Here is a 72,089-nt window from a genome sequence, read left to right on the forward strand (position 1 = left end):
CACCACCTCTACCTCAGTCAGAGAACCAAGACACAGCAGGGGTGTGCTGGGGAGCGTCCCAGTCCTCATGCACCACCTCTACCTCAGTCAGAGAACCAAGACACAGCAGGGTGTGCTGGGGAGCGTCCCAGTCCTCATGACACGTGTATATCAGTGATATTGCCTTCAGACAGATATATTGCACATCCACCAAATCAGGACCAGCAGGTCGTCTCCTCACCTCAACACCGAGAGACCAACGTTATGATGTCTAAACATGGTGACACCAATGTGCACCTCCACAATGTTGCTACTGTAACGTCCTGACCAGAGTTATTATGTGTTTTGCTTGTTTAGTGTTGGTCAGGACGTGAGCTGGGTGGGAATTCTATGTTGTGTGTCTAGTTTGTCTGTTTCTATGTCCAGCCTAATATGGTTCTCAATCAGAGGCAGATGGTAATCGTTGTCCCTGATTGAGAATCATATATAGGAGGCTTGTTTTGTGTTGGGATTTTGTGGGTGTTTGTTTCCTGTGTCAGTGTTTGTTGCACCATACGGGACTGTATCGTGAGTTCGTTTTGTTTGTAGTCAGTACTTGTTCGTTCGTTCTTTGTTATGTGTAAGTTCGTAGTCCAGGTCTGTCTACTTCGTTTGTTGTTTTGGTATTTGTTCAAGAGTTTTCCGTCTTCGTCTGGTTCCTTGTAATAAATAATATGTATAACTCCAACGCTGCATTTTGGTCTAATCCTTGCTACTCCTCTTCGGATGAAGAGAAAGAGGAAGCCCGTTACAGCTACTGCCTTATACACTACATTAGCACCTAAGTCAAGTCCTAAAATAGAATAGTATAGACTAGTCTAGAATAGAGTAGTATAGAATAGAATGGTATAGAATACAATAGTATATAATAGAATGGTATAGTATAGAATAGAATAGTATTGAATATAATAGTATAGAATAGAATAGAATAGTATAGAATAGAATAGTATAGAATAGAAAAAAATAGAATAGAATGAATAGAACATAATATAATGGTATAGAATAATATAGAATAGTCTAGAGTGGAATACAATAGAATAGTATATAATAGTCTAGAATCGAATGGTATACAATAGAATAGTATATAATACAATGGTATAGAATAGAATAGTATTGAATATAATAGTACAGAATAGTCTAGAATAGACTAGTATTGAATATAATAGTATAGAATAGTCTAGAATAGAATAGCATAGAATAGAACAGGATAGAATATAATAGAACGGTATAGAATAGAATAATATAGAATAGTCTAGAATAGAACAGAATAGTATATAATAGAATGGTATAGAATAGAATAGAATAATATAGAATAATATAGAATGGAATGGTATAGAAAATAATAATATAGAATATTCTAGAATAGAATGGTATAGAATAGAATAGTATATAATAGAATGGTATAGAATAGTATAGAATAGACTAGTATTGAATATAATAGTATAGAATAGTCTAGAATAGAATAGCATAGAATAGAAAAGGATAGAATATAATAGAACGGTATAGAATAGAATAATATAGAATAGTCTAGAATGGAATGGTATATAATAAATTAGAATGGTATAGAATAGTACAGAATAGAATAGTCTAGAATATAATAGTATATAATAGAATGTTATAGAATAGAATAGTAAATAATAGTATAGAATAGAATGGTATAAAATAGAACAGAATAGTATAGAATATAGAATAAAATAGTATAGAATATAATAGTATAAAATAGAATAAAATCAAATAGTGTAAAATAGAATAGTATAGAATAGAATGGTATAGAATAGTTTAAAATAGAATAGTATAGAATAGTATAAAATAGAATAGTATAAAATAGAATTGTATAGAATAGAATAGTATAGAATATTATAGAATAGAATGGTTTAGAATAGAATGTCATAAAATAGTGTCGAATAGCATAGTGTAGAATAGTATAGAACAGAATAGAATAGTATAAAATAGAATATTATAGAATAGTATAGAATATAATATTATAGAATAGAATAATATAGTATCGAATAGTATAGTATAGAACAGAATAGAATAGAATAAAAAAGAATAGTATATAATAGAATATAATTGAATAGACTAGAGTAGTACAGAATAGAATGGCATAGAATAGAATAGAACAGAATAGAATTGTATAGAATAGTATAGAATAGTACAGAATATAATAGAATAGTATAGACTAGAGTAGTATAGAATAGAATAGAACAGAATAGAATAGTATAGAATAGTACAGAATAGAATAGAATAGTATAGACTAGACTAGAGTAATATAGAATAGAACAGAATAGAATTGTATAGAATAGAATAATGTTGATTTCCCAGGGTGATCTTCAGTTGTGGCAAATCTGCTAAGATATGTAACAGCAGCATTCAGACAAGCCAGATAGGATCCTACAAATGGATCTGAGATAAACGCAGGATATTGTGTTTGAATACAACACTGATGTACTGTTCTATAAGGGAATGAAACGTCTGAATTTTCTTCAGTCCGCTATTAAAGGACTAGTAAAGGCCCAGTGAACTACTTTTGTGAAAAATAATATTTAAAAAAAGAAAAATGTTATTTTTGTTATTATTGTCATTTTTCAAGGGGTGCTGCAGCACCTGACTTCCCACGGCTGTGCTGATGGTTCAGGTCCTCATATTTTGCACTGCTAAAATGAACTTATAAAAGCCCATAAAAAGGAGAGGAGGGGCTGAGGTGAGACGCAGGAGTTCAATTAATCAACATAAAAAGTAGAAGGTACAGTAGAAAAGTTCAAAAGCCACCATCATTTGGTCATTAAAATGCCCCCCTCTTTATCAACGGTTGAATGGATATGACAATGAAAATGGACGGTAGCCAGCTAAGTCACATTCTCTGAAAACAATGATTTTAGCCATGGATTTGACATTCATTTGGATCGCTGACACAGCCAACCCCCACACATAAATGAGACGACAACAAACACGATTCATAAACGGGCTCCATTTCAGTAGCAGGCCAAAAGGCATAATGTACAAACAGGCTCGTAGGTTACGGTATGAGAACACCGAGGGAAGAGCGTGGGACCCGCTCTGGACGGCCCGCTGGGAGGGAGGGAGAGGGAGCGTGAGCTATTTGCTTGCCTCAGCGAGTGCCTGCCGATGTGAATGTCTCTCTACCATGCGCATTTGACCAAACAAGTGGCGGCTGCGGGACTGTTTCACCTGTCGCTTAAATTATTTTCAGCTGGCAGGGAAACCACAGGGGGGAGGTGAAAATCAAGGGGGAATTATTCGATTTGCTACATATGTTTAATAGTGTAACATTATAAAATGTATTTTGCTGATAATATAGAGGAAAGGAACCCCTCAACGATATTCAGCCGAAAGCATAAGACCAAAATGTACTATTCATGTAGGTGATTTGCTGAAATAAATAGCCTCGGGTACATTATGATCTGATGAGACAATAGTCTGCAGGACACTTAAACGACAACTGTTGACGCAGTCAAGTTTGTTTGCAAACCAACTGTATAGGCTAAAGCACAGCTAAATAATCAATATAGACTACACAATATTAATAATTACAAGTAGCCTGTGTAACCACTGTGTAACGACATAATAATGGCAATAACAACCAGCAAACGAATAATTGCCTCTAACACTTCAGGCTATATAATTAAAATGACTAGCCCAACTGTCTCAAATAAGGGGAAACGTCGTTTCATCCGGATACGACGCACCTGATAAGCGATAAATAATCAATGCCTGGAGCTTATCGTTAGAAACTACGAATTTTTTATCAAATCCATGACTCTCTGTGTGTGGGGCAGCCTATTCGAGTTGAATGACAATATTAATTCAAGACTATTCCCCAAGGGAAAGGATGCCATCGGATAGGATTCATTAATAGTGACAATCTTGAGTGAGTGGGCTTTATTGACATCCGGTGATGCACTTTGCGGAATGACATGCGTGTTTGTGAACTTCAGATTTGTTTACGAAGACGACTGCAGTAATGTCATGGACTATTACAACATGCCAGCTTGAAGTGTGTCAATTTACACACTGTTCTACTTCACAACAACCTTTCATATCAGCAGCAGCGTGATCAGTTATTTATATTTTAGATCAATTATTACGGGCAATTTACAACGGCAAATACCATAGCAGAAGACCTTGCGCATGAGCGCGCTGTCTGTTGCTCTCACTCACCTGACTGTGCTGTGCTCGGCCTGAACACCACGAAGGAGATGAGGAGACATCGAAGACACAGGGGAAACTTCATTTTGCTCGGTTGCTGACCGTAACTCCGGTAACTCACATGTCCAATAAGGTATCCGGTTATTTAAAAGGAAATATCGGCTCTTGACAGTTTCAGAAACGGGGTCCCCACGCGCGCGTCATGGCGTCCTCCGTTTGCCCAAATAGTTCAATGCACAAGTTAAACGCGACGAAAACAGGAGGTTCGTTTATAGTTCTTATAGTGACCAATGTTTTGACCACTGTTACTCCATGCCATTACTCCTCACACTACGATCCAGCAGACGGCTGGGGGGGTTTGACACACCCCTTCAGTGCGGCTAACACCTCCTACAGTCCACTGATTGGTCGAGGGAAAGGCTCTGAGCTTAATAAACACGCCCATATCACTTATCGCCTTCTCTCATTGGCTCATTAGGATTGATATACAGTTGCTCTCTTGATGCACAGTGTACACCTGTCTCAGACCCTGGCCTATACACTTCCCTAAGTGTGCGTAAAATGCGCATAGCCAACAATTGCATCGGAATAACTGCTTGTATGCGAAAAGTATTGTGCGTTTCTATTTTACTTTCTCTTCAGAAATGGTATTTGTTGACAGAATAGGTGTTGACATTGACTAGACGTATTTGAATAGGCCTTTAGCCTACAGTACACGTAACCTTACATAGAGGATAAGAGTTGTGCCTACTGCATCCATTGAGAGCATGACGTGCCCAAACCAAAGTAGGTTAACCACAGAACCCAGATAGGCCGTCTAGAGCGAAACGATTCATATCATTTTGTGAAAACAATTAGGCCTCGTTATTTTTTTATATCGATGTCAATCAGAATACAATCTTTTCTCAAAGTCAACACATTGCTGTGAGAGAAATGGCCAAAACACTCTAATGAATTAATGATGTATATGCCTCTGGGTCTCTCTCTGTCTGTCAAAGGGCTATGTGGCATATATATATTATATGGACTATGATACTTTTACAGTTACAGTCTCTGTGGGATTCTAACAACATATTGCCAATAACCACAAGAGGGCCAAACTATATAGGCTTCCTATGCATTTCAACATGGGTTCAACTGTAATACAGTAGCATCCCCTGTAGTCCACACAGTGAACTGAATAAGGGGTTATGCGTCTAACCAGTAAGATGTAGGTCTACTCCTGTGTCTTACAGGGGAAAGCATGTAGGTCAACATCTTATTAAAGGTAGGTCTGTGGTTATATAAGATGTAGGTCTACTCCTGTGTCTTACAGGGGAAAGCATGTAGGTCAACATCTTATTAAAGGTAGGTCTGTGGTTATATAAGATGTAGGTCCACTCCTGTGTCTTACAGGGGAAAGCATGTAGGTCAACATCTTATTAAAGGTAGGTCTGTGGTTATATAAGATGTAGGTCCACTCCTGTGTCTTACAGGGGAAAGCATGTAGGTTAACATCTTATTAAAGGTAGGTCTGTGGTTATATAAGATGTAGGTCCACTCCTGTGTCTTACAGGGGAAAGCCTGTGGGTCAACATCTTATTAAAGGTAGGTCTGTGGTTATATAAGATGTAGGTCTACTCCTGTGTCTTACAGGGGAAAGCATGTAGGTTAACATCTTATTAAACATAGGTCTGTGGTTATAAAACAAAAAGATATATAATTATGATACAAATTAGGCTAATCTGCTAAAGTAGATAATGTGCCTCTATATATGTATGGTAGTTGATGCCTTAGTGATGGTAAATATGTATGTTTTCTAACCCACTACACTCTTAGAACAAAATGATCCAAAAGGGTTATTTAGCGGTCCCCATAGGAGAACCCTTTTTGGTTCCAGGTACAACCTTTTTTGGTTTCAGTTAGAACCCTTTTAGGTTCAATTTAGAGCCCTTTGTGGAATGTGTTCTACATGGAACCCAAAAGGGTTATTTAAAGGGTTCCCCTAGGGGACAGCCAAATAACCCTTTTAGGTTCTAGATAGCACTTGTTTTCCTAAGAGGGACCCACTATACACCAGCAGGTCTAACTTATATGACAGGAGCCCCTCATACAGGTCATTGGCTATTATCTGCTGCCATCTAGGGGATCTAAATAAGATACCTCTACTTTTATTGGAGATATTCTGGATTCTGGGGTGGTGTGAGAAACACACGATCCATTCACTTATCAAATCAAATGTAATGTATTTATAACACCCTTTACATCAGCAGATGTCACCAAGTGCTTATACAGAATCCCAGCCTAAAACCCCAAACAGCAAGCAATGCAGATGTAGAAGCACTGTGGCTAGGAAAAACTCCCTAGAAAAGCCAGGAACCTAGGAAGAAACCTAGAGAGGAACCAGGCCCCGAGGGTTGGCCAGTCCTCCATCACAAACCCTCAATCATATTGATCTCCAGCAGGATTTATAATAAACAGGAGTTTCTCAAGGCCAATATCAGAGCTGCAGCAGACACTGTATACTATAAACAAAGCCAGACTCTAATGCATTACCTGAGAGTGATTGATAGTGTGCCCACTGCCCACTTTATGAAAAGAACAATGGAATAAAGCTTTAATACGCACAATGGAATAAACCAACCGATGGATAAATTAGGGAGGTTGCACCACCTGTGGGAGAAAGCACAGGACATTGTATACAAGGCAATTACATGTCAAATATGGTAAAATATATATATATAATTGTAAATCTCAGAACTTGACACTAGGACAATACAAAATCGAAATCATACAGCCAAACCTGGCTGTGGTAGCCTACGATGTCCGTTGTGCTACCTCAACAGCCCTGCGCGGTGTCTGTGATATTTTGGACACTATAGGCTACTTACAGTACAGTGGTAGACTGTCCACCTCAACAGCAACAGAATAACTTTAACCAGACATTTCTTGTTTAAAAACTATGAACAAATTAAATGTATTATATACAGAAGCATAGCCGCAGGAAGTAGTTTTTTTTGGGGGGGGGGGGGGTGTTCGCTGGTGTTGTGCAATTTTTTTATGAATAGATTTTGATCAAAATGATCAGATTTTTCAGGGGGTGCTGCAGCACCCTCAACACCCCTACTTTCCGCGGCTATGTATGGAAGTTAACCAACGATTTACCGCTGATTTATGGATGGCTCCACGACTTGGGTGTCGCTCCTGTCCCCAGTTAAAATAGACAACTGGCGTAAACAATGGCTTCAGTTGGAGCATGCATATTCATTTGATGAATCAGTTATTGCAAAGGACAAGGAGTCGTAAGAATTAGCGCATCAATACACTGAAGAAGAGAACACGAGTGAGAAGTTAGGTTACTGCCGCGTCTCTTCGGTGCAATCCATAACAAGAAGCTATGGCACTAGACTGTACATCGCTGACAAAACTAACCCTTGTTTTATGTGTGGCAGGTACGTGTGATTTGATCAATTATATCTAATAGCTAATGCCATTTGTTGTTTTGCTTTTGTTTGCTGGTTGTTTTTTATTTTTTTTATTTTATGCAATATGCCTCCCTTGCGCACGTTCTATTCTTACCAGATAGCCGAACCGTACCAAGGCGTCTACAAATGACTTACATTGACCTTTTTCGTTTGATGTAGCCTATAAAGCTTATTGCGTAATCCAACCGTTTGACCATTACGCGAAACATAAATAACATTTTAAATGTGTGCTGTAGAATGAAGCTAAGAATGAAAATGTCATATTTTGACATTAAACAATTTTCAACTTCATCGATTATTGACGTTATAAAAGTGAAGTGTCCAGTATTATGATGTTGTACAGTATTCACATAGAGTATCTGGTCTCTAAGCTTTGGTCATCAGCTTTCTTCTTTCGAATTATTTTCTCATTGGGAGTCTACACGTGATCATGATGAATATGAAAACATGTTCGCACAATACTGGACAAAACAGCTGACCAAGGTGAAGGATATCTGGGCCAACCTGAATGAATCAGCAGCATCAAATGAATGACGATGCTGTCAAAGGCAATGCAAAGCTTTCTATGAACTGGTCTCTCTATACATTTAACACAAAGCTTATTTATTCCGCTTCCCACTGGGCACACACTGGTTGAATCAACGTCATTTCAATTCATTTCAATGAAATTACGTTGAACCAAGGTGGAATAGACGTTTAATTGCACCCTAGATTGTTCTCTCTGAACGGCAAGCGGTACCTGAGCGCCAAGTCTAGGTCAAAAAGGCTTCTTAACAGCTTCTGCCGGATAAGACTCCTGAACAGCCAATCAAATGGCTACCCGGACTATTTGCATTGACCCCCATTTTCTACCTACATGTACATATGACCTCAATTATCTCGACTAACCGGTGCCCCGCACATTGACTCTGTACTGGTACCCAAATATATAGCCTCAATACTGTTATTTTACTGCTCTTTAATTATTTATTATTTTTCTATTTTCTTCTCTTTTTTTCTTTCTTTCTTTTTTCTTTTCTTTTTTAACTTCAGTTTATTTTAGTAAATACTTTCTTTACACTTATTTTTCTTAAAACTGCGTTGTTGGTTAAGGGCTTTTCACTGTAAGGTCTACTACACCTGTTGTTTTCAACAGTTCACTGTAAGGTCTACTACACCTGTTGTATTCAGCGCATGTGACATATAAAATGTGATTTGATAATTGACATCTGTGCCCAGTGGGTTGTCCCCAATTCACCCACAGGAGGATATCATTACTAATAGTAGCCTAATTATAGATGGCTCTCGAATTACATTAGTCGGAGTACTCAAATCAAAGGTTATTGCTAGGTGAACCGGGGGATTTTAAAGGCACAGTCGGTTTTTTGCTACTGTTCAATGGTCATTTAACTGCCTTTGGGCACTTTGCTGTTCCACTGTTCAGTCCCCTGGCCATCTTGCCGTGTGTGGGAGCTGCCTTTGGGCACCTTGCTGTTCCACTGTTCTATCCCCTGGCCATCTTGCCGTGTGTGGGAGCTGCCTTTGGGCACTTTGCTGTTCCACTGTTCTGTCCCCTGGACATCTTGCCGTGTGTGGGAGCTGGTCTCATTCTCAGTGTCAAAAGAAGTGTGAACTATTAGCTAGAGGAGGTCAGGAGAACCCGTACAATAGCCTGAGCGTCAGTCTGGTTGTGCTATCATGCCAACTTGGTGCTCATTGCCATGCCGAACATGTTTGACTTGACAAGGACAGCAATGGAGAAGGAAAGAGCAAGAACAGATCTGGGACACTGAGTTTCCCATAAAGTGCTTTGTGCTGTCTGTACAAAAACATCTAACTGGAATCATTAAACTCTCAGACATCAACCATTCTAACCCTCTCCGTGGCTCTGGTACTTAAGAGACAACATTTGGGACTTCTTACAGCTGAGGTAGGCTACCAAGTACTGACCCCCGACCTTAGCCTGACCTTTTCCTCCAGGCAGAGGGCACTTCACACCACTGTGTTAGGGACCAGGTTGTCAGGGTACCCAATCACAGGCCATAGCTGGTAAGGGTTACAGACCCCCCACCCCTATCTGAACCGTTTGGTGTATTCCAGAGTTCCGGTTGAGAACACCTCTGTAGACCCCTGGGGCTCCACACCAACTCACCAGCTGGACATGTATCCACCTTGGACTGCCTAACCTTGTGTTAGTGCGTAGATGACCTTGTAAGTGGACATTGAGTGGCTTAGCGCTCATTTACAGACAGCGACGAGACCTTCTACAGGGTGGAGGTTGGAGTCCTGGCAGAGTGGAACGTTTGACCCTCTCCACTGCAGCCCCATCAATGTCAATAGGTGGTGAACTGTAGTCGATGAACAGCATTCTCACACACGTCCAAGTGGGATAGGGGCGTGTTCAGAACACTGGCGATTGCATCATCCGTGGATCTGTTAGGTCGGTATGCACATCCTAATGGGTCCAGGGTTTCAGGTAAGGTGGAGCTGATGTGGTCCTTGACCAGCCTCTCCAAACACTTCATGATGAGAGAACTGAGTGCTATAGGCAGAGCGATAGTCATTTAGGCAGGTTACCTTTGTTTGCTTGAGTACAGGGACAATGGTGGACATCTGGAAGTATGTGTTGATGACAGACTGGGACAGTCTATTCTGCTGGTCCGTACTGGTCACGTTAGGATGTTTCATTCGAGACATGGGTTCAAATAGTACTTGTTGTCTTTGAAATACTTTAAACTGCATTAGATTGAGCTTGCCTAGTGCAACGGAATGGTCCCAAAAGTGTAAACCTGGCCTATCCGGTACTCCAGGCAGGCTCAATCAAACGCTTATTAACAAAGGGTATTTGAATCAAGATCTTCGGCTGTATGCATCACGCGTCTCAGAGTGAGACTGCTGATCTAGGATCTGGTGCCCCCTGTCCATATAATCTTATTGTTTATGATCTTAAAGGCAGAACTGATCCTAAATCATCACTCTTGCTTTTAGACGCGTGATACATTTAGCCCGTGTTTCATAAACTTGCTGCCTCCCTGATCGCTTCCAACAACTACACTACAATCTGATGACATGTTCCTTCCCTCTGAAGCAGCCCGTGGCTTTCCCCCAGTGAGCGGCTCCAGCGGTGCCTACGGGAGGGCCATTCCACCACTTAGCAGCTGCAGCGGTGCCTACGGGAGGGCCATCTCTGACTTCTGTGTGACCAAGTTCACTCAGGACATGGAGGCCCTGGACCAGAGCCTGTGGTGCAGCTGGTCTGACACTTTTCAGTCAGTATAATCTATATTATTCACCTAAATCCATCCTACATTTTATTCATCCTAAATAAAAAATAGAGTTGAGTTCAATTACATTTACTTGAATTATGTCACTGTATTATTTGTCAGTATTACTTGCAAATGACGCTCTATCAGTTTAGCAGAGGTCCTTGTCTTTACAAGACCGTTCCATCTGGAGAGCCAAGTTTACATGTCTATCACCATAACAGACACACACACAGAAGGATTCCTCATAGGAATGTTCCTGTGATGTGCAAGGAATGTCTCCAAGAGACCTTTCCCTTAATGTCAAATCCAATTAACCCAGAAAGTGGTTACTATGTTCTCAGAACTTAAGATGTGAATGTTTTAGACATGTTTCATGGAAACATGGCAAAAACATTCATGCGTCCAGGTTTCTGTGGTTTAGGAGAATATTCCATCAACGTTCCATGTTTCCATGTTCTCAGAACTTAAGATGCGAATGTTTTAGACATGTTTCATGTTGCCATGTTCTCAGAACTTAAGATGTGAATGTTTTAGACATGTTTCATGTTGCCATGTTCTCAGAACTTAAGACGTGAATGTTCTATACATGTTTCATGTTGCCATGTTCTCAGAACTTAAGACGTGAATGTTCTATACATGTTTCATGTTTCCATGTTCTCAGAACTTAAGATGTGAATGTTTTAGACATGTTTCATGTTGCCATGTTCTCAGAACTTAAGATGTGAATATTCTATACATGTTTCATGGGAGAGTTGGAAGAACATGCGTCCCCCAAAACATGTATTACTATTGCAGAGCCAATCAAGGCCCTGATTGGTGAACCACTGATCCGTTCATAGTTCTTTGTCTGTTGGCAAAGTTAAGGATTGTAACGATCGTCTTCGCGAGAAAGAGAGGAGGACCAAAGCGCAGCGTGGTAAGTGTTCATGATGATGTTTTTAATTAAACTCAGAACACTAAACAAAACAATAAACGATGTGAACAAACGAAACAGTACCGTGTGGCGACAAACACTGACACGGAAGACAAAACCCCCACAAACCAAAAGTGAAACCCAGGCTACCTAAGTATGATTCTCAATCAGGGACAACGATTGACAGCTGCCTCTGATTGAGATCCATACCAAGCCGAACTCAAAACCCCAACATAGAAAAACACACATAGACTTCCCAGCCCAACTCACGCCCTGACCAACTAAATAAAGACAAAACAAAGGAAATAAAGGTCAGAACGTGACAAGGATGCATAGAATGTTTTCAACTTACATATCTGACACACTTTGACATACGTGATTAAATTATGCCTGTTGATTTATAGAGTAGTTATTATTCAACATGTCCTCAACTGGGATTTGAACTCACAACCTTTAGGTTGTCAGTACTCAGATCTTCCTGCTACACCCCCATCTTTCAGGAAACCTGACTGTTCTGTAATCAGGGATTTGATTGACTTATTTCAGCTATTGAAGGACTTTCAGTATAGTTGTGTAATGTTGGTGGGGCGTATCAACCTGGTTTAATGATCCTCCTGAATCACTAGGATCAATAGTAGTTTGTCTTGAGTCTACTTTTAACAAAGCTGAGATTTACTTCAAAGTGCATTCACCCAATTGCTTACACCTATCAAGTTGTCTCAGATCTAAACAAGTGCCTAGGAAGAAGGGTTTAGTGTTTCTTCTGGACAGGGCCTAACTATACTGGCTCAATAAGCACATGCAGGAACAGTCCTGTGTCCAGTTTTCATTCAAACATTTTAATATGTTCCACCATCATTAGACAACTATCAAATCACTGATGAGAGAATAGTCAAATGAACTGATAACTATCAAATCACTGATGAGAGAATAGTCAAATGAACTGACAACTATCAAATCACTGATGAGAGAATAGTCAAATGACCTGATAACTATCAAATCACTGATGAGAGAATAGTCAAATGAACTGATAACTATCAAATCACTGATGAGAGAATAGTCAAATGAACTGATAACTATCAAATCACTGATGAGAGAATAGTCAAATGAACTGATAACTATCAAATCACTGATGAGAGAATAGTCAAATGAACTGATAACTATCAAATCACTGATGAGAGAATAGTCAAATGAACTGATAACTATCAAATCACTGATGAGAGAATAGTCAAATGAACTGACAACTATCAAATCACTGATGAGAGAATAGTCAAATGACCTGATAACTATCAAATCACTGATGAGAGAATAGTCAAATGAACTGATAACTATCAAATCACTGATGAGAGAATAGTCAAATGAACTGATAACTATCAAATCACTGATGAGAGAATAGTCAAATGAACTGATAACTATCAAATCACTGATGAGAGAATAGTCAAATGAACTGATAACTATCAAATCACTGATGAGAGAATAGTCAAATGAACTGACAACTATCAAATCACTGATGAGAGAATAGTCAAATGACCTGATAACTATCAAATCACTGATGAGAGAATAGTCAAATGAACTGATAACTATCAAATCACTGATGAGAGAATAGTCCAAGTAACTGACAACTGACACAGAGGTGGTTTAGCAGCACAATCTAAATGTCGTGAACCATGAGGTCGTGAGTTCAAATCAAAGGTGTGAACATATTGAATAATAATTGCTGTATAAATGAACATGCACAATGTAATCATGTGTGTCAAATATGTAAGTTGAGAACACTATGTTAAAAGCACTGTCTGTGTGTAACCTTGCCAACAGACAGAACGAGCTGTGAATGGATCTGTGGTTCACCAATCAGGGCCTTGATGGGCTTGGCAAAAGTAACAAGGTGTGATGTGTAATAAAAAAATATATATTTTGGTAAAACGTTTCTTTGGGACCATCAGGCAACGTCTTGACAACTGATACACAGAAATGTTCTTGCAGCGTTCCCATGAAACGTGTCTAGAACATTAATATCTTACATTCTGAGAACATGGCGACCATATTCTGTGAACGTCTGGTGGGACGTTGAAGGAATATTCTCCTAACCCTCAGAAAACTGGACACATGAATTTGTTCTTGCAGCGTTCCCCTGAAACATGTCTAGAACATTAATGTTGTGTGTTCTAAAAACAGTGTAACCATGTTCTAGATATTTCTGCCTGATTCTAAGGGAATGCTCCCCTAACGTTATCACCAATACATGCTGAAAAGGTTCTCAGAAGGTTTTTTGTTAGCATAGATAGAATGTTCCCCTGACTAACAGAAAACTGGACACTCAAACATTAGGAGAATATTACGGGTAACATTACAAAAATGTTCTCTTTCTCTCTCCCTAGAATTGTTAGCTGGGTAGGGAGGGAAGAATAGAGAGTGAAGGAGGGAGAGAGAGGTGGGAGACGGAGAGATAGATAGAGCGATTTAGTGAGCAGGTCAACTCTGTTTTGCGTGTGGAAAGAAAAAGCGAAGAGGAAGAGAGGGATTGAGAAAGAGACAGAACTTTGAATAAACAAATATTTGCCCAACCAGCCCCTCTGGTCTTGGTCCCGGGTTTAGGGCACACTGATGTTGTGTAAGGTGACACCTGTACACAGGTTCTGGGTGGCTGCCTGCCATGGGGACACAGGGTACTAAGTGTGTGTGTGTGCGTGCGTGCGTGCGTGTGTGCGTTCATGGCCAGGTCAGAACCACATGCCCTATTATAAGTTGAACAGTAGTCACCTTTGGGGTTTCCAGTGTCAAAGAGAGTCTGAAATTACGCTGAATTCATGTATGCTCTTTTAGAACAAAGTTTCCAATGAATAATTCATTTAATCACCTTTATTCAGTCCAAACACCTCTGATATTATCAGGAGACCAAAGGCAGGTCAGTGTGTCTTGGCTCTAATTATATTCACTCAGTCAAGCTGGTCTGTAGCTCCCCTGGTATGATATTGGGAGTTCCACTGCTGGTATGTCTCCTCTCTAACCACCTACCACCTAGCTATGGTAGTTATATTTAGCTGTATGGTATGTCCCCTCTATAACCACCTATCACCTAGCTATGGTAGTTATATTTAGCTGTATGGTATGACTCCTCTCTAACCACCTAGCTATGGTAGTTATATTTAGCTGTATGGTATGTCTCCTCTCTAACCACCTAGCTATGGTAGTTATATTTAGCTGTATGGTATGACTCCTCTCTAACCACCTAGCTATGGTAGTTATATTTAGTTGTATGGTATGTCTCCTCTCTAACCACCTAGCTATGGTAGTTATATTTAGCTGTATGGTATGTCCCCTCTATAACCACCTAGCTATGGTAGTTATATTTAGCTGTATGGTATGACTCCTCTCTAACCACCTAGCTATGGTAGTTATATTTAGCTGTATGGTATGTCCCCTCTATAACCACCTAGCTATGGTAGTTATATTTAGCTGTATGGTATGTCTCCTCTCTAACCACCTAGCTATGGTAGTTATATTTAGCTGTATGGTATGACTCCTCTCTAACCACCTACCACCTAGCTATGGTAGTTATATTTAGCTGTATGGTATGTCTCCTCTCTAACCCCCTAGCTATGGTAGTTATATTTAGCTGTATGGTATGTCTCCTCTCTAACCACCTAGCTATGGTAGTTATATTTAGCTGTATGGTATGTCTCCTCTCTAACCACCTAGCTATGGTAGTTATATTTAGCTGTAGGGTATGACTCCTCTCTAACCACCTAGCTATGGTAGTTATATTTAGCTGTATGGTATGTCTCCTCTCTAACCACCTCGCTATGGTTGTTATATTTAGCTGTATGGTATGTCTCCTCTCTAATCACCTACCACCTAGCTATGGTAGTTATATTTAGCTGTATGGTATGTCTCCTCTCTAACCACCTACCACCTAGCGATGGTAGTTATATTTAGCTGTATGGTATGTCTCCTCTCTAACTACCTAGCTATGGTAGTTATATTTAGCTGTATGGTATGTCTCCTCTCTAATCACCTACCACCTAGCTATGGTAGTTATATTTAGCTGTATGGTATGTCTCCTCTCTAAACACCTAGCTATGGTAGTTATATTTAGCTGTATGGTATGTCTCCTCTCTAAACACCTACCACCTAGCTATGGTAGTTATATTTAGCTGTATGGTATGTCTCCTCTCTAACCACCTACCACCTAGCTATGGTAGTTATATTTAGCTGTATGGTATGACTCCTCTCTAACCACCTAGCTATGGTAGTTATATTTAGCTGTATGGTATGACTCCTCTCTAACCACCTAGCTATGGTAGTTATATTTAGCTGTATGGTATGTCTCCTCTCTAACCACCTACCACCTAGCTATGGTAGTTATATTTAGCTGTATGGTATGACTCCTCTCTAACCACCTACCACCTAGCTATGGTAGTTATATTTAGCTGTATGGTATGTCTCCTCTCTAAACACCTAACTATGGTAGTTATATTTAGCTGTATGGTATGACTCCTCTCTAACCACCTAGCTATGGTAGTTATATTTAGCTGTATGGTATGACTCCTCTCTAACCACCTAGCTATGGTAGTTATATTTAGCTGTATGGTATGACTCCTCTCTAACCACCTAGCTATGGTAGTTATATTTAGCTGTATGGTATGACTCCTCTCTAACCACCTAGCTATGGTAGTTATATTTAGCTGTATGGTATGTCTCCTCTCTAACCACCTACCACCTAGCTATGGTAGTTATATTTAGCTGTATGGTATGACTCCTCTCTAACCACCTACCACCTAGCTATGGTAGTTGTATTTAGCTGTATGGTATGTCTCCTCTCTAACCACCTACCACCTAGCTATGGTAGTTATATTTAGCTGTATGGTATGACTCATCTCTAACCACCTAGCTATGGTAGTTATATTTAGCTGTATGGTATGACTCCTCTCTAACCACCTAGCTATGGTAGTTATATTTAGCTGTATGGTATGACTCCTCTCTAACCACCTAGCTATGGTAGTTATATTTAGCTGTATGGTATGTCTCCTCTCTAACCACCTAGCTATGGTAGTTATATTTAGCTGTATGGTATGTCTCCTCTCTAACCACCTACCACCTAGCTATGGTAGTTATATTTAGCTGTATGGTATGACTCCTCTCTAACCACCTCGCTATGGTAGTTATATTTAGCTGTATGTTATGACTCATCTCTAACCACCTACCACCTAGCTATGGTAGTTATATTTAGCTGTATGGTATGTCTCCTCTGTAACCACCTAGCTATGGTAGTTATATTTAGCTGTATGGTATGACTCCTCTCTAACCACCTACCACCTAGCTATGGTAGTTATATTTAGCTGTATGGTATGACTCCTCTCTAACCACCTAGCTATGGTAGTTATATTTAGCTGTATGGTATGTCTCCTCTCTAACCACCTAGCTATGGTAGTTATATTTAGCTGTATGGTATGTCTCCTCTCTAACAACCTAGCTATGGTAGTTATATTTAGCTGTATGGTATGACTCCTCTCTAACCACCTAGCTATGGTAGTTATATTTAGCTGTATGGTATGTCTCCTCTTTGACTACCTACCGCCTAGCTATGGTAGTTATATTTAGCTGTATGGTATGACTCCTCTCTAAACACCTACCACCTAGCTATGGTAGTTATATTTAGCTGTATGGTATGACTCCTCTCTAACCACCTACCACCAGGCTATGGTAGTTATATTTAGCTGTATGGTATGTCTCCTCTCTAACCACCTAGCTATGGTAGTTATATTTAGCTGTATGGTATGACTCCTCTCTAACCACCTACCACCTAGCTATGGTAGTTATATTTAGCTGTATTGTATGACTCCTCTCTAACCACCTACCACCTAGCTATGGTAGTTATATTTAGCTGTATGGTATGTCTCCTCTCTAACCACCTAGCTATGGTAGTTATATTTAGCTGTATGGTATGACTCCTCTCTAACCACCTAGCTATGGTAGTTATATTTAGCTGTATGGTATGTCTCCTCTTTGACTACCTACCACCTAGCTATGGTAGTTATATTTAGCTGTATTGTATGACTCCTCTCTAACCACCTACCACCTAGCTATGGTAGTTATATTTAGCTGTATGGTATGACTCCTCTCTAACCACCTACCACCTAGCTATGGTAGTTATATTTAGCTGTATGGTATGACTCCTCTCTAACCACCTACCACCTAGCTATGGTAGTTATATTTAGCTGTATGGTATGACTCCTCTCTAACCACCTACCACCTAGCTATGGTAGTTATATTTAGCTGTATGGTATGTCTTCTCTCTAACTACCTAGCTATGGTAGTTATATTTAGCTGTATGGTATGACTCCTCTCTAACCACCTAGCTATGGTAGTTATATTTAGCTGTATGGTATGACTCCTCTCTAACCACCTAGCTATGGTAGTTATATTTAGCTGTATGGTATATCTCCTCTCTAACCACCTAGCTATGGTAGTTATATTTAGCTGTATGGTATGACTCCTCTCTAACCACCTAGCTATGGTAGTTATATTTAGCTGTATGGTATGTCTCCTCTCTAAACACCTACCACCTAGCTATGGTAGTTATATTTAGCTGTATGGTATGTCTCCTCTCTAACCACCTACCACCTAGCTATGGTAGTTGTATTTAGCTGTATGGTATGACTCCTCTCTAACCACCTAGCTATGGTAGTTATATTTAGCTGTATGGTATGTCTCCTCTCTAACCACCTATCACCTAGCTATGGTAGTTATATTTAGCTGTATGGTATGACTCCTCTCTAACTACCTACCACCTAGCTATGGTAGTTATATTTAGCTGTATGGTATATCTCCTCTCTAACCACCTAGCTATGGTAGTTATATTTAGCTGTATGGTATGTCTCCTCTGTAACCACCTAGCTATGGTAGTTATATTTAGCTGTATGGTATGACTCCTCTCTAACCACCTACCACCTAGCTATGGTAGTTATATTTAGCTGTATGGTATGACTCCTCTCTAACCACCTAGCTATGGTAGTTATATTTAGCTGTATGGTATGTCTCCTCTCTAACCACCTAGCTATGGTAGTTATATTTAGCTGTATGGTATGTCTCCTCTCTAACCACCTAGCTATGGTAGTTATATTTAGCTGTATGGTATGACTCCTCTCTAACCACCTAGCTATGGTAGTTATATTTAGCTGTATGGTATGTCTCCTCTTTGACTACCTACCACCTAGCTATGGTAGTTATATTTAGCTGTATGGTATGACTCCTCTCTAACCACCTACCACCTAGCTATGGTAGTTATATTTAGCTGTATGGTATGACTCCTCTCTAACCACATACCACCAGGCTATGGTAGTTATATTTAGCTGTATGGTATGTCTCCTCTCTAACCACCTAGCTATGGTAGTTATATTTAGCTGTATGGTATGACTCCTCTCTAACCACCTACCACCTAGCTATGGTAGTTATATTTAGCTGTATTGTATGACTCCTCTCTAACCACCTACCACCTAGCTATGGTAGTTATATTTAGCTGTATGGTATGACTCCTCTCTAACCACCTACCACCTAGCTATGGTAGTTATATTTAGCTGTATGGTATGACTCCTCTCTAACCACCTACCACCTAGCTATGGTAGTTATATTTAGCTGTATGGTATGACTCCTCTCTAACCACCTACCACCTAGCTATGGTAGTTATATTTAGCTGTATGGTATGTCTTCTCTCTAACTACCTAGCTATGGTAGTTATATTTAGCTGTATGGTATGACTCCTCTCTAACCACCTAGCTATGGTAGTTATATTTAGCTGTATGGTATGACTCCTCTCTAACCACCTAGCTATGGTAGTTATATTTAGCTGTATGGTATATCTCCTCTCTAACCACCTAGCTATGGTAGTTATATTTAGCTGTATGGTATGACTCCTCTCTAACCACCTAGCTATGGTAGTTATATTTAGCTGTATGGTATGTCTCCTCTCTAAACACCTACCACCTAGCTATGGTAGTTATATTTAGCTGTATGGTATGTCTCCTCTCTAACCACCTACCGCCTAGCTATGGTAGTTGTATTTAGCTGTATGGTATGACTCCTCTCTAACCACCTAGCTATGGTAGTTATATTTAGCTTTATGGTATGTCTCCTCTCTAACCACCTATCACCTAGCTATGGTAGTTATATTTAGCTGTATGGTATGACTCCTCTCTAACTACCTACCACCTAGCTATGGTAGTTATATTTAGCTGTATGGTATATCTCCTCTCTAACCACCTAGCTATGGTAGTTATATTTAGCTGTATGGTATGTCTCCTCTCTAACCACCTAGCCATGGTAGTTATATTTAGCTGTATGGTATGTCTCCTCTCTAACCACCTAGCTATGGTAGTTATATTTAGCTGTATGGTATGTCTCCTCTCTAACCACCTAGCTATGGTAGTTATATTTAGCTGTATGGTATGTCTCCTCTCTAACCCCCTAGCTATGGTAGTTATATTTAGCTGTATGGTATGACTCCTCTCTAACCACCTAGCTATGGTAGTTATATTTAGCTGTATGGTATGACTCCTCTCTAACTACCTACCTACCACCTAGCTATGGTAGTTATATTTAGCTGTATGGTATATCTCCTCTCTAACCACCTAGCTATGGTAGTTATATTTAGCTGTATGGTATGTCTCCTCTGTAACCACCTAGCTATGGTAGTTATATTTAGCTGTATGGTATGACTCCTCTCTAACCACCTACCACCTAGCTATGGTAGTTATATTTAGCTGTATGGTATGACTCCTCTCTAACCACCTAGCTATGGTAGTTATATTTAGCTGTATGGTATGTCTCCTCTCTAACCACCTAGCTATGGTAGTTATATTTAGCTGTATGGTATGTCTCCTCTCTAACCACCTAGCTATGGTAGTTATATTTAGCTGTATGGTATGACTCCTCTCTAACCACCTAGCTATGGTAGTTATATTTAGCTGTATGGTATGTCTCCTCTTTGACTACCTACCACCTAGCTATGGTAGTTATATTTAGCTGTATGGTATGACTCCTCTCTAACCACCTACCACCTAGCTATGGTAGTTATATTTAGCTGTATGGTATGACTCCTCTCTAACCACATACCACCAGGCTATGGTAGTTATATTTAGCTGTATGGTATGTCTCCTCTCTAACCACCTAGCTATGGTAGTTATATTTAGCTGTATGGTATGACTCCTCTCTAACCACCTACCACCTAGCTATGGTAGTTATATTTAGCTGTATTGTATGACTCCTCTCTAACCACCTACCACCTAGCTATGGTAGTTATATTTAGCTGTATGGTATGACTCCTCTCTAACCACCTACCACCTAGCTATGGTAGTTATATTTAGCTGTATGGTATGACTCCTCTCTAACCACCTACCACCTAGCTATGGTAGTTATATTTAGCTGTATGGTATGACTCCTCTCTAACCACCTACCACCTAGCTATGGTAGTTATATTTAGCTGTATGGTATGTCTTCTCTCTAACTACCTAGCTATGGTAGTTATATTTAGCTGTATGGTATGACTCCTCTCTAACCACCTAGCTATGGTAGTTATATTTAGCTGTATGGTATGACTCCTCTCTAACCACCTAGCTATGGTAGTTATATTTAGCTGTATGGTAAATCTCCTCTCTAACCACCTAGCTATGGTAGTTATATTTAGCTGTATGGTATGACTCCTCTCTAACCACCTAGCTATGGTAGTTATATTTAGCTGTATGGTATGTCTCCTCTCTAAACACCTACCACCTAGCTATGGTAGTTATATTTAGCTGTATGGTATGTCTCCTCTCTAACCACCTACCGCCTAGCTATGGTAGTTGTATTTAGCTGTATGGTATGACTCCTCTCTAACCACCTAGCTATGGTAGTTATATTTAGCTTTATGGTATGTCTCCTCTCTAACCACCTATCACCTAGCTATGGTAGTTATATTTAGCTGTATGGTATGACTCCTCTCTAACTACCTACCACCTAGCTATGGTAGTTATATTTAGCTGTATGGTATATCTCCTCTCTAACCACCTAGCTATGGTAGTTATATTTAGCTGTATGGTATGTCTCCTCTCTAACCACCTAGCCATGGTAGTTATATTTAGCTGTATGGTATGTCTCCTCTCTAACCACCTAGCTATGGTAGTTATATTTAGCTGTATGGTATGTCTCCTCTCTAACCACCTAGCTATGGTAGTTATATTTAGCTGTATGGTATGTCTCCTCTCTAACCCCCTAGCTATGGTAGTTATATTTAGCTGTATGGTATGACTCCTCTCTAACCACCTAGCTATGGTAGTTATATTTAGCTGTATGGTATGTCTCCTCTCTAACCACCTAGCTATGGTAGTTATATTTAGCTGTATGGTATGTCTCCTCTCTAACCACCTAGCTATGGTAGTTATATTTAGCTGTATGGTATGACTCCTCTCTAACCACCTAGCTATGGTAGTTATATTTAGCTGTATGGTATGTCTCCTCTCTAACCACCTAGCTATAGTAGTTATATTTAGCTCTATGGTATGACTCCTCTCTAACCACCTACCACCTAGCTATGGTAGTTATATTTAGCTGTATGGTATGTCTCCTCTCTAACCACCTAGCTATGGTAGTTATATTTAGCTGTATGGTATGACTCCTCTCTAACCACCTAGCTATGGTAGTTATATTTAGCTGTATGGTATGTCTCCTCTCTAACCACCTAGCTATGGTAGTTATATTTAGCTGTATGGTATGACTCCTCTCTAACCACCTAGCTATGGTAGTTATATTTAGCTGTATGGTATGACTCCTCTCTAACCACCTAGCTATGGTAGTTATATTTAGCTGTATGGTATGTCTCCTCTCTAACCACCTAGCTATGGTAGTTATATTTAGCTGTATGGTATGTCTCCTCTCTAACCACCTATCACCTAGCTATGGTAGTTATATTTAGCTGTATGGTATGTCTCCTCTCTAACCACCTACCACCTAGCTATGGTAGTTGTATTTAGCTGTATGGTATGTCTCCTCTCTAACCACCTATCACCTAGGTATGGTAGTTATATTTAGCTGTATGGTATGTCTCCTCTCTAACCACCTATCACCTAGCTATTGTAGTTATATTTAGCTGTATGGTATGCCCCCTCTCTAACCACCTAGCTATGGTAGTTATATTTAGTTGTATGGTATGACTCCTCTCTAACCACCTAGCTATGGTAGTTATATTTAGCTGTATGGTATGACTCCTCTCTAACCACCTAGCTATGGTAGTACTAATTAGCTGTGTTGTATGACTCCTCTCTAACCACCTAGCTGGTTTGTAGAAATTTTTGCTAATTTATAAAAAAATAATAATGGAAATATCACATTTATGTAAGTATTCATACCCTTTACTCAACACTTTTTTGAAGCATCTTTGGCTGAAATTAAAGCATTGCGTCTTCCTCGGTATCACGTTACAAGCTGTATTTGGGGATTTTCTACCATTCTTCTCTGCAGAGCCTCTCAAGCTCTGTCAGGTTGGATGGGGAGCGTTACTGCACAGCTATTTGCAGGTCTCTCCAGAGATGTTCAACTGGGTTCAAGTCCGGGCTCTGGCTGGGAGGACATTCAGAGACTTGTCCTGAAGCCACTCCTGCGTTGTCTTGGCTGTGTGCTTTGGGTCATTGTCTAGTCTGAGGTCCTGAGAGCTCTGGAGCAGGTTTTCATCAAGGATCTCTCTGTACTGTGCTCCGTTCATCTTTGCCTCGATCCTGACTAGTCTCCCAGTCCCTGCCGCTGAAAAACATCCCCACAGCATGATGCTGCCACCACTATGCTTCACCGTAGGGATGGTGCCAGGTTTCCTCCAGACGTAACGTTTGGCATTCAGGCCAAAGAGTTCAATCTTGGTTTCATCAGACCAGACAATCTTGTTTCTAATGGTCTGAGAGTCTTTAGGTGCCTTTTGGCAAACACCAAGTGGGCTGTCATGTGCCTTTTACTGACGAGTAGCTTCCGTCTTGCCACTCTACCATAAAGGCCTGATTGCTGGAGTGCTGCAGAGATGGCTGTCCTTCTGGAAAGTTCTCCCATCTCCACAGAGGAACTCTGGAGCTCTGTCAGAGTGATCATCGGGTTCTTGGTCACCTCCCTGACCAAGCCCCTTCTCCCCTGATTGCTCAGTTTGGCCGTGCGGCTGGCTCTAGGAAGAGTCTTGGTGGTTGCAAACTTCTTCCATTTAAGAATGATGGAGGCCACTGTGTTCTTGAGGACCTTCAATGCTTCAGAAAGGTTTTGGTTCCCTTCCCCAGATCTGTGCCTCGACACAATCCTGTCTCGGAGCTCTACGGCAATTCCTTCACCCTCATGGCTTGTTTTTTGCACTTACATGCACTATCAACTGTGGAACCTTATATAGACAGGTGTGTGCCTTTCCAAATATTTTCCAATCAATTGAATTTACCACAGGGGGACTCCAATCAAGTTGTAGAAACATCTCAAAGATGATCAAAAGAAACAGGATGCACCTGAGCTCAATTTCGAGTCTCATAGCAAAGGGTCTGAATACTTATGTAAATAAGGTATTTCTCTCTTCTTTTCTTTTTTTTTACATTTTTCTCTTTGTCATTATGGGGTGTTGTGTGTAGATTGATGCTGATTATTATTATTTTAATCCATTTTAGAATAAGACTGAAATGTAACAACATTTTGGAAAAATCAAGCGGTCTGAATACATTCCGAATGCTCTGTATTTAAAAGTTAGAGTTAGTTTTCTCATGCTGTCCCTTAGTTTCAATGTTTTATCCCCCCCTGCAGGCCTTACGAGGAACTGACCAACTGTACCTTTTTCGTGGCACTCAAGATGCACTGCTTCTGGCCCAACCGGCTGATGGACGAACTCTTCATACGCCTCCACCGGGAGTACTTTCACGACTGCGCTCTGACCGGCAGGCTGCTGCAGGACCCTCCTATACGTATCTTGGGGCCTTTCATTGGAGTGCCTGTGCTGGTCACTCTGCTCATGACTGCCCTAGTGGTGTGGAGTGGTAAATGCTGCCAGGGAATCGTGTAACTGTCTCATCCTGTGTGAAGGTGCCCCTGGGTACAGAATACAGATCTAGGATCAGTTTGCCCTGCCAAAATTCTAACTGAATCATTAGCGGAGGAAACGCAAAACTGACCCGAGGCCAGCTTCTAGGGATCAACTTGACCTCTTGGAGAACGAACTTCAGCTTATCTGATAGGGGAGACATGATGGAGGGGACACTGAACTGGGACAACGACAAGCAGAGATACCCAACAGCATACTAAGACTGTCATCGTTCTGTGATGTTTGTTGTACTGTGGCTCATCAATAACCCTAGAAATTCCAATTGAAAATATGCATTGTATTGTTGTAAACCACAAAGTGGCAACCAAGAGAGGGCTAATGTGGTGTAGGGCATGGAGGACAGATAATAAATACATTGAATGTCAACATCAATGCAACAACATCTGTAATGTAGCTTTGGGCACTAGCCAAGTCTTTACATGGACTGAATAGATGTATATAAAGGGCTTCATAGAAAAGTCTGTATTTGATCTAGACAGCCATGCCCAGTAGCTACACCTTTTAATCCAACAAAACAGGAATATACATCATCAGAATATGTTGTCTTATATTCTACCGTTTCACAATGGATTACAGAGCCATTACCACTGTCCCTATAGATACATGTGTCTGATTATGTATTAATTATTATCTATTAATGTGCATTTTAAACAGAGAAATAAAGAACAACAAATACTAATATGATAAAAGTGAAATAAGAAATTGTTTTTGGTATCCATTTATTTTGATATCAATATGATATTTGTTTGATATCCAAACATGAATGAGAACAGAATTGAAGTCCCACCTGAAGAGTGTAGAGACGCCCCTTCAGCCCACAGCCAGGTCCAATACATCTCTGCCCAGCACTGTGTCATACTACCATCCACCTACTACCATATCTATCAGATTCAGGAGTCAGAGTACTCCAACATCCCAGTACACACACCTGTGTGGAGAAGTATCAAAAATACATTACATATGAACCATTCAATAACAACCAGCTATTCTCATACTGTGGTGGGCAGAAGAAGAAGGCACACACACATACGCACGACACACACAACACACACATACGCACGACACACACAACACGCATGACACACACAACACGCACGACACACACACACACACACACACACACTTGTCTTGTTTTATGAAAAGGCAGTCAGCACGCCACACAATGAGTCAGCACACCAGAGGGCCCTGGGTCTCCCTGGAAGAAATTAAAAGATTAAAAGCCGCTTTGATTGACAGCTCGCCTTAACACAAGTGGCAGAATATAGTCCCAAAGCCAGCTCGCCATAGCAACGGGGTTATTAATCTCAATGTGACTGCAGTAAAAAGGCCTCAGTCCCACCTATCTGAGAGATCTACTGCAGCCCTCATCCTCCACATACAACACCCGTTCTGCCAGTCACATTCTGTTAAAGGTCCCCAAAGCACACACATCCCTGGGTCACTCGTCTTTTCAGTTCGCTGCAGCTAGCGACTGGAACGAGCTGCAATAAACACTCAAACTGGACAGTTTCATCTCCATCTCTTCATTCAAAGACTCAATCATGGACACTCTTACTGACAGTTGTGGCTGCTTTGAGTGATGTATTGTTGTCTCTACCTTCTTGCCCTTTGTGCTGTTGTCTGTGCCCAATAATGTTTGTACCATGTTTTGTGTTGCTACCATGTTGTTGTCATGTGGTGTTACTACCATGTTGTTGTCATGTGGTGTTACTACCATGTTGTTGTCATGTGGTGTTGCTACCATGTTGTTGTCATGTGGTGTTACTACCATGTTGTTGTCATGTGGTGTTACTACCATGTTGTTGTCATGTGGTGTTACTACCATGTTGTTGTCATGTGGTGTTGCTACCATGTTGTTGTCATGTTGCTACCATGCTGTGTTGTCATGTGTTGCTGCCTTGCTATGTTGTTGTCTTAGGTCTCTCTTCATGTAGTGTTGTGTTGTCTCTCTTGTCGTGATGCGTGTTTTGTCCTATATTTATTTATGTATATTTTTTTTAATCCCAGCCCTTGTCCCCACAGGAGGCTTTTTGCCTTTTGGTAGGCCATCATTGTAAATAAGAATGTGTTCTTAACTGACTTGTCTAGTTAAATAACAGGCCAGATGGGCTTGATAAGTGAAACCTCACAGTAACATCTCACCTACAGTGATATAATCTAAAGGAATATACAGAGATGAAGCCTAAAGGAATGTACAGAGATGAAGCCTAGAGGAATGTACAGCCTAAAATAGCCTTATAACACCTTACAAACACTGTCACCTATTGAGCCAAATCTAATAGAGCGGTAAGTGATTGTAATGAGTTACAGGATTGCAATCAGAAAACATTAGCCAGTGAGTTCGCACTGTTTGATTGAATCATTAGGAATGTAATGGATGTGTGATGACCACCTGTGGAGTGCACATGCATTGGTCCTTATCAGTATCGTCATGGTGACTGACCGACCTTGTTGTTAAGCATCTGGGGATCAGCGTTCTATGTATTAGCTGTCATTAGTAAGATAATGACTTTGAGATTGGTATGGAAAGCAGACCATGGTGACTTAGGGAGAGAGGAAGAAAGTGAATACAATGTAAAGTGATAGTGAAAACATCCCGAGACCTGACGCCAATGAATCAGGAGAACCACTCGCACGTAGCGTATTCATAGCTATTTATAAGTCCTCTCATCTTCCACACTAAGCCACCCACCGTCTCAAACCCACACCATCACCCAGAAAGCCCTCTGGCTCCCTATTACCCCTGTCTCAGCTGGCCTGCTGTCAGCTTGGCTATATGATCATTAAGGTGGTCCCAGACACTAGTCCCAGACATGGGGCTCCAACCTCAGCCACAGGCAGAGACTAATAGCCCGGTAACACTAAGTTAATTCAACTCTAGTCCTTAGAGAGGAGAGGAAGATGGTACGGTAGGCATCTGACATTACATCTGAAGAGGAGAAACACAACTGATATAAAGGACCTGGGGTGTATTCAATAGGAATGCGCAAACAGGCCCAAACGGGAGGGAAAAACCTGAACTAATGGTTTTTCTACGGTGTGCACTAATGAATACACCCCTGTAGTCTCAGGGAAGCTACTTCAGAGAAGGCTTGTTGAACGCTTCCATGTTGAGGCCTGGAGTCAGAGTTTAGTGGATCAGGTATACCCAGGGGGCTATGAGTTGTGGCTATGAGTTGTGGCTATAAGTTGGGCCTATAAAGTGTGGCTATAAGGTGGGGCTATGTTGTGGCTATGAGTTAGGGCTATGGGTTGGGCCTATAAAGTGTGGCTATAAGGTGGGGCTATGTTGTGGCTATGAGGTGGGTCTATGTTGTGGCTATGAGTTGTGGCTATGAGTTGGGGCTATTGAGTGGCTATGAGTTGGGGCTATGAGATGGGGCTATGAGTTGTGGCTATGAGTTGGGTCTATGAGTTGGGGCTATGAGTTGGGGCTATGAGTTGGGGCTATCAGTTGGGGCTAAGAGTTGGGGCTAAGAGTTGGGTCTATGTTGTGGCTATGAGTTGGGGCTATGAGTTGGGTCTATGTTGTGGCTATGAGTTGGGGCTATGTTGTGGCTATGAGTTAGGGCTATGAGTTGGGCCTATAAAGTGTGGCTATGAGGTGGGGCTATGTTGTGGCTATGAGGTGGGTCTATGTTGTGGCTATGAGTTGGGGCTATGTTGTGGCTATGAGGTGGGTCTATGTTGTGGCTATGAGTTGGGCCTATAAAGTGGGGCTATGAGTTGGGCCTATAAAGTGTGGCTTTGAGTTGGAGCTATGAGTTGGGGCTATGAGTTGGGACTATGAGGTGTGGCTATAAGGTGGGACTATAAAGTGTTGCTATGAGGTGGGGCTATGAGGTGTGGCTATGAGGTGGGGCTATAAAGTGTTGCTATGAGGTGGGGCTATGAGGTGGGGCTATGAGGTGTGGCTATGAGTTGGGCCTATAAAGTGGGGCTATGAGTTGGGCCTATAAAGTGTGGCTTTGAGTTGGAGCTATGAGTTGGGGCTATGAGGTGGGGCTATAAAGTGTTGCTATGAGGTGGGGCTATGAGGTGGGGCTATGAGTTGGGACTATGAGGTTGGACTATGAGGTGGGACTATGAGGTGTGGCTATGAGGTGGGACTATGAGGTGGGGCTGTAAAGTGTTGCTATGAGGTGGGGCTATAAGGTGGGACTATGAGGTGGGACTATAAGGTGGGACTATGAAGTGTGGCTATGAGGTGGGACTATGAGGTGGGGCTATGAGGTGGGGCTATAAGGTGGGACTATGAGGTGGGGCTATAAGGTGGGACTATGAGGTGGGGCTATGAGGTGGGACTATGAGGTGGGACTATAAGGCGGGACTATGAGGTGGGACTATAAGGTGGGGCTATAAAGTGTGGCTATGAGGTGGGACTATGAGGTGGGGCTATGAGGTGGGACTGTGAGGTGGGGCTATAAAGTGTTGCTATGAGGTGGGGCTATAAAGTGTGGCTATGAGGTGTGGCTATGAGTTGAGGCTATGAGGTGGGACTATGAGGTGTGGCTATGACTTGGGGCCATAAGGTGGGGCTATGAGTTGGGGTTATGAGTTGAGTCTATGAGGTGGGACTATGAGGTGTGGCTATGAGTTGGGGCCATAAGGTGGGGCTATGAGTTGGGGCTATGAGTTGGGGTTATGAGTTGGGGCTATGAGGTGGGGCTATAAAGTGTGGCTATGAGGTGAGGTAGGGAAAGTATTACTTTATTCTACCACTAGGGGCACCATTTGCCATCTTTATGTAATACATGTACCACTAGCCACTTTAAACTATGCCACTTTATGTTTGCATACCCTACAGTACTCATCTCATATGTATATACCGTACTCTATACCATCTACTGCATCTTGCCTATGCCGTTCTGTACCACCACTCATTCATATATCTTTATGTACATATTCTTTATCCCTTTACACTTGTGTGTGTATAAGGTAGTAGTTGTGGAATTGTTAGGTTAGATTACTTGTTGGTTATTACTGCATTGTCGGAACTAGAAGCACAAGCATTTCGCTACACTCGCATTAACATCTGCTAACCATGTGTATGTGACTAATAAAATTTGATTTGATTTGATATGGCATTTCAGATGGTGAGACCTCACTACTGTCAGAGACCGACTCCTGCCAGGCAGGATCTCAGTCCTACTCCTCTGAAAACACATGCACACACACCTCAACACTAAGAGGGACACAGAGGGAGCATTGTATTTTAACAAGCTTTCTTTATAAAACAAGAAATGGTTGAACTCTTCGGGTATCCAGACTATTCTGAAACATCGTAAACATCTTCTTTAGGTGGTATTGGAGTTCATGTCGGTTCACTTCTCATTTTGACTTTGATGGACTAATGATTTAAGTTGCATGTAACATGTGGTCTTATTTGTTGGAATGTGTAAGCCCTCTTTTAGTTATTTCATCTTGCCATTAAATGCAACAGAAAACATTAAGGGAAGATGAGGGTCTGTAGGGTTTGCTGCTTCTTTGCCCCAGATCAGGCTGCAGCAGGTTTGCAGGCCAGCCAGTAGAAATACTTGACCACCACTGTGATCTCTGTGTCTGGATTCGACTCCCCCATCACAGACAGCAACCTAGGCCAGAAGAGGAGGAGTGGAACAGAGTGAGTGACAGTCAAAGAAGATGGTCATCAGCTCACTCAGATTTTCTTAGAGATGAGAAATCAACAAATTTCTAACCAACCTGCACTGCAGTATTTATGGAGTTGTGTTCAAATGTTTATATATATAAACCTATAAGCAGATGAGAGTCTCCCCTCATAGATAGCTGCCTCCAGCGTTCATAATTGTAATAGAAGTGTGCAGACAGTAGTTTGTAAAAATAAACATGGCGTAAACATTGCTAAAGGCACATTCAATTTAATTCCAGCCTGCAAATGATTTTGAGCACCTGTATGCTGAAGCTCACCTGTTCCTGAAGGCCTGGGAGAACTTGTGGGCTTCCACTGGATCCTGCTTCAGCAACGCCTGATAGCTAGAGAAGGTCTCCACCATACCGATGTAGCCACTCAGAGGCATCGGGCTCCTCATCCGCAGACACTCATGCCTGGAAAGAGCAACACAAAAACACTGAACAAAATAAGAATACTATTTTATGCTAAGCTTGGCCAGGCCAGGCTATTCTATGCTAGGCTAAGCTATGCTATTCTATGATACTCTAGACCAGGCTATGCTATGCTATGCTATGCTAGGCTATGATATGCTAGTATACTGATATTCATGGCAATCGTAAAGTATTCCGAGCCCTTAACCCCTCCACATTTTATTAAGTTACAACATTATTATTTTTAAAGTATTCAGACCCTTTAGTCAGGACTTTGTTGAAGCACCTTAGGAAGCGATTGAGTCTTCTTGGGTATGATGCTATAAGCTTGGCACACCTGTATTTGGGGAGTTTCTCCCATTCTTCTCTACATATCCTCTCATGCTCTGTCAGGTTGGATGGTGAGCGTTGCTGCACAGCTATTTTCAGGTCTCTCCAAAAGTGTATGATCGGGTTCAGGTCCGGGCCACTCAAGGATATTCAGAGACTTGTCCTGAAGCCACTCCAGCGTTCTCTTGGCTGTTTGCTTAGGGTCTTTGTCCTGTTGGAAGGTGAACCTTCGCCCAAGTCTGAGGTCCGGAGGAGCAGGTTTTCATCAAGGATCTGTTCATCTTTCCCTCGATCCTGACTAGTCTCCTAGTCCCTGCCACTGAAAAACATCCAAACAGCATGATACTGCCACCACCATGCTTCACAGTAGGGATGGTGCCAGGTTTCCTCCAGACGTGACACTTGGCATTCAGGCCAAAGAGTTCAATCTTGGTTTCATCAGACCAGAGAATCTTGTTTCTCATGGTTTGAGAGTCTTTAGGTGCCTTTTGGCAAATGCCAAGTGGGCTGTCATATATATATATTTTTTTATTTAACCTTTATTTAACTAGGCAAGTCAGTTAAGAACAAATTCTTATTTACAATGACAGCCTACAGCAGCCAAACCTGCACCGCCCTATGGGACTCCCAATCACAGCCAGATGTGATACAGCCTGGATTCGAACCAGGGACTGTAGTGACACCTCTTGCACTGAGATGCAGTGCCTTAGACCGCTGCGCCACTCGGGAGCCCCATGTGCCTTTTAATGAGGAGTGGCTTCCATCTGGCCACTCTACCATAAAGGCCTGATTAGTGGAGTTCTGCAGAGATGGTTGCCCTTCTGGAAGGTTCTCCCATCTCCACAGAGGAACTCTAGAGCTCTGTCAGTGACCATTGGGTTCTTGGTCATCTCCCTGACCAAGACCCTTCTCCCCCGATTGCTCAGTTTGGCCGGGCGGCAGACATTTTTTGGTACCCTTCCCCAGATCTGTGCCTTGACACAGTCCTGTCTCGGAACTCTACGGACAATTCCTTCACCCTCATAGCTTGGTTTTTGCTCTGAAATGCACTGTCAACTATGGGACCTTATATAGACAGGTGTGTGCCTTTCCAAATCATGTCAAAATCCCCCAAAATTACCACAGGTGGATTCCAGTCAAGTTGTAGAAACATCTCATGGATGATCAATTATACAGGATGCACCTCAGCTCAATATCATAGCAAATGGTGTGAATACTTACGTAAAGATTTGCAAAAATGTCTAAAAACATGTTTTTGCTTCATCATTGTGGGGTATTGTGCATAGATTGCTGAAGAATTTTTATTTATTTAATCCATTTTAGAATAAGGCTGTAACGTAACAAAATGTGGAAAACGTCAAGGGGTCTGAATACTTTCTGAAGGCACTGTGTACACAGTAGACACAAAGCCAGCAAGATATAATGTAGTAGTCTTTGGATACCTTGGCTTTTCAGCAGCACTCACCACTCTTTGTCTGGGTACGGGCATGAGTCATACATCTGTTTGTAGAGAGGGACAGTGGTAGTACCTAGGTGGCCACTGCGAAATGGCAGCAGGTTCTTGTAGAACTGGAGGGGGACATGAATAAGGTAGTATTATTTTTCTGTTGTTTTCGTACTCTGAATTACTTTCCCATTGTTTCCTTACTCTGAAGTCACAAAGTTTGCACACTTCATAGAAGGCCAGATCTCAGTGTACATTGAACTCAGAGAGTGTTACGTTTAACCCTTTCACAGAGTACATATGAGTCCCAATTATCCAGCGTTAAAAGGGTTAATTTAACACTGAGATAGTGGGACATCTGTACATAGTCAGTTGGTCAGTTGATTGTATGTGATGTTGTCTCCATCTGGAGCAGCCTACTATTTTTAATTATCTTATAAACTAAATCAATTAATTCCTCAGTGGTTTGATATCTGACCTGATGACAGATGTCAGTAAGAGTGTGTGAGTGTTGTCCGTACTCCAGGTCCATGTCCAGGGTGTAACTGATCAGGGCCAGACACCCTCTGGGCTTCAGCAGCCTGTCTGCCTCCTGGAGGAACCGTGGACGGTCGAACCAGTGGGCCGCGGTCATGGACGTCACCAAGTCTGCCCCGCCGTCAGCAAACGGTAACTCCTCTGCAGGACACTGCCTGTGGGGTTATGGGAGATGTGAGACACTGTCTGCACGCTGGTTAAAGGGTTACACATTTTGGATGTTTAACTGGTGACGTTTGGACCTCAAAGTGTCTGAGTTAATTATGTTACTAGTTAAAACTACAGGGATGTTTCAATGGGGTCGGGTATCAAAAACATGATAATTACATCTAAATATGAAGAAGGAATGAATTAATACTTCATTGTCCAATAGGCACTGTTGTCTGCCAACAGTACCAACATTCCTGACAGACATATAACACATCACAATACATACTACACTTCACTTATAAAAGTATGACCTTGGATTGACCTTGATCCTTGATAGGACAACAAAGCAATTCCCGCCCACTATCCTGCGTGCCCCTCCCCCTTCTCACCTGTAGAAGATATTTGGGGCGCTGCTATTGGCCAGAGCCACCTCCAGCTGGGCGGGGCTGATGTCTGTCCCGATCACCTGGGTAAAGTGAGGTGCCAGTAGAAGTGTCCCCTGTCCCGAGCCACAGCCTACGTCCACGGCAAGGTCAAACGGCCTTCCTTTCTGAAGTGACAATAACATCGGAAGTCAGCGTTACATCAGCGTTACATCAGCGTTATATCAGCGTTATATCAGCGTTATACAGTTTGTGAAAAAACAAATGACGCTATTAAATCCAGATAGGCACAATTATAGCAGCCAAATACATACGATGAGATCGGTTTGGGCTTACACAATCGTGAACAATTTTTGTTCACAAAAATCATTCGAACAGGGCAAAGGTCTAGGGGCAAACTACATTCCCTGCACACGCTCGTACGCACACACACATACACACACACAACACACACACACACACACACACACACCCCTACCATATTCTCCAGAAATCCCAGTATCTCTGTGATCAGTTCCTGTGGGGGGGACACCCTGTACCTCTGGTAGGAAGCTGCGTGTTCTTTGCCCTCAAAGCGGCGGTGAGCCATGTTACCGTGCTGTTGCCGTGCTGAGTCAGAATGAGAGAGAGAGTTCTGAGGACACTGACTACCTCTGGGACACTACGATCAGACACAGAGGTTGTTTATTAACCACCAGGGCTTCGTCTCAAATTATCTCTCCTTCCTCCCAAAGTGTGCACTTGTTCACTTCCCTTTGATAATTTCAAAGGAAATATAACTGGTATAAGAAATACGGTGGAAAACCCCTCAAGCCCATGTTTCCACCAATACAATGCGTTTAGATCTGTGGTAGTGAACGAGTGCAGGGAACGAGTGTACACTTCAGGAGAAAGGAGATATTATTGGGATGCACTCCCCAATTCAATCCAATGCAGATAAAGGAAAGCACACTATTTTGCTACACTTCCTTCAGAGGACAGAAGAGGTCAGTATTAGACAGAGTATGCCCCGTAGGAGCTGGAGCTGGGCCTGTGGCTGGGGCTGGGGCTGGGCCTGTGGCTGGGGCTGGGGCTGGGCCTGTGGCTGGGGCTGGGGCTGGGCCTGTGGCTGGGGCTTGGGCTGGGCCTGTGGCTGGGGCTGGGGCTGGGCCTGTGGCTGGGGCTGGGTCTGGGCCTGTGGCTGGGGCTGGGGCTGGGCCTGTGGCTGGGGCTGGGGCTGGGATTGGGGACAGAGACAGAGAGAGACAGAGACAGAGAGCAGGGATAGAGACAGAGACAGAGAGCAGGGATAGAGACAGAGAGCAGGGACAGGGACAGAGAGCAGAGACAGGGACAGGGACAGAGACAGAGAGCAAGGACAGGGACAGAGACAGAGAGAGAGAGCAGGGACAAAGACAAAGACAGAGAGCAGGGACAGAGACAGAGAGCAGGGACAGGGACAGAGAGCAGAGACAGGGACAGGGACAGAGACAGAGAGCAAGGACAGGGACAGAGACAGAGAGCAGGGACAGGGACAGGAACAGAGAGCAGAGACAGAGACATATGGGTACATATGAGATCAACAGCCTTCACAGATTGAATCCAGTCATATACTGTTCCAAATACTATAAATCCAATTGTATTGGTCACATACACAAGTTTAGCAGATGTTAATGCGAGTGTAGCAAAATGCTTGTGCTTCTAGTTCCGACACTGCAGCAATATCTAACATGTAATCTAACAATGCCACAACAACTACCTAATACACACAAATCTAAGTAAAGGAATGAAATAAGAATATATGCAGTACATATAAATATATGGATGAGCAATGACAGAGCGGCATAGGCAAGATGCAATAGATGGTATAAAATACAGTATATACATATGAGATGAGTAATGCAGGACATGTAAACATTAAAGTGGCATTATTAAAGTGACTAGTGATACATTTATTAAAGTGGCCAATGATTTCAAGTCTGTATGTAGGCAGCAGCCTCTCTGTGTTAGTGATGGCTGTTTAACATTCTGATGGCCTTGAGATAGAATCTGTTTTTCAGTCTCTCGGTCCCGGCTTTGATGCACCTGTACTGACCTCGCCTTCTAGATGATGGCGAGGGGAACAGGCAGTGGCTCGGGTGGTTGTTGTACTTGATGGTCTTTTTGGTCTTCCTGTGACATCGGGTGCTGTAGGTGTCCTGGAGGGCAGGTAGTTTGCTCCCGGTGATGCGTTGTGCAGACCGCACCACCCTCTGGAGAGCCTTGCGGTTGTGGGCGGAGCAGTTGCCGTACCAGGCGGTGATACAACCCGACAGGATGCTCTCAATTGTGCATTTGTAAAAGTTTGTGAGGGTTTTAGGTGACAAGCAACATTTCTTCTGTCTCCTGGGGTTGAAGAGGCGCTGTTGCGCCTCCTTCACCCCACTGTCTGTGAGGGTGAACCATTTCAGTTTGTCCTTGATGTGTACGCCAAGGAACTTAAAACTTTCCACCTTCTCCACTGCTGTCTTTTTGATGTGGATAGGGAGTTGCTCCTTCTGCTGTTTCCTGAAGTCCACGATCATCTCCTTTGTTTTGTTAATGTTGAGTGAGAGATTGTTTTCCTGACACCACACTCCGAGTGCCCTCACCTCCTCCCTGTAGGCTGTCTCGTCGTTGTTGATAATCAAATCTACCACTGTTGATGATTGAGTTGGAGGTGTGCATGGCCACGCAGTCATGGGTGAACAGGGAGTACAGGAGGGGGCTGAGCATGCACCCTGGTGGGGCCCCAGTGTTAAGGATGAGCGAATTGTAGATGTTGTTTCCTACTTTAACCACCTGGGGGTGGCCCGTCAGGAAGTCCAGGACCCAATTGCACAGGGCGGGGTTGAGACCCAGTGCCTCAAGCTTAATGATGAGCTTGGAGGGTACTATGGTGTTGAATGCTGAGCTGTAGTCAATGAACAGTATTCTTACATAGGTATTCCTCTTGTTCAGATGGGATAGGGCAGTGTGCACTGTGATGGTGATTGCATCATCTGTGGACCTATTGGGGCGGTAAGAAAATGGTCTGTCCTGTCTGGCTTGGTGTTCACAGTGTATGCTGAGGGAGGTAGAAATGTTCAATTTCTGAATGAGTCTTCCCATTGAGAATGATGATCCAGTGAAATACACAACAGATACTATTCCTCATTCTGACATGGAGAAGAAGGAAGAGGGTATTTTTATTAATTTATTGCAACATCTGATTACCTGACAGATGTCTCCTTTTAGATTTGTTGAGGCCTGTGGTGGTTGGGAGTGGAGAGAGTGTTGGTCAGGGGGTGGTGGTGGTGGTTGGGGGTGGAGAGAGAGTTGGTCAGGGTGGTGGTGGTGGTGGTGGTTGGGGGTGGAGAGAGAGTTGGTCAGGGTGGTGGTGGTGGGGAGTGGAGAGAGAGTTGGTCAGGGTGGTGGTGGTTGGTGGTGGAGAGAGAGTTGGTCAGGGTGGTGGTGGTTGGGGGTGGAGAGAGAGTTGGTCAGGGTGGTGGTGGTGAATGGAAGTGGAGAGAGAGTTGGTCAGAGTGGTGGTGGATGGGAGTGGAGAGAGAGTTGGTCAGGGTGGTTGGTGGATGGAAGTGGAGAGAGAGTTGGTCAGGGTGGTTGGTGGATGGAAGTGGAGAGAGAGTTGGTCAGGGTGGTGGTGGTGGATGGAAGTGGAGAGAGAGTTGGTCAGGGTGGTTGGTGGATGGAAGTGGAGAGAGAGTTGGTCAGGTTGGGGGTGGAGAGAGAGTTGGTCAGAGTGGTGGTGGTTGGGGGTGGAGAGAGAGAGAGTTGGTCAGGGTGGTGGTGGTGGGGAGTGGAGAGAGAGTTGGTCAGGGTGGTGGTGGATGGAAGTGGAGAGAGAGTTGGTCAGGGTGGTTGGTGTTGGGGGTGGAGAGAGAGTTGGTCAGGTTGGTGGTGGTGGGGAGTGGAGAGAGAGTTGGTCAGAGTGGTGGTGGTGGGGAGTGGAGAGAGAGTTGGTCAGGGTGGTGGTGGTTGGGGGTGGAGAGAGAGTTGGTCAGGGTGGTGGTGGTTGGGGGTGGAGAGAGAGTTGGTCAGAGTGGTGGTGGTTGGGGGTGGAGAGAGAGAGAGTTGGTCAGGGTGGTGGTGGATGGAAGTGGAGAGAGAGTTGGTCAGGGTGGTGGTGGTGGATGGAAGTGGAGAGAGAGTTGGTCAGGGTGGTGGTGGTGGGGAGTGGAGAGAGAGTTGGTCAGGGTGGTGGTGGTTGGGGGTGGAGAGAGAGTTGGTCAGGGTGGTGGTGGTTGGGGGTGGAGAGAGAGTTGGTCAGAGTGGTGGTGGATGGGGGTGGAGAGAGAGTTGGTCAGGGTGGTGGTGGTTGGGGGTGGAGAGAGAGTTGGTCAGAGTGGTGGTGGATGGGGGTGGAGAGAGAGTTGGTCAGGGTGGTGGTGGTGGTGGTTGGGGGTGGAGAGAGAGTTGGTCAGGGTGGTGGTGGTGGGGAGTGGAGAGAGAGTTGGTCAGGGTGGTAGTGGTTGGGGGTGGAGAGAGAGTTGGTCAGAGTGGTGGTGGATGGGGGTGGAGAGAGAGTTGGTCAGGGTGGTGGTGGTGAATGGAAGTGGAGAGAGAGTTGGTCAGAGTGGTGGTGGATGGGGGTGGAGAGAGAGTTGGTCAGGGTGGTGGTGGTGGTGGTTGGGGGTGGAGAGAGAGTTGGTCAGGGTGGTGGTGGTGGGGAGTGGAGAGAGAGTTGGTCAGGGTGGTAGTGGTTGGGGGTGGAGAGAGAGTTGGTCAGGGTGGTGGTGGTGGGGAGTGGAGAGAGAGTTGGTCAGGGTGGTGGTGGTTGGGGGTGGAGAGAGAGTTGGTCAGGGTGGTGGTGGTGGTGGTTGGGGGTGGAGAGAGAGTTGGTCAGGGTGGTGGTGGTGGGGAGTGGAGAGAGAGTTGGTCAGGGTGGTGGTGGTTGGGGGTGGAGAGAGAGTTGGTCAGGGTGGTGGTGGTTGGTGGTGGAGAGAGAGTTGGTCAGGGTGGTGGTGGTTGGGGGTGGAGAGAGAGTTGGTCAGGGTGGTGGTGGTGAATGGAAGTGGAGAGAGAGTTGGTCAGAGTGGTGGTGGATGGAAGTGGAGAGAGAGTTGGTCAGAGTGGTGGTGGATGGGAGTGGAGAGAGAGTTGGTCAGGGTGGTGGTGGTTGGGGGTGGAGAGAGAGTTGGTCAGAGTGATGGTAGTTGGTGGTGGAGAGAGAGTTGGTCAGGGTGGTGGTGGTTGGGGGTGGAGAGAGAGTTGGTCAGAGTGGTTGTGGTTGGGAGTGGAGAGAGAGTTGGTCAGGGTGGTAGGGGTGGGGAGTGGAGAGAGAGTTGGTCAGGGTGGTGGTGGTGGTTGGGGATGGAGAGAGAGTTGGTCAGGGTGGTGGTGGATGGGAGTGGAGAGAGAGTTGGTCAGAGTGGTGGTGGATGGGAGTGGAGAGAGAGTTGGTCAGAGTGGTGGTGGATGGGAGTGGAGAGAGAGTTGGTCAGAGTGGTGGTGGATGGGAGTGGAGAGAGAGTTGGTCAGAGTGGTGGTGGATGGGAGTGGAGAGAGAGTTGGTCAGGGTGGTGGTGGATGGGAGTGGAGAGAGAGTTGGTCAGAGTGGTGGTGAATGGAAGTGGAGAGAGAGTTGGTCAGGGTGGTAGGGGTGGGGGTGGAGAGAGAGTTGGTCAGGGTGGTAGGGGTGGGGGTGGAGAGAGAGTTGGTCAGGGTGGTAGTGGTTGGGAGTGGAGAGAGAGTTGGTCAGGGTGGTAGTGGTTGGGGGTGGAGAGAGAGTTGGTCAGGGTGGTAGTGGTTGGGGGTGGAGAGAGAGTTGGTCAGGGTGGTAGGGGTGGAGAGAGAGTTGGTCAGGGTGGTAGGGGTGGGGGTGGTCGGAGGTTCTGCGGTTCACCACAACATAAACTTGCAGGCTAATCTTGAACTTCTAAGTATTTTTCTATAGTGAAGTGCCATGAGAAACAGGAGAACCTCCTGCATGTGTGCATGTTGGTGTTTGTGTGTCTGGTTGTGCGTTTGTGTGTGTGTGTGTGTGTGTGTGTGTGTGTGTGTGTGCGTGCGTGCGTGCGTGCGTGCGTGCGTGCGCGCATGTGTGTGTGTGTTGTTGATGCTGTGACCTTTCCCTCTGACCTGGCAAGTGACCTTGTTATCCTCCCAGGTTTAATTACCAGTCACAGCGGTGGAATGGGAATCAGAGAGGAATTAGAGTCTGTGGTGGGGTGGGGTGGGGGGGATCAATGACCTTTAGGGGGGGGGTGGTCCAGTGGGAGTCAAATGGGACCTGGACAAACATACACACACTTGCATGCTCACATGCAAACACACACACACTCAAGAACTAGCACACACAATACTCATGCGTGTTCCATTTTCGTTTTTAAATTCCCTTTCAGCCTTGTTCTGATAGTTCAGAATCAGATCTAGATGAAGGTGTTTTTGGACCGACACAAATCTACAGAACTGTAACCAGAACCTCAGAACAGATATTCTAATGGGAGAGGCTCATTTTCACAGGAGTTCCTCTTTAACACGCCACATACTGCTTGGAATTAGGTAAGGAACTGATTAGTTATTGATTTTTCCTAATTCCAATCTATTTATTCAAGAGGGGGGGATAAGGAACTCCTACCCACCCTCAAGCCAAGGTTGGAGCAACTCCAACTCCTACCCCCCCTCAGGCCAAGGTTGGAGCCACTCCTACCCACCCTCAGGCCAAGGTTGGAGCCACTCCTACCCACCCTCAGGCCAAGATTGGAACAACTCCTACCCACCCTCAGGCCAAGGTTGGAGCAACTCCTACCCACCCTCAGGCCAAGGTTGGAGCAACTCCTACCCACCCTCAGGCCAAGGTTGGAGCAACTCCTACCCACCCTCAGGCCAAGGTTGGAGCAACTCCTACCCACCCTCAGGCCAAGGTTGGAGCCACTCCTACCCACCCTCAGGCCAAGGTTGGAGCAACTCCTACCCACCCTCAGGCCAAGGTTGGAGCCACTCCTACCCACCCTCAGGCCAAGGTTGGAACAACTCCTACCCACCCTCAGGCCAAGGTTGGAGCAACTCCTACCCACCCTCAGGCCAAGGTTGGAGCAACTCCTACCCACCCTCAGGCCAAGGTTGGAGCAACTCCTACCCGCCCTCAGGCCAAGGTTGGAGCAATGGGTTACTCTCAAACCATATGCAATTAATAGGTATTATGTAGGCCTAGACAGAAATATGTTTTCCAAAAGCATTGAGCTGTCCATTCTCCTGTAGGTCATGTTGAAATGTTCATGTCCATACAATACAACGCTTAGTTTTTCCAACATCTGGAATGTCCCTGTTTAAATCCATTCTGTTTCATTGTTTGCTATACATCTTGAGGAGAGGCCTACAAAACAGAGAGCCACATTCCCACATATCCTCGCTCATACACTCTGAAAGGGACAGGGACCTCCATCAAACCAGCTAGTTTGGTAATAGGTATTCAACAAAAAATAATAGACTGTAGTCTATACCATTCATTTGGCATTAAAAAGCCACTAAATACCACTAAATACCACTAAATACCCCTAAATACCATTAACTATCCCTAAATACCATTAAGTATCCCTAAATACCATTAAGTACCAATAAATACCATTAAATACCACTAAATACCATTAAGTACCACTAAATACCATTAAATACCACTAAATACCATTAAATACCACTAAATACCATTAAGTACCACTAAATATCACTAAATAGAGTTTATCTTTTCACCCGGTGCTTTTAGACATTCCTCTCCCTCCTCGCTCATCCACCGCAGGTTGCCATGACGATTGCCGGTAGTCACAGCAACGGTGAGGGCAAACTGTTCTGTGTAGCGAGATGGAGAGAGCTTCTCTGAGAGCTCCTGGTACAGGTAGTCTACCCCTCAACAGGCTTCACAGGGAGACAGGGAGACAACCAACACAGACCCTGGGTAGACAGCCAACACAGACCCTGGGTGGACAGCCAACACAGACCCTGGGTAGACAGCCAACACAGACTCTGGGTAGACAGCCAACACAGACCCTGGGTGGACAGCCAACACAGACCCTGGGTGGACAGCCAACACAGACCCTGGGTGGACAGCCAACACAGACCCTGGGTAGATAGCCAACACAGACCCTGGGTAGACAGCCAACACAGACCCTGGGTAGACAGCCAACACAGACCCTGGGTAGACAGCCAACACAGACCCTGGGTAGACAGCCAACACAGACCCTAGGTAGATAGCCAACACAGACCCTGGGTGGACAACCAACACAGACCCTGGGTAGACAGCCAACACAGACCCTGGGTGGACAACCAACACAGACCCTGGGTAGACAGCCAACACAGACCCTGGGTAGACAGCCAACACAGACCCTGGGTGGACAGCCAACACAGACCCTGGGTGGACAGCCAACACAGACCCTGGGTGGACAGCCAACACAGACCCTGGGTAGACAGCCAACACAGACCCTGGGTGGACAACCAACACAGACCCTGGGTAGACAGCCAACACAGACCCTGGGTAGACAGCCAACACAGACCCTGGGTAGACAGCCAACACAGACCCTGGGTAGATAGCCAACACAGACCCTGGGTAGATAGCCAACACAGACCCTGGGTAGATAGCCAACACAGACCCTGGGTAGACAGCCAACACAGACCCTGGGTAGACAGCCAACACAGACCCTGGTTAGACAGCCAACACAGACCCTGGGTGGACAGCCAACACAGGCCCTGGGTGGACAGCCAACACAGACCCTGGGTAGATAGCCAACACAGACCCTGGGTAGACAGCCAACACAGACCCTGGGTAGACAGCCAACACAGACCCTGGGTAGACAGCCAACACAGACCCTAGGTAGATAGCCAAAACAGACCCTGGGTGGACAACCAACACAGACCCTGGGTAGACAGCCAACACAGACCCTGGGTAGACAGCCAACACAGACCCTGGGTAGACAGCCAACACAGTCCCTGGGTAGACAACCAACACAGACCCTGGGTAGACACCCAACACAGACCCTGGGTAGATAGCCAACACAGACCCTGGGTAGACACCCAACACAGACCCTGGGTAGATAGCCAACACAGACCCTGGGTAGACAGCCAACACAGACCCTGGGTAGACAGCCAACACAGACCCTGGGTAGACAGCCAACACAGACCCTGGGTAGACAGCCAACACAGACCCTGGGTAGATAGACAACACAGACCCTGGGTAGACAGCCAACACAGACCCTGGGTGGACAGCCAACACAGACCCTGGGTAGACAGCCAACACAGACCCTGGGTAGACAGCCAAAACAGACCCTGGGTAGATAGCCAACACAGACCCTGGGTAGACAGCCAACACAGACCCTGGGTAGATAGCCAACACAGACCCTGGGTAGATAGCCAACACAGACCCTGGGTAGACAGCCAACACAGACCCTGGGTAGACAGCCAACACAGACCCTGGGTAGATAACCAACACATACCCTGGGTAGATAACCAACAAAGACCCTGGGTAGACAGCCAACACAGACCCTGGGTAGACAGCCAACACAGACCCTGGGTAGACAGCCAACACAGACCCTGGGTAGACAGCCAACACAGACCCTGGGTAGACAGCCAACACATACCCTGGGTAGACAGCCAACACAGACCCTGGGTAGACAGCCAACACAGACCCTGGGTAGACAGCCAACACAGACCCTGGGTAGACAGCCAACACAGACCCTGGGTAGACAGCCAACACAGACCCTGGGTAGACAGCCAACACAGACCCTGGGTAGACAGCCAACACAGACCCTGGGTAGACAGCCAACACAGACCCTGGGTAGACAGCCAACACAGACCCTGGGTAGACAACCAACACAGACCCTGGGTAGACAGCCAACACAGACCCTGGGTAGACAACCAACACAGACCCTGGGTAGACAACCAACACAGACCCTGGGTAGACAGCCAACACAGACCCTGGGTAGATAGCCAACACAGACCCTGGGTAGACAGCCAACACAGACCCTGCGTAGACAGCCAACACAGACCCTGGGTAGACAGCCAACACAGACCCTGGGTAGACAGCCAACACAGACCCTGGGTAGACAGCCAACACAGACCCTGGGTAGACAACCAACACAGACCCTGGGTAGACACCCAACACAGACCCTGGGTAGACAGCCAAGACAGACCCTGGGTAGACAGCCAACACAGACCCTGGGTAGATAGCCAACACAGACCCTGGGTAGACAGCCAACACAGACCCTGGGTAGACAGCCAACACAGACCCTGGGTAGACAGCCAACACAGACCCTGGGTAGACAGCCAACACAGACCCTGGGTAGATAGCCAACACAGACCCTGGGTAGACAGCCAACACAGACCCTGGGTGGACAGCCAACACAGACCCTGGGTAGACAGCCAACACAGACCCTGGGTAGACAGCCAACACAGACCCTGGGTAGATAGCCAACACAGACCCTGGGTAGATAACCAACACATACCCTGGGTAGATAACCAACAAAGACCCTGGGTAGACAGCCAACACAGACCCTGGGTAGACAGCCAACACAGACCCTGGGTAGACAGCCAACACAGACCCTGGGTAGACAGCCAACACAGACCCTGGGTAGACAGCCAACACAGACCCTGGGTAGACAGCCAACACATACCCTGGGTAGACAGCCAACACAGACCCTGGGTAGACAGCCAACACAGACTCTGGGTAGACAGCCAACACAGACCCTGGGTAGACAGCCAACACAGACCCTGGGTAGACAGCCAACACAGACCCTGGGTAGACAGCCAACACAGACCCTGGGTAGACAGCCAACACAGACCCTGGGTAGACAGCCAACACAGACCCTGGGTAGACAGCCAACACAGACCCTGGGTAGACAACCAACACAGACCCTGGGTAGACAGCCAACACAGACCCTGGGTAGACAACCAACACAGACCCTGGGTAGACAACCAACACAGACCCTGGGTAGACAGCCAACACAGACCCTGGGTAGATAGCCAACACAGACCCTAGATAGACAGCCAACACAGACCCTGGGTAGACAGCCAACACAGACCCTGGGTAGACAGCCAACACAGACCCTAGGTAGACAGCCAACACAGACCCTGGGTAGACAGCCAACACAGACCCTGGGTAGACAGCCAACACAGACCCTGGGTAGACAGCCAACACAGACCCTGGGTAGATATGTAGATACACAGTATCCTCTGTTGGAGCTAGAACAAGCCTCTTCTTCAAGGCTGCTAATAGTTTTACATGGACATGAGCTGAATGCACAAGACGGGGATATAATAGCCCTAGTACACCATGAACCACACACACACACACACGCATGCACGCACACACATGTACACGCACACACACACGGACACACACACGTAGACACACGCACACACAACAGATAAGGATGCACATTCTCTCAAATCAATATTAACATATTGATTAGCTAATTGACAGAATTATGCCAATACTGCTGGCAAAGCCAATGGCATATGAGTGATGTGTGAAGTCCTCTGTTAGTCTACAGGGACTAAGCAAAATCTAAAGTAGTCAACCCCAGCTATTTGACTCCACACGCACACACACACATAAGCACACACACACACACACACACACACACACACACACACACACACACACACACACACACACACACACACACACACACACACACACACACACACACACACACACACACACACACACACACACACACACACACACACACACACACATACACACACACACACACACATACACACACACACACAAACAGCTCTGGCCCAGCTCAATAACATGGGGGATGGCATTGATACCTCTCCTGGGAAATGTAGTCTAATCATAGCTATACCTCCCCCATCTATTTGAACCACTTCCCCAACACAGTAAGATGAAGGGTTGTTTAAGACTGGGTCCTAGTAGGATAGCTGGGAGCTCAGAGGAGTCAACCTGAGGCAACTCTTCCTGGGCTTTTCTGACTGTGTTACTGTGTTGACCAGTGATGTGTATTCGTGGAGGCCAAAGGAAGCCAGACTTCCCCAAAAACATTGACCAAGAAAAACAAGAACAAAACATAAATTCATGTATCTTTCGTCTCTTTGTGTTTCATCATTTTCCTTCAATTCACAAGAGGCTGAATGTATCTGGAGAAAGCATCCCAGTGAGCGAAACAGCCCCCCCCCCCCTGTCTCTTTATGTCTAGACCAATGGTTCCCAAACGTTTTAGAGTCCCGTACCCCTTCAAACACTCAACCTCCAGCTGCGTACCCCCTCTAGCACTAGGGTCAGCACACTCTCAAATATTGTTTTTTGCCATCATTGTAAGCCTGCCACACACACACTATACTATACATTTATTAAACATAAGAATGAGTGTGAGTTTTTATAACAATCCGGCTCGTGGGAAGTGACAAAGAGCTCTTATAGGACCACGGCACAAATAATAATATAATAATAATCAATCATTTTGCTCTTTATTTAGCCATCTTACATATAAAACATTTGTTTATCGAAAATTGTGAATAACTCACCACAGGTTAATGAGAAGGGTGTGCTTGAAAGGATGGACATAACTCTGCAATGTTGGGTTGTATTGGAGAGAGTTTGTCTTAAATCATTTTCAACACACAGTCTGCCAGTATTTAGTTTTCATGCTAGTGAGGGCTGAGAATCCACTCTCACATAGGTACGTGGTTGCAAAGGGCATCAGTGTCTTAACAGCGTGATTTGCCAAGGCAAGAATCTCTGAGCACAGCCCAATGCAGAAATCTGTCAGTGGCTTCTGATTAAATAAAATTTTCACAGAACGGCTTGTTGCAATTTCGATGAGGCTTTCTTGTTCAGATATCGGTAAGTGGACTGGAAGCAGGGCATGAAAGGGATAACGAATCCAGTTGTTTGAGTTGTCCGTTTCGGGAAAGTACCTGCGTAATTGCGCACCCAACTCACTCAGGTGCTTCGCTATATCACATTTGACATTGTCCGGAAGCTTGAGTTCATTTGCAAACAAAAAATCGTACAATGATGGAAAGACCTGTGTGTTGTCCTTGTTAACACAGACAGAGAAGAGCTCCAACTTCTTAATCATAGCCTCAATTTTGTCCCGCACATTGAATATAGTTGCGGAGAGTCCCTGTAATCCTAGATTCCGATCATTCAGGTAGGCCAGTCATGTGAGAAACTCATGATGCAAGCGGCCAGACAAGTGAAAATTATGGTCAGTAAAGAAAACTTTAAGCTCGTCTCTCAATTTAAAAAAAACGTGTCAATACTTTGCCCCTTGATAACTAGCGTATGTTGTAAAAGCGTTACATGGTCGCTGCCCATATCATTGCATAGTGCAGAAAATACACAAGAGTTCAGGGGCCTTGCTTTAGGTAATAATTTTCACTGTAGTGCCGAAACATCTTTCAAGCTGTCAGGCATTCCTTTGGCAGCAAGAGCCTCTTGGTAGATGCTGCAGTGTACCCAAGTGGTGTCCGGAGCAACTACTTGCACGCGCGTTACCACTCCACTATATCTCCCTGTCACGGCCTTTGCGCCTTCAGTACAGATAACAACACACCTTGACCACCAAAGTTGATTTGATGTCACAAAGTCTATTTGATGTCACCAAAGTCTATATGATGTACTTTAAAAATATCCTCTCCCGTTGTCCTGGTTTCCAGTGGTTTGCAGAAGAGGATGTCTTCCTTACTTGACCCCCCATAAACGTAACGGACATATACCAGGAGCTGTGCCAGGCCTGCCACATCTGTTGACTCATCCAGCTGTAGTGCATAGAATTCACTGGCTTGTATGCAAAGCAGTAATTGTTTCAAAACATCTTCTGCCATGTCCCTGATGCGTCATGAAACAGTGTTGTTTGATGAAGAGATTGTCTGTATAGTTTCTTGGTCCTTTTCCCCCAGCATTGTCCCAACCATATCTGCGGCAGCAGAAAGAACGAAGTCCTCCACAATAGTATGGGGCTTGCCTGTCCTAGCCACTCGGTAGCTCACCATATAAGACGCTTCTAGCCCCTTCTTATTCATGGTATCTGTTGCTTTTATACATGTCTTACTACTTGAATGTCATCTTAATTCTCGCTCAAAAAACTCCTGTGGCTTATTTTTCAAATGGGCATGTTTTGTTTCTAAATGTCTGCGCAAGAGTGAAGGTTTCATCGAGTTGTGAGGTAGTACTTTTGCACATATAACACACTGTGGCTGAGGAGAGGCGTTACTCCCAATATACAGTAAGTGAACCCCAAATCAATGTAGTTCTCCTCATATTTGCGCTTCTTCGATGGTCCAACGTCCCTGTCTGTTGTTCAGTGCTTTCCCGGGTAAGGGGGTAGTAGCTCTTCGGCTGCATCAGATTAACAAACGTCAGTGTCCATTCTAGCTGGGCTAACAACAAATGTAGAATTACTGATGCTAGCATTGGATGTGCTCGTGGAAGCAGACCAACTTGTTGTTGACAGGTGCAGGTATAGTACTGCTGGTAGTAGCAGGTATAGTACTGCTGGTAGTAGCAGGTATAGTACTGCTGGTAGTAGCAGGTATAGTACTGCTGGTAGTAGCAGGTATAGTACTGCTGGTAGTAGCAGGTATAGTACTGCTGGTAGTAGCAGGTATAGTACTGCTGGTAGTAGCAGGTATAGTACTGCTGGTAGTAGCAGGTATAGTACTGCTGGTAGTAGCAGGTATAGTACTGCTGGTAGTAGCAGGTATAGTACTGCTGGTAGTAGCAGGTATAGTACTGCTGGTAGTAGCAGGTATAGTACTGCTGGTAGTAGCAGGTATAGTACTGCTGGTAGTAGCAGGTATAGTACTGCTGGTAGTAGCAGGTATAGTACTGCTGGTAGTAGCAGTACTACCAGTAGAGCTGGTATTTGTCTCTATGGACTCGGCCCTTACTTTTTTTAACCATTTATCCATTTTCGAGCAAACGGAATGAGCAGCAGCAACTAAGTTTGGCTACATACGTACCGTTAGTGGAATTCCCGCGAGAGAGTAATGGTTAATGTGATTGGATGTTAATTATTTGACTAGGCTACCTGTATTTGACATTGTGTTGTTATTTCACTGAACACTAAATGGTTTAATTAGATTTTTGGCAGGGAAACGAGGCTACTCAGGTGAGAAAAAAACCTCACCCAAATGGATAGCCCCGTTGGAAAATAGAAATGGACTGTTTGAAAATGTTTATTTTTTTAATGTGAATCACATTTTTATTTAGCGTACCCCCGACGGCAATGCGCGTACCCCAGTTTGGGAATACCTGGTCCAGACCATCTATCAGATGATGTCTGGTCCAAAAGTGTATGACATTATTTCCACGTAGCATTGAATGCAAAGGATGCCAGCGAGCATTTGGCCTCCCTTGATAAAAAGAAGTAGAAAATAATAGCCAATCAGCGTTGAGCTAAACTGAGTGAGCTCACCTGTAAATGGTCCTGGAACACCAAAAGAAAGTGTCAAGGGAAGCCAGTTTGGATTTGGCGTCACTCCTATCAAATTGCATTTAGAGCATATGTAATTGACAGAAACAGCTTGAATTGTTGCATCTCGTTGTGTTGTTGTCCTCCAGTGGCTAGCTACCTAAAATTGTCCCTTTCCTAAATTAGCCTACAAGTAGGATGAGGCAACATGTTTTCTACTTGCATGAATGTGTACACACACACACACACGCACACACATGCACACAGAAATCCAAAACAATATGCTTTGTGGATTTCGGTTTTGTAATGAAACAAAGGAGTGGTTGAATGTGTTCTGCCACTGTGTCTACTTATTGTCTCTGCCTTTAGGCCTATATATCACGGTGTCAAGGGATATGAACTAACAGGGTATAGAGCAAACAACACAATTATCACAACACATAGGTTGTAATATTACTTTATCTGGCTTCCCCAGTGATTTTACCCACACACCGCTACTGGAATTGACACTTGACAGTAGGTACCAATTGGTAAAGTTGATGAGGGTGGCAGGTTATCCTAGTCCCACCCAGATCTGTTTCTTGTAGCATGACAATGACCACAGGAGTTGGCTTTACAGCACAAACAGATCAAGGATCAGGCTAACAACAGGTAATTTGGGTGGAACGCATGGCCAAAATGGCCACTGATATGTCAGCATATATGACTCAGCTCAATGGATGTCCAGAGGACCAGGATCATGTGACCCACAGCACGGCCTCAATGGCCCCCCTCACTTCCTCTCTAACTCTTGGTGTGTAACAAAGAAAAGGACACAAGGGGGTTAACATGGGTTACACACGACAACAGAGGGAGCAGACACCAGGGGGTTAACATGGGTTACACACAACTACAGAGGGAGCAGACACCAGGGGGTTAACATGGGTTACACACAACAACAGAGGGAGAAGACACCAGGGGGTTAACATGTGTTACACAAGACAACAGAGGGAGCAGACACCAGGGGGTTAACATGTGTTACACAAGACAACAGAGGGAACAGACACCAGGGGGTTAACATGTGTTACACAAGACAACAGAGGGAGCAGACACCAGGGGGTTAACATGGGTTACACACAACTACAGAGGGAGCAGACACCAGGGGGTTAACATGTGTTACACAAGACAACAGAGGGAGCAGACACCAAGGGGTTAACATGGGTTACACACAACTACAGAGGGAGCAGACACCAGGGGGTTAACATGGGCTAAGCACAACAACAGAGGGAGCCGACACCAGGGGGTTAACATGGGTTACACAAGACAACAGAGGGAACAGACACCAAGGGGTTAACATGTGTTACACACAACAACAGAGAGAGCAGACACCAGGGGGTTAACATGGGTTACACAAGAAAACAGAGGGAACAGACACCAAGGGGTTAACATGGGTTACACAAGACAACAGAGGGAGCAGACACCAGGGGGTTAACATGGGTTACACAAGACAACAGAGGGAGCAGACACCAGGGGGTTAACATGGGTTACACAAGACAACAGAGGGAGCAGACACCAGGGGGTTAACATGGGTTACACAAGACAACAGAGGGAGCAGACACCAGGGGGTTAACATGGGTTACACACAACTACAGAGGGAGCAGACACCAAGGGGTTAACATGGGTTACACACAACAACAGAGGGAGCAGACACCAGGGGGTTAACATGGGTTACACAAGACAACAGAGGGAGCAGACACCAGGGGGTTAACATGGGTTACACAAGACAACAGAGGGAGCAGACACCAGGGGGTTAACATGGGTTACACAAGACAACAGAGGGAGCAGACACCAGGGGGTTAACATGGGTTACACAAGACAACAGAGGGAACAGACACCAGGGGGTTAACATGGGTTACACAAGACAACAGAGGGAGCAGACACCAGGGGGTTAACATGGGTTACACACAACAACAGAGGGAGCAGACACCAGGGGGTTAACATGGGTTACACACAACAACAGAGGGAGCAGACACCAGGGGGTTAACATGGGTTCAACACAACAACAGAGGGAGCAGACACCAGGGGGTTAACATGGGTTACACAAGACAACAGAGGGAACAGACACCAGGGGGTTAACATGGGTTACACAAGACAACAGAGGGAGCAGACACCATGGGGTTAACATGGGTTACACACAACAACAGAGGGAGCAGACACCAGGGGGTTAACATGGGTTCAACACAACTACAGAGGGAGCAGACACCAGGGGGTTAACATGGGCTAAACACAACTACAGAGGGAGCAGACACCAGGGGGTTAACATGTGTTACACAAGACAACAGAGGGAGCAGACACCAGGGGGTTAACATGGGTTAAACACAACTACAGAGGGAGCAGACACCAGGGGGTTAACATGGGTTACACACAACAACAGAGGAAGCAGACACCAGGGGGTTAATATGGGTTACACACAACAACAGAGGGAGCAGACACCAGGGGGTTAACATGGGTTAAACACAACTACAGAGGGAGCAGACACCAGGGGGTTAACATGGGTTACACACAACAACAGAGGGAACAGACACCAGGGGGTTAACATGTGTTACACAAGACAACAGAGGGAGCAGACACCAGGGGGTTAACATGGGTTAAACACAACTACAGAGGGAGCAGACACCAGGGGGTTAACATAGGTTACACACAACTACAGAGGGAACAGACACCAGGGGGTTAACATGGGTTACACACAACAACAGAGGGAGCAGACACCAGGGGGTTAACATGGGTTACACACAACAACAGAGGGAGCAGACACCAAGGGGTTAACATGTGTTACACAAGACAACAGAGGGAGCAGACACCAGGGGGTTAACATGAGTTACACAAGACAACAGAGGGAACAGACACCAGGGGGTTAACATGGGTTAAACACAACTACAGAGGGAGCAGACACCAAGGGGTTAACATGTGTTACACAAGACAACAGAGGGAGCAGACACCAGGGGGTTAACATGGGTTACACACAACAACAGAGGGAGCAGACACCAGGGGGTTAACATGGGTTACACACAACAACAGAGGGAACAGACACCAGCTCTGATGTTTCCACTCCATGTCAATACATAATGTATTCACACTAGTTCTGCATCTCAAATGTACCACCAGTCAGACATGCCTATTCATTACATCCAGACTGGAAATACCATGCCTGTCAGTCAGTTAACACACAAACACACAGAGACACACACGCACTCACACAGAGACACACAAACTCACACAGAGACACACACACTCACACAGAGACACACACACTCACACAGAGACACACAAACTCACACACAAACAATAATTTGCATATGAATCACAATACATATGAATATGTGTGACCGTACACATGTTATTCACCCAAGTCTAAAGAACTTGCAACCCACATGACCCACCACCCTCCTGGCTGTCCTGTAGCCATGGTTACAGTCAATACACAAACTTCCCTTTGTCATATGTAATCCACAGAGAATCACGCTTATTTATGACATGTTTCCATGTTTGCCAACTGAACATGGCCCAGGATTCTCAGAGGCCTGGGCCCTATGGCCTCTTAGAGTACGAGTGCTGTTCTAGGATCAGGCCCCTATGTCCATGTAATGTTGATCATTATGGTGTAAATGACTAAACTGATTCTAGATCAGCAATCCTACTCTGAGACAAATTTTCTGAATAATATGGGCTTTGATTTTGTCAACTGGTCCTCTGCAGTTGCTATCTACCATCCTACCACAAAGTGGCAGTATGACCGAAGCCAAGCATGGTGTTGATCAATGCTGAGGTTAAGGAAGAAGCAGACCAAGCAGGTTATCTACATTTATTTTGGTATTTGGTATTTTATTAGGATACCCATTAGCAGTTGCAAAAGCAGCAGAGAAGTTGAGAGAAAGAGAGAGAGAGAGAGAGAGAGAGAGAGAGAGAGAGAGAGAGAGAGAGAGAGAGAGAGAGAGAGAGAGAGAGAGAGAGAGAGAGAGAGAGAGAGAGAGAGAGAGAGAGAGAGAGAGAGAGAGAGACAGAGAGAGAGACAGAGAGGGGGGACTGAATGTGTGTATCTAGGTTTCCTGTTAATCTGGGCTGTGGGCAATGGAAAGTATTGGAGGACCTCAATCAATCTGGCAAGGGGTCAACTCCTGTCCTAGCAGAGTGAGTGTCCTGTCCTAGCAGAGTGAGAGTCCTGTCCTAGCAGAGTGAGAGTCCTGTCCTAGCAGAGTGAGAGTCCTGTCCTAGCAGAGTGAGTGTCCTGTCCTAGCAGAGTGAGAGTCCTGTCCTAGCAGAGTGAGAGTCCTGTCCTAGCAGAGTGAGAGTCCTGTCCTAGCAGAGTGAGAGTCCTGTCCTAGCAGAGTGAGAGTCCTGTCCTAGCAGAGTGAGTGTCCTGTCCTAGCAGAGTGAGAGTCCTGTCCTAGCAGAGTGAGAGTCCTGTCCTAGCAGAGTGAGAGTCCTGTCCTAGCAGAGTGAGTGTCCTGTCCTAGCAGAGTGAGTGTCCTGTCCTAGCAGAGTGAGTGTCCTGTCCTAGCAGAGTGAGAGTCCTGTCCTAGCAGAGTGAGAGTCCTGTCCTAGCAGAGTGAGAGTCCTGTCCTAGCAGAGTGAGTGTCCTGTCCTAGCAGAGTGAGTGTCCTGTCCTAGCAGAGTGAGAGTCCTGTCCTAGCAGAGTGAGAGTCCTGTCCTAGCAGAGTGAGAGTCCTGTCCTAGCAGAGTGAGAGTCCTGTCCTAGCAGAGTGAGAGTCCTGTCCTAGCAGAGTGAGAGTCCTGTCCTAGCAGAGTGAGAGTCCTGTCGTAGCAGAGTGAGAGTCCTGTCCTTGCAGAGTGAGAGTCCTGTCCTAGCAGAGTGAGAGTCCTGTCCTAGCAGAGTGAGAGTCCTGTCCTAGCAGAGTGAGAGTCCTGTCCTAGCAGAGTGAGAGTCCTGTCCTAGCAGAGTGAGTGTCCTGTCCTAGCAGAGTGAGAGTCCTGTCCTAGCAGAGTGAGAGTCCTGTCCTAGCAGAGTGAGAGTCCTGTCCTAGCAGAGTGAGAGTCCTGTCCTAGCAGAGTGAGCCCAGTGCCATGTCACCAGAACCCCCACATGCATTGGTCCTCCTCTGGTGACAGTCAGTGGGTGGTGTCTGAGTTCCTCTCCGGCCCACTCGGTAACAACATTTATGGCAAGAGGGTTTTCACATACAGACCTCTTTAAAATTACCAATATCAGTCCTCTTTAATAAAGTGAACTCTGGGGTAAAAAAAGCTAAGACCTCAGTTCTCTTTGTATTCAAACTCCTTGCCTTTGAATGAGGACTCAACTCTTTTGCCAGTTCACTTCACCTATTTTGTGGTCCAAGTCCTCTTTGCTATGTTTAGAAAGGAACCAAGATCTTTTTTCAAAGTTTTTATAAAATGCAGGACAAGGCATTCCATCAGAATGTGTTATTGGACAGCCAGATTTACCTACTTACATTATGGAAGCTAATAGACTGCAGTTAAAAGATGAGACATAATAATTGTAACAGAAGATATTATTAACATGTAAATATTATCGGTAACAGAATAAATAGCAGAAGAATAAATATTGTAATTGAAAATTGTCCACGCAATGTAGGCTACTGCCCCTTTAAGAGATATCATTGGTTGTCCACCCAATGTAGGCTACCGCCCCTTTAAGAGATATCATTGATTGTCCACCCAATGTAGGCTACCGCCCCTTTAAGAGATATCATTGATTGTCCACCCAATGTAGGCTACTGCCCCTTTAAGAGCTAGAATTGATTTTGTGTTCTATGTTGTGATTCTCACCAAATATGTTGTCTTCTCACACTATTCCAACCCCACAATCAATAAACAGTTTATGAAGCTCTCTTAGCCTATAGATTACATATTACAAACAAATCATCTTGAACCAAAAACTCCACATATTTTGGAATATCTGTGCATCCTTGACAATCGCTCATTAATAACCAAAAACAGCACACGATTTTCCCACCAACTGGCACATCATCATCTTCGCAGTAGTCTAGTGTGAGGGGTTATGGCAGGGGAAACGGTGTTACAGTAGTCTAGTGTGTGGGGTTATAGCAGGGGAAACGGTGTTACTGTAGTCTAGTGTGAGGGGTTATGGCAGGGGAAACGGTGTTACAGTAGTCTACTATGAGGGTATGAGGGGTTATAGCAGGGGAAACGGTGTTACAGTAGTCTAGTGTGAGGGGTTATGGCAGGGGAAACGGTGTTACAGTAGTCTAGTGTGAGGGGTTATGGCATGGGAAACGGTGTTGCAGTAGTCTAGTGTGAGGGGTTATGGCAGGGGAAACGGTGTTACAGTAGTCTAGTGTGAGGGGTTATGGCAGGGGAAACGGTGTTACAGTAGTCTAGTGTGAGGGGTTATGTCAGGGGAAACGGTGTTACAGTAGTCTAGTGTGAGGGGTTATAGCAGGGGAAACGGTGTTGCAGTAGTCTAGTGTGAGGGGTTATAGCAGGGGAAACGGTGTTACTGTAGTCTAGTGTGTGGGGTTATGGCAGTAGTCTAGTGTGAGGGGTTATAGCAGGGGAAACGGTGTTACTGTAGTCTAGTGTGTGGGGTTATGGCAGTAGTCTAGTGTGAGGGGTTATAGCAGGGGAAACGGTGTTACTGTAGTCTAGTGTGTGGGGTTATGGCAGTAGTCTAGTGTGAGGGGTTATAGCAGGGGAAAGGGTGTTGCAGTAGTCTAGTGTGAGGGGTTATGGCAGTAGTCTAGTGTGAGGGGTTATAGCAGGGGAAACGGTGTTGCAGTAGTCTAGTGTGAGGGGTTATAGCAGGGGAAACGGTGTTACAGTAGTCTAGTGTGAGGGGTTCCGGCAGGGGAAACGGTGTTGCAGTAGTCTAGTGTGAGGGGTTATAGCAGGGGAAATGGTGTTACAGTAGTCTAGTGTGAGGGGTTTATTACAGGGGAAACGGTGTTGCAGTAGTCTAGTGTGAGGGGTTATAGCAGGGGAAACGGTGTTACAGTAGTCTAGTGTGAGGGGTTATAGCAGGGGAAACGGTGTTACAGTAGTCTAGTGTGAGGGGTTATGACAGGGGAAACGGTGTTACAGTAGTCTAGTGTGAGGGGTTATAGCAGGGGAAACGGTGTTGCAGTAGTCTAGTGTGAGGGGTTATAGCAGGGGAAACGGTGTTGCAGTAGTCTAGTGTGAGGGGTTATGACAGGGGAAACGGTGTTACAGTAGTCTAGTGTGAGGGGTTATAGCAGGGGAAACGGTGTTGCAGTAGTCTAGTGTGTGGGGTGCGGGAATAATGACAAGTGAACCTGGGGAGCTTTGCGTTCACATTTGTGTTCACAAAAGGGAGCCAGACAACGGAATTCAAGCAAATATTTGTCTGAAAGGGACCAAGTGTGAAAACACTGTTGTGGCCCAGAGGAGGCTGGTGGGTGGAGAGATAGGAGGATAGGCTCGTTGTCATCACTGCAGTTGAACTAATGGAACAGTATCAAATACATCTAAACGCATTGTTTCCATTGGTTTGATACATTTCCATGTATTCTATTGCAACCATTACAATGTGCCTGTCCTCCAAGTTTCCGCCCACCAGCCTCCTTTGCACCATAAGTGTCCTGACTGGAGAGGGTCTGGGAAGAACTCGGACACCACTCACCGACTGTCACCAGAGGATGACCAATGCGTCTGCGGCTTCTGGTGACAATGGCACTTATGGGTTGTGGCCTGACAGACAGTGATGTGTGGCATGTTGGAGATGGGATGTCTGGGGCCCATTAGTATCAGTTTCAGGACTCAGCACAGTCCTCTTGGTTCAGTATAACCCCTAAGAGTTATTGATTGACTCCCCATTAAGCCCTGAGTTCTCTGTGATGGATATGATGAATGGGTTAGCGTGATGGTATCTGCGTCCCAAATGGTAACCTATTCCCTATACAGTGAACTACTTTTGACCAGAGCTCGAAGGGCGTTACGTAGGAAACATTTAGTAATTTTGGACGTGGTTTGTGTGCGATAGTAAGGTGGTGTGGTGGTGTTATGAGTGTGTCTGGGACCCAACACCTGGAGACCATCACCATGGCTACACCCAGCGGTGGCTGAGGATACTGGCTATTGATTTGAACATCACCTGATTGAAATGACTAAGGCATTCTAGACCATCACCGTACCACCTCAACCTCAGTCCCAGTGGCACCTCGTGAGCCTGATGTACACAGAGCACCACAGGCCAAAGGATTGAACACGAGGTTCTTAATGAGTGTGTGTCTGTCAACAGGTTTGGGAGGATGTTTAAATCATTAATGCAAAACAGGGACGCACACACACAAACACACTCACACACAGACACACACACACACACACACACACACACAGACACACACACACACACACACACACACACACACACACACACACACACACACACACACACACACACACACACACACACACACACACACACACACACACACACACACACACACACACACACACACACACACACATATACACATTCACAAACACATAAACACACACACACACAAACACAATCACACACACACACACACACACACACCCAGACACACACACACACACACACCTACAAAAACACTCTCTCACACACACACACACACACACACACACACACACACACACACACACACACACACACACACACACACACACACACACACACACACACACACACACACACACAAACACACACACGAAAGAAGTCCAAAATCTTGAGTTAGCCAGTAAGCCAGCTGACATAGTATCAGGAACCAGACAGAGTTCCATTAAGCCAGCTGACATAGTATCAGGAGACAGACAGAGTTCCATTAAGCCAGCTGACATAGTATCAGGAGACAGAGTACCATTATTAAGCCAGCTGACAAATCTTGAGTTAGCCAGTAAGCCAGCTGACATAGTATCAGGAACCAGACAGAGTTCCATTAAGCCAGCTGACATAGTATCAGGAGACAGAGTTCCATTAAGCCAGCTGACATAGTATCAGGAACCAGACAGAGTTCCATTAAGCCAGCTGACATAGTATCAGGAGACAGACAGAGTTCAATTAAGCCAGCTGACATAGTATCAGGAACCAGACAGAGTTCCATTAAGCCAGCTGACATAGTATCAGGAGACAGAGTACCATTATTAAGCCAGCTGACATAGTATCAGGAGACAGTGTTCCATTTAGCCAGCTGACATAGTATCAGGAGACAGACAGAGTTCAATTAAGCCAGCTGACATAGTATCAGGAACCAGACAGAGTTCCATTAAGCCAGCTGACATAGTATCAGGAGACAGAGTACCATTATTAAGCCAGCTGACATAGTATCAGGAGACAGTGTTCCATTAAGCCAGCTGACATAGTATCAGGAGACAGAGTACCATTAAGCCAGCTGACAAAGTATCAGGAGACAGACAGAGCACCATTAAGCCAGCTGACATAGTATCAGGAACCAGACAGAGTTCCATTAAGCCAGCTGACATAGTATCAGGAACCAGACAGAGTTCCATTAAGCCAGCTGACATAGTATCAGGAGACAGAGTACCATTAAGCCAGCTGACATAGTATCAGGAGACAGAGTACCATTATTAGGCCAGCTGACATAGTATCAGGAGACAGACAGAGTACCATTAAGCCAGCTGACATAGTATCAGAAACCAGACAGAGTTCCATTAAGCCAGCTGACATAGTATCAGGAACCAGACAGAGTTCCATTAAGCCAGCTGACATAGTATCAGGAGACAGACAGAGTTCCATTAAGCCAGCTGACATAGTATCAGGAGACAGAGTTCCATTAAGCCAGCTGACATAGTATCAGGAACCAGACAGAGTTCCATTAAGCCAGCTGACATAGTATCAGGAGACAGAGTACCATTATTAAGCCAGCTGACATAGTATCAGGAGACAGTGTACCATTAAGCCAGCTGACATAGTATCAGGAGACAGAGTACCATTATTAAGCCAGCTGACATAGTATCAGGAGACAGTGTTCCATTAAGCCAGCTGACATAGTATCAGGAGACAGAGTACCATTATTAAGCCAGCTGACATAGTATCAGGAGACAGACAGAGTTCCATTAAGCCAGCTGACATAGTATCAGGAAACAGAGTTCCATTAAGCCAGCTGACATAGTATCAGGAGACAGTGATCCATTAAGCCAGCTGACATAGTATCAGGAGACAGAGTACCATTAAGCCAGCTGACATAGTATCAGGAGACAGACAGAGTACCATTAAGCCAGCTGACACAGTATCAGGAACCAGACAGAGTTCCATTAAGCCAGCTGACATAGTATCAGGAACCAGACAGAGTTCCATTAAGCCAGCTGACATAGTATCAGGAGACAGAGTTCCATTAAGCCAGCTGACATAGTATCAGGAGACAGAGTACCATTATTAAGCCAGCTGACATAGTATCAGGAGACAGACAGAGTACCATTAAGCCAGCTGACATAGTATCAGGAACCAGACAGAGTTCCATTAAGCCAGCTGACATAGTATCAGGAACCAGACAGAGTTCCAATAAGCCAGCTGACATAGTATCAGGAGACAGACAGAGTTCCATTAAGCCAGCTGACATAGTATCAGGAACCAGACAGAGTTCCATTAAGCCAGCTGACATAGTATCAGGAGACAGAGTACCATTATTAAGCAGGCTGACATAGTATCAGGAGACAGACAGAGTTCCATTAAGCCAGCTGACATAGTATCAGGAACCAGACAGAGTTCCATTAAGCCAGCTGACATAGTATCAGGAGACAGACAGAGTTCCATTAAGCCAGCTGACATAGTATCAGGAGACAGACAGAGTTCAATTAAGCCAGCTGACATAGTATCAGGAACAAGACAGAGTTACATTAAGCCAGCTGACATAGTATCAGGAGACAGACAGAGTTCAATTAAGCCAGCTGACATAGTATCAGGAACCAGACAGAGTTCCATTAAGCCAGCTGACATAGTATCAGGAGACAAACAGAGTTCCCTTAACCCAGCTGACATAGTATCAGGAACCAGACAGAGTACCATTAAGCCAGCTGACATAGTATCAGGAGACAGAGTTCCATTAAGCCAGCTGACATAGTATCAGGAGACAGAGTCCCATTATTAAGCCAGCTGACATAGTATCAGGAGACAGTGTACCATTAAGCCAGCTGACATAGTATCAGGAGACAGAGTACCATTATTAAGCCAGCTGACATAGTATCAGGAGACAGACAAAGTACCATTAAGCCAGCTGACATAGTATCAGGAACCAGACAGAGTTCCATTAAGCCAGCTGACATAGTATCAGGAACCAGACAGAGTTCCATTAAGCCAGCTGACATAGTATCAGGAGACATAGTACCATTAAGCCAGCTGACATAGTATCAGGAGACAGAGTACCATTATTAAGCCAGCTGACATAGTATCAGGAGACAGACAGAGTACCATTAAGCCAGCTGACATAGTATCAGGAACCAGACAGAGTTCCATTAAGCCAGCTGACATAGTATCAGGAACCAGACAGAGTTCCATTAAGCCAGCTGACATAGTATCAGGAGACAGAGTCCCATTATTAAGCCAGCTGACATAGTATCAGGAGACAGTGTACCATTAAGCCAGCTGACATAGTATCAGGAGACAGAGTACCATTATTAAGCCAGCTGACATAGTATCAGGAGACAGACAAAGTACCATTAAGCCAGCTGACATAGTATCAGGAACCAGACAGAGTTCCATTAAGCCAGCTGACATAGTATCAGGAACCAGACAGAGTTCCATTAAGCCAGCTGACATAGTATCAGGAGACATAGTACCATTAAGCCAGCTGACATAGTATCAGGAGACAGAGTACCATTATTAAGCCAGCTGACATAGTATCAGGAGACAGACAGAGTACCATTAAGCCAGCTGACATAGTATCAGGAACCAGACAGAGTTCCATTAAGCCAGCTGACATAGTATCAGGAACCAGACAGAGTTCCATTAAGCCAGCTGACATAGTATCAGGAGACAGATAGAGTTCCATTAGCCAGCTGACATACTATCAGGAGACAGACAGAGTTCCATTAAGCCAGCTGACATAGTATCAGGAGACAGAGTTCCATTAAGCCAGCTGACATAGTATCAGGAACCAGACAGAGTTCCATTAAGCCAGCTGACATAGTATCAGGAGACAGAGTTCCATTAAGCCAGCTGACATAGTATCAGGAGACAGAGTACCATTAAGCCAGCTGACATAGTATCAGAAGACAGACAGAGTTCCATTAAGCCAGCTGACATAGTATCAGGAGACAGACAGAGTTCCATTAAGCCAGCTGACATAGTATCAGGAGACAGTGTTCCATTAAGCCAGCTGATATAGTATCAGGAAACAGACAGAGTTCCATTAAGCCAGCTGACATAGTATCAGGAGACAGACAGAGTTCCATTAAGCCTGCTGACATAGTATCAGGAGACAGACAGAGTTCCATTAAGCCAGCTGACATAGTTTCAGGAGACAGAGTTCCATTAAGCCAGCTGACATAGTATCAGGAAACAAACAGAGTTCCATTAAGCCAGCTGACATAGTATCAGGAACCAGACAGAGTTCCATTAAGCCAGCTGACATAGTATCAGGAGACAGACAGAGTTCCATTAAGCCAGCTGACATAGTATCAGGAGACAGACAGAGTTCCATTAAGCCAGCTGACATAGTATCAGGAGACAGAGTTCCATTAAGCCAGCTGACATAGTATCAGGAGACAGACAGAGTTCCATTAAGCCAGCTGACATAGTATCAGGAGACAGAGTACCATTAAGCCAGCTGACATAGTATCAGGAGACAGACAGAGTTCCATTAAGCCAGCTGACATAGTATCAGGAGACAGAGTTCCATTAAGCCAGCTGACATAGTATCAGGAGACAGACAGAGTTCCATTAAGCCAGCTGACATAGTATCAGGAGACAGAGTTCCATTAAGCCAGCTGACATAGTATCAGGAGACAGAGTTCCATTAAGCCAGCTGACATAGTATCAGGAAACAGTGTTCCATTAAGCCAGCTGACATAGTATCAGGAGACAGAGTTCCATTAAGCCAGCTGACATAGTATCAGGAGACAGAGTTCCATTAAGCCAGCTGACATAGTATCAGGAGACAGAGTACCATTAAGCCAGCTGACATAGTATCAGGAGACAGAGTACCATTATTAAGCCAGCTGACATAGTATCAGGAGACAGACAGAGTACCATTTAGCCAGCTGACATAGTATCAGGAACCAGACAGAGTACCATTAAGCCAGCTGACATAGTATCAGGAACCAGACAGAGTTCCATTAAGCCAGCTGACATAGTATCAGGAGACAGACAGAGTTCCATTAAGCCAGCTGACATAGTATCAGGAACCAGACAGAGTTCCATTAAGCCAGCTGACATAGTATCAGGAGACAGAGTACCATTATTAAGCAGGCTGACATAGTATCAGGAGACAGACAGAGTTCCATTAAGCCAGCTGACATAGTATCAGGAACCAGACAGAGTTCCATTAAGCCAGCTGACATAGTATCAGGAGACAGACAGAGTTCCATTAAGCCAGCTGACATAGTATCAGGAGACAGACAGAGTTCAATTAAGCCAGCTGACATAGTATCAGGAACAAGACAGAGTTACATTAAGCCAGCTGACATAGTATCAGGAGACAGACAGAGTTCAATTAAGCCAGCTGACATAGTATCAGGAGACAGACAAAGTACCATTAAGCCAGCTGACATAGTATCAGGAACCAGACAGAGTTCCATTAAGCCAGCTGACATAGTATCAGGAACCAGACAGAGTTCCATTAAGCCAGCTGACATAGTATCAGGAGACATAGTACCATTAAGCCAGCTGACATAGTATCAGGAGACAGAGTACCATTATTAAGCCAGCTGACATAGTATCAGGAGACAGACAGAGTACCATTAAGCCAGCTGACATAGTATCAGGAACCAGACAGAGTTCCATTAAGCCAGCTGACATAGTATCAGGAACCAGACAGAGTTCCATTAAGCCAGCTGACATAGTATCAGGAGACAGACAGAGTTCCATTAGCCAGCTGACATACTATCAGGAGACAGACAGAGTTCCATTAAGCCAGCTGACATAGTATCAGGAGACAGAGTTCCATTAAGCCAGCTGACATAGTATCAGGAACCAGACAGAGTTCCATTAAGCCAGCTGACATAGTATCAGGAGACAGAGTTCCATTAAGCCAGCTGACATAGTATCAGGAGACAGAGTACCATTAAGCCAGCTGACATAGTATCAGAAGACAGACAGAGTTCCATTAAGCCAGCTGACATAGTATCAGGAGACAGACAGAGTACCATTAAGCCAGCTGACATAGTATCAGGAGACAGAGTACCATTATTAAGCCAGCTGACATAGTATCAGGAGACAGACAGAGTACCATTAAGCCAGCTGACATAGTATCAGGAACCAGACAGAGTTCCAATAAGCCAGCTGACATAGTATCAGGAGACAGACAGAGTTCCATTAAGCCAGCTGACATAGTATCAGGAACCAGACAGAGTTCCATTAAGCCAGCTGACATAGTATCAGGAGACAGAGTACCATTATTAAGCAGGCTGACATAGTATCAGGAGACAGACAGAGTTCCATTAAGCCAGCTGACATAGTATCAGGAACCAGACAGAGTTCCATTAAGCCAGCTGACATAGTATCAGGAGACAGACAGAGTTCCATTAAGCCAGCTGACATAGTATCAGGAGACAGACAGAGTTCAATTAAGCCAGCTGACATAGTATCAGGAACAAGACAGAGTTACATTAAGCCAGCTGACATAGTATCAGGAGACAGACAGAGTTCAATTAAGCCAGCTGACATAGTATCAGGAACCAGACAGAGTTCCATTAAGCCAGCTGACATAGTATCAGGAGACAAACAGAGTTCCCTTAACCCAGCTGACATAGTATCAGGAACCAGACAGAGTACCATTAAGCCAGCTGACATAGTATCAGGAACCAGACAGAGTTCCATTAAGCCAGCTGACATAGTATCAGGAGACAGAGTCCCATTATTAAGCCAGCTGACATAGTATCAGGAGACAGTGTACCATTAAGCCAGCTGACATAGTATCAGGAGACAGAGTACCATTATTAAGCCAGCTGACATAGTATCAGGAGACAGACAAAGTACCATTAAGCCAGCTGACATAGTATCAGGAACCAGACAGAGTTCCATTAAGCCAGCTGACATAGTATCAGGAACCAGACAGAGTTCCATTAAGCCAGCTGACATAGTATCAGGAGACATAGTACCATTAAGCCAGCTGACATAGTATCAGGAGACAGAGTACCATTATTAAGCCAGCTGACATAGTATCAGGAGACAGACAGAGTACCATTAAGCCAGCTGACATAGTATCAGGAACCAGACAGAGTTCCATTAAGCCAGCTGACATAGTATCAGGAACCAGACAGAGTTCCATTAAGCCAGCTGACATAGTATCAGGAGACAGATAGAGTTCCATTAGCCAGCTGACATACTATCAGGAGACAGACAGAGTTCCATTAAGCCAGCTGACATAGTATCAGGAGACAGAGTTCCATTAAGCCAGCTGACATAGTATCAGGAACCAGACAGAGTTCCATTAAGCCAGCTGACATAGTATCAGGAGACAGAGTTCCATTAAGCCAGCTGACATAGTATCAGGAGACAGAGTACCATTAAGCCAGCTGACATAGTATCAGAAGACAGACAGAGTTCCATTAAGCCAGCTGACATAGTATCAGGAGACAGACAGAGTTCCATTAAGCCAGCTGACATAGTATCAGGAGACAGTGTTCCATTAAGCCAGCTGATATAGTATCAGGAAACAGACAGAGTTCCATTAAGCCAGCTGACATAGTATCAGGAGACAGACAGAGTTCCATTAAGCCTGCTGACATAGTATCAGGAGACAGACAGAGTTCCATTAAGCCAGCTGACATAGTTTCAGGAGACAGAGTTCCATTAAGCCAGCTGACATAGTATCAGGAAACAAACAGAGTTCCATTAAGCCAGCTGACATAGTATCAGGAACCAGACAGAGTTCCAATAAGCCAGCTGACATAGTATCAGGAGACAGACAGAGTTCCATTAAGCCAGCTGACATAGTATCAGGAGACAGACAGAGTTCCATTAAGCCAGCTGACATAGTATCAGGAGACAGAGTTCCATTAAGCCAGCTGACATAGTATCAGGAGACAGACAGAGTTCCATTAAGCCAGCTGACATAGTATCAGGAGACAGAGTACCATTAAGCCAGCTGACATAGTATCAGGAGACAGACAGAGTTCCATTAAGCCAGCTGACATAGTATCAGGAGACAGAGTTCCATTAAGCCAGCTGACATAGTATCAGGAGACAGACAGAGTTCCATTAAGCCAGCTGACATAGTATCAGGAGACAGAGTTCCATTAAGCCAGCTGACATAGTATCAGGAGACAGAGTTCCATTAAGCCAGCTGACATAGTATCAGGAAACAGTGTTCCATTAAGCCAGCTGACATAGTATCAGGAGACAGAGTTCCATTAAGCCAGCTGACATAGTATCAGGAGACAGAGTTCCATTAAGCCAGCTGACATAGTATCAGGAGACAGAGTACCATTAAGCCAGCTGACATAGTATCAGGAGACAGAGTACCATTATTAAGCCAGCTGACATAGTATCAGGAGACAGACAGAGTACCATTTAGCCAGCTGACATAGTATCAGGAACCAGACAGAGTACCATTAAGCCAGCTGACATAGTATCAGGAACCAGACAGAGTTCCATTAAGCCAGCTGACATAGTATCAGGAGACAGACAGAGTTCCATTAAGCCAGCTGACATAGTATCAGGAACCAGACAGAGTTCCATTAAGCCAGCTGACATAGTATCAGGAGACAGAGTACCATTATTAAGCAGGCTGACATAGTATCAGGAGACAGACAGAGTTCCATTAAGCCAGCTGACATAGTATCAGGAACCAGACAGAGTTCCATTAAGCCAGCTGACATAGTATCAGGAGACAGACAGAGTTCCATTAAGCCAGCTGACATAGTATCAGGAGACAGACAGAGTTCAATTAAGCCAGCTGACATAGTATCAGGAACAAGACAGAGTTACATTAAGCCAGCTGACATAGTATCAGGAGACAGACAGAGTTCAATTAAGCCAGCTGACATAGTATCAGGAGACAGACAAAGTACCATTAAGCCAGCTGACATAGTATCAGGAACCAGACAGAGTTCCATTAAGCCAGCTGACATAGTATCAGGAACCAGACAGAGTTCCATTAAGCCAGCTGACATAGTATCAGGAGACATAGTACCATTAAGCCAGCTGACATAGTATCAGGAGACAGAGTACCATTATTAAGCCAGCTGACATAGTATCAGGAGACAGACAGAGTACCATTTAGCCAGCTGACATAGTATCAGGAACCAGACAGAGTACCATTAAGCCAGCTGACATAGTATCAGGAACCAGACAGAGTTACATTAAGCCAGCTGACATAGTATCAGGAGACAGACAGAGTTCAATTAAGCCAGCTGACATAGTATCAGGAGACAGACAAAGTACCATTAAGCCAGCTGACATAGTATCAGGAACCAGACAGAGTTCCATTAAGCCAGCTGACATAGTATCAGGAACCAGACAGAGTTCCATTAAGCCAGCTGACATAGTATCAGGAGACATAGTACCATTAAGCCAGCTGACATAGTATCAGGAGACAGAGTACCATTATTAAGCCAGCTGACATAGTATCAGGAGACAGACAGAGTACCATTTAGCCAGCTGACATAGTATCAGGAACCAGACAGAGTACCATTAAGCCAGCTGACATAGTATCAGGAACCAGACAGAGTTCCATTAAGCCAGCTGACATAGTATCAGGAGACAGACAGAGTTCCATTAAGCCAGCTGACATAGTATCAGGAACCAGACAGAGTTCCATTAAGCCAGCTGACATAGTATCAGGAGACAGAGTACCATTATTAAGCAGGCTGACATAGTATCAGGAGACAGACAGAGTTCCATTAAGCCAGCTGACATAGTATCAGGAACCAGACAGAGTTCCATTAAGCCAGCTGACATAGTATCAGGAGACAGACAGAGTTCCATTAAGCCAGCTGACATAGTATCAGGAGACAGACAGAGTTCAATTAAGCCAGCTGACATAGTATCAGGAACAAGACAGAGTTACATTAAGCCAGCTGACATAGTATCAGGAGACAGACAGAGTTCAATTAAGCCAGCTGACATAGTATCAGGAGACAGACAAAGTACCATTAAGCCAGCTGACATAGTATCAGGAACCAGACAGAGTTCCATTAAGCCAGCTGACATAGTATCAGGAACCAGACAGAGTTCCATTAAGCCAGCTGACATAGTATCAGGAGACATAGTACCATTAAGCCAGCTGACATAGTATCAGGAGACAGAGTACCATTATTAAGCCAGCTGACATAGTATCAGAAGACAGACAGAGTTCCATTAAGCCAGCTGACATAGTATCAGGAGACAGACAGAGTTCCATTAAGCCAACTGACATAGTATCAGGAGACAGTGTTCCATTAAGCCAGCTGATATAGTATCAGGAAACAGACAGAGTTCCATTAAGCCAGCTGACATAGTATCAGGAGACAGACAGAGTTCCATTAAGCCTGCTGACATAGTATCAGGAGACAGACAGAGTTCCATTAAGCCAGCTGACATAGTATCAGGAGAAAGAGTTCCATTAAGCCAGCTGACTTAGTATCAGGAACCAGACAGAGTTCCATTAAGCCAGCTGACATAGTATCAGGAGACAGACAGAGTTCCATTAAGCCAGCTGACATAGTATCAGGAGACAGACAGAGTTCCATTAAGCCAGCTGACATAGTATCAGGAGACAGAGTTCCATTAAGCCAGCTGACATAGTATCAGGAGACAGACAGAGTTCCATTAAGCCAGCTGACATAGTATCAGGAGACAGAGTTCCATTAAGCCAGCTGACATAGTATCAGGAGACAGAGTTCCATTAAGCCAGCTGACATAGTATCAGGAAACAGTGTTCCATTAAGCCAGCTGACATAGTATCAGGAGACAGAGTTCCATTAAGCCAGCTGACATAGTATCAGGAGACAGAGTTCCATTAAGCCAGCTGACATAGTATCAGGAGACAGAGTACCATTAAGCCAGCTGACATAGTATCAGGAGACAGAGTACCATTATTAAGCCAGCTGACATAGTATCAGGAGACAGACAGAGTACCATTTAGCCAGCTGACATAGTATCAGGAACCAGACAGAGTTCCATTAAGCCAGCTGACATAGTATCAGGAACCAGACAGAGTTCCATTAAGCCAGCTGACATAGTATCAGGAGACAGACAGAGTTCCATTAAGCCAGCTGACATAGTATCAGGAACCAGACAGAGTTCCATTAAGCCAGCTGACATAGTATCAGGAGACAGAGTACCATTATTAAGCAGGCTGACATAGTATCAGGAGACAGACAGAGTTCCATTAAGCCAGCTGACATAGTATCAGGAACCAGACAGAGTTCCATTAAGCCAGCTGACATAGTATCAGGAGACAGACAGAGTTCCATTAAGCCAGCTGACATAGTATCAGGAGACAGACAGAGTTCAATTAAGCCAGCTGACATAGTATCAGGAACAAGACAGAGTTACATTAAGCCAGCTGACATAGTATCAGGAGACAGAGTTCCATTAAGCCAGCTGACATAGTATCAGGAGACAGAGTACCATTAAGCCAGCTGACATAGTATCAGAAGACAGACAGAGTTCCATTAAGCCAGCTGACATAGTATCAGGAGACAGACAGAGTTCCATTAAGCCAGCTGACATAGTATCAGGAGACAGTGTTCCATTAAGCCAGCTGATATAGTATCAGGAAACAGACAGAGTTCCATTAAGCCAGCTGACATAGTATCAGGAGACAGACAGAGTTCCATTAAGCCTGCTGACATAGTATCAGGAGACAGACAGAGTTCCATTAAGCCAGCTGACATAGTTTCAGGAGACAGAGTTCCATTAAGCCAGCTGACATAGTATCAGGAAACAAACAGAGTTCCATTAAGCCAGCTGACATAGTATCAGGAACCAGACAGAGTTCCATTAAGCCAGCTGACATAGTATCAGGAGACAGACAGAGTTCCATTAAGCCAGCTGACATAGTATCAGGAGACAGACAGAGTTCCATTAAGCCAGCTGACATAGTATCAGGAGACAGAGTTCCATTAAGCCAGCTGACATAGTATCAGGAGACAGACAGAGTTCCATTAAGCCAGCTGACATAGTATCAGGAGACAGAGTACCATTAAGCCAGCTGACATAGTATCAGGAGACAGACAGAGTTCCATTAAGCCAGCTGACATAGTATCAGGAGACAGAGTTCCATTAAGCCAGCTGACATAGTATCAGGAGACAGACAGAGTTCCATTAAGCCAGCTGACATAGTATCAGGAGACAGAGTTCCATTAAGCCAGCTGACATAGTATCAGGAGACAGAGTTCCATTAAGCCAGCTGACATAGTATCAGGAAACAGTGTTCCATTAAGCCAGCTGACATAGTATCAGGAGACAGAGTTCCATTAAGCCAGCTGACATAGTATCAGGAGACAGAGTTCCATTAAGCCAGCTGACATAGTATCAGGAGACAGAGTACCATTAAGCCAGCTGACATAGTATCAGGAGACAGAGTACCATTATTAAGCCAGCTGACATAGTATCAGGAGACAGACAGAGTACCATTTAGCCAGCTGACATAGTATCAGGAACCAGACAGAGTACCATTAAGCCAGCTGACATAGTATCAGGAACCAGACAGAGTTCCATTAAGCCAGCTGACATAGTATCAGGAGACAGACAGAGTTCCATTAAGCCAGCTGACATAGTATCAGGAACCAGACAGAGTTCCATTAAGCCAGCTGACATAGTATCAGGAGACAGAGTACCATTATTAAGCAGGCTGACATAGTATCAGGAGACAGACAGAGTTCCATTAAGCCAGCTGACATAGTATCAGGAACCAGACAGAGTTCCATTAAGCCAGCTGACATAGTATCAGGAGACAGACAGAGTTCCATTAAGCCAGCTGACATAGTATCAGGAGACAGACAGAGTTCAATTAAGCCAGCTGACATAGTATCAGGAACAAGACAGAGTTACATTAAGCCAGCTGACATAGTATCAGGAGACAGACAGAGTTCAATTAAGCCAGCTGACATAGTATCAGGAGACAGACAAAGTACCATTAAGCCAGCTGACATAGTATCAGGAACCAGACAGAGTTCCATTAAGCCAGCTGACATAGTATCAGGAACCAGACAGAGTTCCATTAAGCCAGCTGACATAGTATCAGGAGACATAGTACCATTAAGCCAGCTGACATAGTATCAGGAGACAGAGTACCATTATTAAGCCAGCTGACATAGTATCAGGAGACAGACAGAGTACCATTAAGCCAGCTGACATAGTATCAGGAACCAGACAGAGTTCCATTAAGCCAGCTGACATAGTATCAGGAACCAGACAGAGTTCCATTAAGCCAGCTGACATAGTATCAGGAGACAGACAGAGTTCCATTAGCCAGCTGACATACTATCAGGAGACAGACAGAGTTCCATTAAGCCAGCTGACATAGTATCAGGAGACAGAGTTCCATTAAGCCAGCTGACATAGTATCAGGAACCAGACAGAGTTCCATTAAGCCAGCTGACATAGTATCAGGAGACAGAGTTCCATTAAGCCAGCTGACATAGTATCAGGAGACAGAGTACCATTAAGCCAGCTGACATAGTATCAGAAGACAGACAGAGTTCCATTAAGCCAGCTGACATAGTATCAGGAGACAGACAGAGTTCCATTAAGCCAACTGACATAGTATCAGGAGACAGTGTTCCATTAAGCCAGCTGATATAGTATCAGGAAACAGACAGAGTTCCATTAAGCCAGCTGACATAGTATCAGGAGACAGACAGAGTTCCATTAAGCCTGCTGACATAGTATCAGGAGACAGACAGAGTTCCATTAAGCCAGCTGACATAGTATCAGGAGACAGAGTTCCATTAAGCCAGCTGACTTAGTATCAGGAACCAGACAGAGTTCCATTAAGCCAGCTGACATAGTATCAGGAGACAGACAGAGTTCCATTAAGCCAGCTGACATAGTATCAGGAGACAGACAGAGTTCCATTAAGCCAGCTGACATAGTATCAGGAGACAGAGTTCCATTAAGCCAGCTGACATAGTATCAGGAGACAGACAGAGTTCCATTAAGCCAGCTGACATAGTATCAGGAGACAGAGTTCCATTAAGCCAGCTGACATAGTATCAGGAAACAGTGTTCCATTAAGCCAGCTGACATAGTATCAGGAGACAGAGTTCCATTAAGCCAGCTGACATAGTATCAGGAGACAGAGTTCCATTAAGCCAGCTGACATAGTATCAGGAGACAGAGTACCATTAAGCCAGCTGACATAGTATCAGGAGACAGAGTACCATTATTAAGCCAGCTGACATAGTATCAGGAGACAGACAGAGTACCATTTAGCCAGCTGACATAGTATCAGGAACCAGACAGAGTACCATTAAGCCAGCTGACATAGTATCAGGAACCAGACAGAGTTCCATTAAGCCAGCTGACATAGTATCAGGAGACAGACAGAGTTCCATTAAGCCAGCTGACATAGTATCAGGAACCAGACAGAGTTCCATTAAGCCAGCTGACATAGTATCAGGAGACAGAGTACCATTATTAAGCAGGCTGACATAGTATCAGGAGACAGACAGAGTTCCATTAAGCCAGCTGACATAGTATCAGGAACCAGACAGAGTTCCATTAAGCCAGCTGACATAGTATCAGGAGACAGACAGAGTTCCATTAAGCCAGCTGACATAGTATCAGGAGACAGACAGAGTTCAATTAAGCCAGCTGACATAGTATCAGGA

At 44.7% G+C, this 72,089-nt stretch overlaps 2 protein-coding genes and 4 long non-coding RNA genes across 7 annotated transcripts; 1 reads left to right on the forward strand and 5 right to left on the reverse strand.

Annotated features, from left to right (window-relative positions):
• The first annotated feature begins 7,243 nt into the window (after window positions 1-7,243).
• Window positions 7,244-25,596, forward strand: LOC129845800 (receptor activity-modifying protein 1-like). 2 transcript variants are annotated; one of them, XM_055913721.1, is made up of 3 exons: window positions 7,244-7,616; window positions 10,720-10,897; window positions 24,600-25,596. In XM_055913721.1, exons 1-3 carry the CDS (start codon window positions 7,562-7,564, stop codon window positions 24,853-24,855), a joined length of 489 nt encoding a protein of 162 aa, XP_055769696.1. In that variant the 5' UTR covers window positions 7,244-7,561; the 3' UTR covers window positions 24,856-25,596. The 2 variants fall into 2 exon arrangements, with proteins under 2 accessions (XP_055769696.1, XP_055769695.1); XM_055913720.1 differs by having other exon boundaries at window positions 7,246-7,616; window positions 10,717-10,897.
• Window positions 16,470-17,267, reverse strand: LOC129845801 (uncharacterized). Its single transcript, XR_008758111.1, has 3 exons — window positions 17,124-17,267; window positions 16,797-16,847; window positions 16,470-16,643 (listed from the first exon to the last, which is right to left on the reverse strand). It is a non-coding gene; the product is annotated as an uncharacterized LOC129845801 (long non-coding RNA).
• On the reverse strand, window positions 18,879-19,634 carry LOC129845804 (uncharacterized). Its single transcript, XR_008758114.1, has 3 exons — window positions 19,529-19,634; window positions 19,021-19,187; window positions 18,879-18,911 (listed from the first exon to the last, which is right to left on the reverse strand). It is a non-coding gene; the product is annotated as an uncharacterized LOC129845804 (long non-coding RNA).
• Window positions 20,664-21,439, reverse strand: LOC129845803 (uncharacterized). The gene is made up of 3 exons (XR_008758113.1): window positions 21,314-21,439; window positions 20,806-20,972; window positions 20,664-20,696 (listed from the first exon to the last, which is right to left on the reverse strand). It is a non-coding gene; the product is annotated as an uncharacterized LOC129845803 (long non-coding RNA).
• LOC129845802 (uncharacterized) lies at window positions 22,185-22,547 on the reverse strand. The gene is made up of 3 exons (XR_008758112.1): window positions 22,471-22,547; window positions 22,362-22,419; window positions 22,185-22,259 (listed from the first exon to the last, which is right to left on the reverse strand). It is a non-coding gene; the product is annotated as an uncharacterized LOC129845802 (long non-coding RNA).
• A 4,506-nt stretch (window positions 25,597-30,102) lies between the features above and the next one.
• LOC129845806 (putative methyltransferase DDB_G0268948) lies at window positions 30,103-34,435 on the reverse strand. Its single transcript, XM_055913724.1, has 6 exons — window positions 34,280-34,435; window positions 33,808-33,968; window positions 33,210-33,423; window positions 32,753-32,856; window positions 30,823-30,960; window positions 30,103-30,488 (listed from the first exon to the last, which is right to left on the reverse strand). Exons 1-6 carry the CDS (start codon window positions 34,388-34,390, stop codon window positions 30,392-30,394), a joined length of 825 nt encoding a protein of 274 aa, XP_055769699.1. The 5' UTR covers window positions 34,391-34,435; the 3' UTR covers window positions 30,103-30,391.
• Window positions 34,436-72,089: the final 37,654 nt, after the last annotated feature.

The sequence above is a fragment of the Salvelinus fontinalis genome, unplaced genomic scaffold, assembly GCF_029448725.1.
Source record: "Salvelinus fontinalis isolate EN_2023a unplaced genomic scaffold, ASM2944872v1 scaffold_0371, whole genome shotgun sequence".
NCBI classification, from domain to species: domain Eukaryota; kingdom Metazoa; phylum Chordata; class Actinopteri; order Salmoniformes; family Salmonidae; genus Salvelinus; species Salvelinus fontinalis.

Coding starts and splice junctions, on each gene's coding strand:
- LOC129845800 (XM_055913720.1), top strand. CDS start 7,562: ATGGCACTAGACTGTACATCGCTGACAAAACTAACCCTTGTTTTATGT. Junction 7,617..10,716: donor CCTTGTTTTATGTGTGGCAG/GTACGTGTGATT, acceptor TTCCCTCTGAAG/CAGCCCGTGGCTTTCCCCCA. Junction 10,898..24,599: donor AGCTGGTCTGACACTTTTCA/GTCAGTATAATC, acceptor CCCCCCCTGCAG/GCCTTACGAGGAACTGACCA.
- LOC129845806 (XM_055913724.1), bottom strand. CDS start 34,390: ATGGCTCACCGCCGCTTTGAGGGCAAAGAACACGCAGCTTCCTACCAG. Junction 33,424..33,807: donor GCCCCAAATATCTTCTACAG/GTGAGAAGGGGG, acceptor ATAACCCCACAG/GCAGTGTCCTGCAGAGGAGT. Junction 30,489..30,822: donor TCCCAGGCCTTCAGGAACAG/GTGAGCTTCAGC, acceptor CTTCTGGCCTAG/GTTGCTGTCTGTGATGGGGG.